The sequence below is a fragment of the Diadema antillarum genome, unplaced genomic scaffold (assembly GCF_040938485.1).
Source record: "Diadema antillarum isolate AM-2024a unplaced genomic scaffold, OU_Dant_1.0 seq00000850_RagTag, whole genome shotgun sequence".
NCBI classification, from domain to species: domain Eukaryota; kingdom Metazoa; phylum Echinodermata; class Echinoidea; order Diadematoida; family Diadematidae; genus Diadema; species Diadema antillarum.
In genome coordinates this window covers 717,998-790,086 of record NW_027271723.1, presented here as the reverse complement: position 1 = coordinate 790,086, position 72,089 = coordinate 717,998, and the positions used below count along the sequence as shown (strand labels likewise).

The 72,089-nt window shown below is 39.7% G+C and overlaps 2 protein-coding genes across 2 annotated transcripts; one reads left to right on the top strand and one right to left on the bottom strand.

Moving 5' to 3' along the window:
- Positions 1-19,011: 19,011 nt before the first annotated feature.
- On the bottom strand, positions 19,012-31,992 carry LOC139740376 (iron-sulfur cluster transfer protein NUBPL-like). The gene is made up of 10 exons (XM_071650969.1): positions 31,867-31,992; positions 27,435-27,609; positions 25,797-25,831; positions 25,010-25,103; positions 24,219-24,258; positions 23,493-23,583; positions 23,052-23,145; positions 21,055-21,140; positions 20,445-20,565; positions 19,012-19,160 (listed from the first exon to the last, which is right to left on the bottom strand). The coding sequence occupies exons 1-10, from the start codon at positions 31,990-31,992 to the stop codon at positions 19,012-19,014; spliced, it is 1,011 nt and encodes a 336-aa protein (XP_071507070.1).
- Positions 31,993-32,324: 332 nt separating this feature from the next.
- LOC139740370 (uncharacterized) lies at positions 32,325-71,609 on the top strand. The gene is made up of 28 exons (XM_071650963.1): positions 32,325-32,359; positions 38,313-38,408; positions 39,191-41,961; positions 42,720-43,107; positions 43,517-43,608; positions 43,960-44,072; positions 44,668-44,885; positions 45,245-45,396; positions 46,342-46,403; positions 46,969-47,107; positions 48,013-48,246; positions 49,015-49,112; positions 49,963-50,044; positions 50,493-50,610; positions 51,189-51,300; positions 52,134-52,293; positions 53,020-53,106; positions 53,932-54,036; positions 54,260-54,491; positions 55,076-55,292; positions 55,745-55,889; positions 56,495-56,725; positions 57,413-57,496; positions 57,761-57,995; positions 58,467-58,607; positions 60,930-61,039; positions 64,035-64,097; positions 71,254-71,609. The coding sequence occupies exons 2-28, from the start codon at positions 38,351-38,353 to the stop codon at positions 71,509-71,511; spliced, it is 6,705 nt and encodes a 2,234-aa protein (XP_071507064.1). The 5' UTR covers positions 32,325-32,359; positions 38,313-38,350; the 3' UTR covers positions 71,512-71,609.
- The last annotated feature ends 480 nt before the right edge of the window (positions 71,610-72,089 follow it).

The following is a 72,089-nucleotide window of genomic DNA, read 5'->3' as shown; positions in this document are numbered from 1 at the left end:
AAGTGTGGCTGCCATTGCTGTAACAGTTGCCAAGTTATGCATCATAAGAGAGTCTTGCAGGTAAACTTTAACATTTGTGACGGACGACGGACAGACGACGGACGGACGCCATTTGGATCCCTTAGTCTCGCCTTCACCTCCGGTGGGCGAGACAAAAATGGCTTATTGTACTTGAAGAAATGGAGATTGCGGCCATTTTCACATTGGTTGTTTTGTAAACTGAAGTTTTATTGTAGATAAAACAACTAGGTACTTCTGAATGGGTTGCTTCAGTGTATGGAGTACACTTGTATGTTTTAAGAATGGATAAGAACTTTTTGAGCTGTTTACATATTTTAGGTAAGGTTTTCAATAAAATAACAGAAAACCAGAAGAAAACAGAATACTGTACACACGACGGACGACGCACGACGCACGACGGACGATGGACGACGGACGACGGACGAAGAGCGATCGCAATAGCTCACTTGAGCCTTCGGCTCAGGTGAGCTAAAAACCAGAGGAAAACAGAATACGGTATACTAGACACCTCTCTTATCAAGTATATAACTAATAAATTACTCGAAAATTTTTTTTCCACGTTCCAAACTATAGAGAATGGCTTCCGTAAAATATGTAGTTGTGGAATTTGAAAAGGAAGCGGGCAGTGGAAAAACAAGCGTAGAAGTGGTTCCAGAAAACTGGCGGGATAAAGCGGGCAACAACTGCTTTTTGTATCCGGCTCATTACACGGACAGCGAATTCTCAAGTCGGCGAAGAAGGGGGAGACCCCAACAACCCAGTGGAGGTCATATCCTCTTCGAAAAGAATGGGTCACTACAGGTGAGTGTACTGAGTGTATAGCAAGAAAATTTTGTGGCAGGAGCATCCAACTAAACCTAGAGTTAGCTCATTGATAGCTAACTACAAAGGTGTTCAATCAAGCACTGTCATAAAGTGTCATTCCTGTGAGACTCCTTTATCAACGAGGGTAACTGGAACAAAACCTTGTGATGAGCGTACTCTGTGTGAACCCCACTACATAGATTTCACTCAGTTTGTTTGAATCCTAAATATTCTGTGCTAATTTGGGGAAAATATATTGTCAGTAATAAGATGAAAGATACTTTGAAAACTTAGAAAACTTAAGAATAGCTGTAATGAACAGAGTGAGTGGCAGTGAGTGTATTTCCACAGCAGTGCGATTGTTAAACAAGTTAACCTACGTTAAACTCTGAATTGCCTTCTTCTTGCAGTGGTGGATCCAGAGGGGGCGCAACCGGCGCACACCCCCTTTATTTTTTGTTTAAAACAAAAGAAATAAAAGTAGAAAAATGATATGAAACACAGAAGTGGCACCAGAAATATTACTTGCATGCGCCCCCTTTACAGAATTCCTGGATCCGCTCCTGTCTTGTGTTCTACTTCTTGAGCTGGCAGAGTTGCCATTATGAAAAGCTATATATGCCATCACCCTTGTCCGATGCAATCAATCTATGAAATGATTTGAATTACTCTTCCAGATAACAATAAATTCTTAAACTTTGTATGCACTGAAGCTTGTTTATATTAGGTAACATTTGAAATCATCAAAAGCTTGCCTTAACACACCCACACACACACACATAGGATATCCTATCAAACTCATTGGCCTCTTAACTTTCAGATTCCTGGGGAAAGGCTAACCGTCATTGCAATCGTCTTATTGACACTTCCAATCCCAGTGCCAGCGAGGATGAAGATTACGTCCCACTTCCCAAAAAGAGGCATAGGAGGTAAGTGCACAATGAACTAAAGTTTTCTACAACCTGAAACACTTGCTTTTGATCTGGATATTTTCCTGCCCTGACAGTGTTGCCTGGGAAAGGAATGAATTTTTTTAAAAATTGTGTGTTTAGTTTAGATGTATTATTGTTGACGTCAAACATGGAAGTTGCAGAATGTATTTGATATCTACACAAATAAGGAATTCTAAAAAGACATGAAGCAACTCCCTTGTCAGCAACAGTTCTGAAAAAAAAAATATCTTAGAATCAAAGAAATGTCATTTTTTTCCTTCTAGAAAAGTTAGGTATCATGTTTTCTTCACATTTAACAAAAGAAACTATTTTGAGTGTTTAAATATATTGTTCGAGCAAATTTCTAAAGGTAGTTTGTCGGTGTTGCCCTGATTCATTAATGAAATTATCTCATAATGCTCAAAGAATGTGTGTTCTTTTATTAGCTGCGCAGTCATTCAATTCCACATCAGAAATCAACAAAAATGTTAACAGTAAATTTCATTTGATAATTAGGGATTAAACACACTTAAATTCAAAATACATGTATGTTTGTCCAATCCTTACTAGATATGTTTTCTCAAAATAATTCATAATTCCCTATTCATAAGATGTTGTTGATGGGGAAACTGAAAAAGTGACACATTACAGGGTGGTCCACATCTTGAAATTTTAGCATGTTGCAAGCTCAGAATCTGAGAATATTGCAGAAATTGTATGTGCACGGAGCGCACATCATGAGCATGTAGTACGCAATATTTCGCTTACATTCAATGTTCTCTTTCATGTTTTGCATACAAATGTCCAAGTACCAGTTTCATGTTTCTTATGTTATTCACATGTTTGAATACATTTTATTTTGAGCTTGTTGCAAATTTTTGAGGATGTTGCATAGCATGTTACTGGCTTTTGAGGATGTTGCGCAAGAATTTTAGCATGTTGCAGCGACATGCTAAAACCCCTTGTGGACCACCCTGCATTAACTCTCAGACCTCCAGCTAGGTATGACGATTCAGAGCCAATGTCAGATCTAGACACAGATGAGGCTTCAAATCCACAAAGTCCAGACTTGCCAGTGCCACCAGAGAGGAGCATTTTTTCAAGGTGAGTTGAAATATTATAGTAATTTATGTAGGTTATTGGAAGAAACTGTAAAGCGGGTTAAATCATCCGAGTTGATAGCAATCCAATTTATGGGTTCTGTAGGTTTGACAGGCTAATGCTTGATAACCAAATGTGGATACTAATTAGATTATTTTCATTAACGTAAAAAAACCATGGGAAAAAATTGAGGTCATTTACTAAATTTACATGGTTTTAGAAAGGGTCACACAAAATTGCTGCGTTTGGTAAATCTGCTTCTGTTTATATTTAAAGGCCGATTGCGTGGTCCCTGCTCAAAATTTTAAAAAAAGAAGAAAAACGTTTCCGACTGCAGTTGATGTGAATAGTAAAACAGTCACTTTTGCCACAGGTTTTCCCTCTACCCTCACAATCTGTCAATACCTAAATCTAATTTTATTCCCTCCTTTGCCGATTATCATAAAGCACATTCTTAACCGCACCGGACCTAACACTCGATTAATTTCTCTCTGTTCAGGAAAGACATTCAGAGCTACACTATATTCGCAAGACGCATCAAGACCATCTTCATCAAAGAAAACTCCCTCAAGTAAGTACAGAAAACAGGAATTAAAGCCAGATGTCAACATAGGACTGTTTAAAAGAGTATATTGGAAGACAGTGGAAGGGCAAAATTAGATAAGCCAATCAAGAATGATGGTCTTTTTATGTTTGACATGATAATTACACTATGTACCACCATTGCCACACTAAAATCAAACAAAATGGCGACAGGCATGGAGAACTCCCCTATCGATTTGTACACAGAAATTGGAAAAGTTTAAGTTTAAGTGAAAGGGGAAAGAAGGGAGTTTGATGGTGGATAGTGGATACCTATAACTGCAGGACTGTTGCTGATGTCAGTGAGGGCTCTTTCCAACAAAATGAGCAAACTCATTCATGACTCATGTGCAGGGTGTCAGAATGGCTACAACAGTCAGATGGACCATGGAGACTGCAGGTGGCTATCATGGAAGGAGACAGTAGACAAGCACTTAATTTCAGCATTGGGTCATCTTGGTGTACTCCTTCCATTTCATTGATTCTGTATACAACATGGCCCAGATGTTCGAAGAAGAGAGAGAGGCTTGAGTGGTGGAATCAACAAAGTTTTACCACCTGGCACCTTGAAAGAACTCTGTTAAAGACTGTTTAAGACTCTGTTCAAAGCAAAGCTCAAGAACTGACGAAGTTTGAGGAGCGGAAACCCAAAGCAAAATGAAAGCTGCGTAGTAAAACAATGCAACTACACCATGGACAATATGGAATCAACATTTGAATATCTGGACAAGAGATGAAAGCAGACACTATCTGTGAGAATGAAATTGAAAAACCAAAAGCTCTATTGGCTAATATCTGCCTCACCCACATTCAAAACTGGTAACCAAGGTCCACAGACTCACTGGACGGAATTACGGAAGCTCACAAGGTGGTTGTAAACTTTTATCCCACTATTCTCTCAATGATGCAGAAGAGAAAGTTCTCAACTGTGGTTTGTCCTTCTGCCCCACCACGAAACTCGACAAACTCCAACTTTGTCATCATGTTCGGAAGTTCAAATGTCAGGTGAGACTCTGTTAGTACTTTGATGAGGAAAATTCACAGGATACACAAGTGGAGAAGGCAGTGCCTGCTCAAGTTAAATCCAAACGCAGTGACGACAAAGAATGGACACCACCCGGCAAATTGAAACCAGTACATTGACACCTTCATAAACAGGGTCAATCAGAACCTTGACACTTTCCTCTGCTCCCCAGAAGGAAAATTTGTAGCTGACAACTTTAAGCACAAGTGAACAACAAGCCATCAGACCCCTCCAAAACAATGATGACATAAATATCAAACCAGCAGATAAAGGAGGAGCAGCTACTGTTCAAAATAAAGACAACTACATTGCGGAAGCACAACAGCAACTCTCTGATGGCAGATTCTACACACCCCTGCCGTCGGATCCCACTAAGAAATTCCCCAATGAGGCAGAAGAAGTCCTGTCATCGCTATCAGCCATCTCAAAGACTGAAAGCAGGAACTTCTCACCGCCGATCGAAGAACCTGTCTTCTTTACCGAACAAACCTTGTCTGCTAGTCTCCTGAATATGAAGCTAGAAGGAACCGTGGCATGGAGCTCAAAGCTCCTAGCCCAACCAGACGCCGTGCAAAGCACGTTGTGGACAGTAGCAGGGCCAGAGCTGTGTATAGTAACCATGTTCCATACGGGCATGGACAAACTTTGCATTTCATGCAAAAATACTTTTGCTCCTAAAACTGGAGGGTACTATAGGCATTGAGTGACAGCAGTTGCATCCAGCGACATTCCCTGTTGTCTTTCGAAACCCTCAACTCTATCAATGCAGCGATCTCTTGTGTGCTTGCGGTGCTTGGGTGTAGCAGCAAAAAAAAAAAAAAAAAAAAAAAAAATGTGGCCTGGACTTAACTCTGAAAGATCTCCCAACAATAGCTTGTAGTGATGTTTTTGTGTACCTTCTCTTGGAATGCAAACGGTCCTCTCAGAGACTGAAGCAACACCGGAGAGATGACGGATACATGTTTCAAGAACATGTGGAAAATGTGGGCATTAGTAGAACTGTTAGACACTCACACCATACCTATGTGAGAGCAAAAGTAAAGTCAGAGCATCAGTTTTGATACACAACCTGGATTTTTGTGTAGCAATGATGGCAAAATAAAGTCGCCAGGATATGGTTGTGTGGCAGCATAAATTGAATTAATCTAAACTCGACACAACTTCTAAGTTGTAGAGATACATATAAATCAGTAATGACATCATAATGTGTAGACTACAGAAATTAATTCTACATTTTATTTCTTGATTAGATAAGATAATACTTTGAGAAAAAAAAATTACATTGAATGAGATGGATGATACAGCTTGATCTCAATCTCCCAATATAGCAGTAAGCCTATATAACTTTAATACCATACAACTTTCTTGATGACTTAATGTAGATTTTATGCATGCTCTTTTTTCTTTGTTACTCTATAATAAGCACAGAGGAACGCATTATTATCCGAGACTACTACGTCTAGTATGTCATGATCCTAATTCATAATGATTAGTTATAAATTTTGAAAACATTTTTACTCCTCATGTGAACTAGTACAAATTGTATGACTCAACCTACTTAAACCACTATATCAATATTGAAAAAGGTCATTTTGATGTTTTATTCCAGTCTACATCAGCTCCATCAAAAGAAATGAGAGGAGTCATCATCGGCCTAGACGATGAGAATGGGTAAGCAGAAATGTCTACAGCCTTAGAGCAAACCAGCATACCACCAGCACCAGATGCCCCCTCTATAACAGTAATTCGTTGAATGCTGCTGATGTGGATGAAGACCAAGTAGAAACTTGTAGAAAATTTACATGGTTTTAGAAAGGGTCACACAAATTGTTGGGTTTGGTAAATCTGCTTCTGTTTATATTTAAAGGCCGATTGCGCGGTCCCTGCTCAAAATTTTAAAAAAAGAAGAAGAAAAACGTTTCTGACTGCAGTTGATGTGAATAGTAGAACAGTCACTTTTGCCACAGGTTTTCCCTCTACCCTCACAATCTGTCAATACCTAAATCTAATTTTATTCCCTCCTTTGGCGATTATCATAAAGCACCTTCTTAACCGCACCGGAGCTAACACTCGATTAATTTCTCTCTGTTCAGGAAAGACATTCAGAGCTACACTATATTCGCAAGACGCATCAAGACCATCTTCATCAAAGAAAACTCCCTCAAGTAAGTACAGAAGATAGGAATTAAAGCCAGATATCAACATAGGACTGTTTAAAAGAGTATATTGGAAGACAGTGGAAGGGCAAAATTAGATAAGCCAATCAAGAATGATGGTCTTTTTATGTTTGACATGATAATTACACTATGTACCACCATTGCCACACTAAAATCAAACAAAATGGCGACAGGCATGGAGAACTCCCCTATTGATTTGTACACAGAAATTGGAAAAGTTTAAGTTTAAGTTTAAGTGAAAGGGGAAAGAAGGGAGTTTGATGGAGGATAGTGGATACCTATAACTGCAGGACTGTTGCGGATGTCAGTGAGGGCTCTTTCCAGCAAAATGAGCAAACTCATTCATGACTCATGTGCAGGGTGCCGGTATGGCTACAACAGTCAGATGGACCATGGAGACTGCAGGTGGCTATCATGGAAGGAGACAGTAGACAAGCACTTAATTTCAGCATTGGGTCATCTTGGTGTACTCCTTCAATTTCATTGATTCTGTATACAACATGGCCCAGATGTTCGAAGAAGAGAGAGAGGCTTGAGTGGTGGAATCAACAAAGTTTTACCACCTGGCACCTTGAAAGAACTCTGTTAAAGACTGTTTAAGACTCTGTTCAAAGCAAAGCTCAAGAACTGACGAAGTTTGAGGAGCGGAAACCCAAAGCAAAATGAAAGCTGCGTAGTAAAACAATGCAACTACACCATGGACAATATGGAATCAACATTTGAATATCTGGACAAGAGATGAAAGCAGACACTATCTGTGAGAATGAAATTGAAAAACCAAAAGCTCTATTGGCTAATATCTGCCTCACCCACATTCAAAACTGGTAACCAAGGTCCACAGACTCACTGGACGGAATTACGGAAGCTCACAAGGTGGTTGTAAACTTTTATCCCACTATTCTCTCAATGATGCAGAAGAGAAAGTTCTCAACTGTGGTTTGTCCTTCTGCCCCACCACGAAACTCGACAAACTCCAACTTTGTCATCATGTTCGGAAGTTCAAATGTCAGGTGAGACTCTGTTAGTACTTTGATGAGGAAAATTCACAGGATACACAAGTGGAGAAGGCAGTGCCTGCTCAAGTTAAATCCAAACGCAGTGACGACAAAGAATGGACACCACCCGGCAAATTGAAACCAGTACATTGACACCTTCATAAACAGGGACAATCAGAACCTTGACACTTTCCTCTGCTCCCCAGAAGGAAAATTTGTAGCTGACAACTTTAAGCACAAGTGAACAACAAGCCATCAGACCCCTCCAAAACAATGATGACATAAATATCAAACCAGCAGATAAAGGAGGAGCAGCTACTGTTCAAAATAAAGACAACTACATTGCGGAAGCACAACAGCAACTCTCTGATGGCAGATTCTACACACCCCTGCCGTCGGATCCCACTAAGAAATTCCCCAATGAGGCAGAAGAAGTCCTGTCATCGCTATCAGCCATCTCAAAGACTGAAAGCAGGAACTTCTCACCGCCGATCCAAGAACCTGTCTTCTTTACCGAACAAACCTTGTCTGCTAGTCTCCTGAATATGAAGCTAGAAGGAACCGTGGCATGGAGCTCAAAGCTCCTAGCCCAACCAGACGCCGTGCAAAGCACGTTGTGGACAGTAGCAGGGCCAGAGCTGTGTATAGTAACCATGTTCCATACGGGCATGGACAAACTTTGCATTTCATGCAGAAATACTTTTGCTCCTAAAACTGGAGGGTACTATAGGCATTGAGTGACAGCAGTTGCATCCAGCGACATTCCCTGTTGTCTTTCGAAAGCCTCAACTCTATCAATGCAGCGATCTCTTGTGTGCTTGCGTTGCTTGGGTGTAGCAGCAAAAAAAAAAAAAAAAAAAAAAAATGTGGCCTGGACTTAAATCTGAAAGATCTCCCAACAATAGCTTGTAGTGATGTTTTTGTGTACCTTCTCTTGGAATGCAAACGGTCCTCTCAGAGACTGAAGCAACACCGGAGAGATGACGGATACATGTTTGTTTTTGTTTTTGTTTGTTTTGTTTTATTTTATTTAAACACGGGTAAAAAATACTTGCACTCAGCCGTTAGGCTGTTTTTCAGCAAGTCCGTATGATATACACTGTACAAAAAACATAATGTGGTACAATCAACGTATAGAATAATACATAGACAATAATCGGTATAACGAAACAAAAAGATGGAAAAAAAACATATATACACAACACTCTTTACAAAACAGTCAGACAGTAGAATGCAGTAAGAAGAAGAAAAAAAAATCTCGGAAAGAACATGTGGAAAATGTGGACATTAGTAGAACTGTTAGACACTCACACCATACCTATGTGAGAGCAAAAGTAAAGTCAGAGCATCAGTTTTGATACACAACCTGGATTTTTGTGTAGCAATGATGGCAAAATAAAGTCGGCAGGATATGGTTGTGTGGCAGCATAAATTGAATTAATCTAAACTCGACACAACTTCTAAGTTGTAGAGATACATATAAATCAGTAATGACATCATAATGTGTAGACTACAGAAATTAATTCTACATTTTATTTCTTGATTAGATAAGATAATACTTTGAGAAAAAAAATTACATTGAATGAGATGGATGATACAGCTTGATCTCAATCTCCTAATATAGCAGTAAGCCTATATAACTTTAATACCATACAAATTTCTTGATGACTTAATGTAGATTTTATGCATGCTCTTTTTTCTTTGTTACTCTATAATAAGCACAGAGGAACGCATTATTATCCGAGACTACTACGTCTAGTATGTCATGATCCTAATTCATAATGATTAGTTATAAATTTTGAAAACATTTTTACTCCTCATGTGAACTAGTACAAATTGTATGACTCAACCTACTTAAACCACTATATCAATATTGAAAAATGTCATTTTGACGTTTTATTCCAGTCTATATCATCTCCATCAAAAGAAATGAGAGGGGTAATCATCGGCCTAGACGATGAGAATGGGTAAGCAGAAATGTCTACAGCCTTAGAGCAAACCAGCATACCACCAGCACCAGATGCCCCCTCTATAACAGTACTACGTTGAATGCGGCTGATGTGGATGAAGACCAAGCAGAAACACATGCAGGATCTGCAAATCTGCAGCTGCTCTACACAGCTACCATCACAGGTTTGAGGGTGAGAAATGGTAGACTTACCTGTTATCAGTCATGAATAGCCTTGAGAATGTGCAAAAAACAGTGATCTACAAGAAGGAGTCTATAGCCAGGGGACGATGGCAAGGAGATGCAGCAACAGTCGTGACAGCCACAGCAGGAGGTCAAGTGAAATAAGTGAAAAAGGAAGGGGAGATCATTGAGGATAGTAGAGGACATCTATTCCTACAGGACCAGTGTTAATGTCAGTGAGGGCTCTTTCCAGCGACACTGTACAATCCAGAGGGACAACCAAGACAACTCAACCCGCTGTCAAAGCGAGGCCGAGTTATCCCCGAGTCCGAGTTTAGCCTGACCCCGTTCGGGTAAGTACTGAGACTGAACCTTTTTGGTTTATATATTTTGCATTTTCATTGATACCCATCGAATATATTGTTATTACAGCGTTATTCCGCACATTTCCTAGGCATACGTTCACATTTGGGAATGAAATTTGACAACTTTTGCAGGCGTACCACAACTTTGTTTGGGCTTTAAGTTGACAATGCACAGCAAGTTCATTCAATACCCATCCCCTCTACAGCATGAACCTATGTATTTTCTGACACATCAGAAGTGTGGCATGTTTAAAGGACAAGTTCACTTTCATAAACATAAAGATTGAGATAATGTAGCAATATTAGTAGAACACATCATTGAAAGTTTGAGGAAAATCAGACAATCCGTTCAAAATTTATGAATTTTTGAAGTTTTTGTGCAGTACCCGCTGGATGAGAAGACTACTGCAGTGTATAAATAACTTAGATGTCACATGCGTACAACAATATAAGGAAAATATAAAGAGAATTTCACAAAATTCCATCTTTTGAAAAAAGTACACATTCCCCTGACTCGTTACCGACAAATGTTATGGGCAATATTATTCCCCCTGCCTTTAGAAAGAGGCAAATCAAGTGCTCTTTTATTATGCGAAAAAAAATGAAAATATGTTGAATTTTCTTTTACATTTTCTTTATACTGTTGTACGCATATGACTCACAAGCTGTAGTAGTCTCCTCATCCAGCGGTTCCAACACAAAAATGTAAAAAATTCATAACTTTTGCATCGATTATCCAATTTTCCTCAAACTTTCACTGATGTGTTCTACTAATATTGTTGCATTTTCTCAATCCGTATGTTTATGAAGGTGAACTTGTCCTTTAAAGTTAGTGGAGAAGGTGTTGGCCAACAGATGAGATGTTACACTTTGATGTTTATGTTGAATCTTAATCTTTTTAAATCTACAGGAAAGGCATAAAAATTAATATTTATGTATCTGATTTATATACTACATCTTTAACAATAACAATGTGTATATTATGCTGTGAGCTAAATATTAACAAAAACAAAACAAAACAAACACACACACACACACACACACACACACACATTTTAGTGGCTACTATTCCAGAATTGACTTTCTGAGAATTGTCCAGAACATGAATTGGGTCATACAGGACTTGCCAAAGATGTTCTGCTTGTAGATGTTATTCTGATGACAATACTACTCTTAGTCTCATATTCTATGAGAAGGTTGCAATTTACACACACACTAGCAAAAGATCATCATAGCTCAAGGTTGGATTCACAACACTACCTTTCTTTGCAGAAATTGTAATATTCAAGCTTTCTCTATACTCATTAACTTGTTTGTTTCTTTGTTCTCACTTAAATTTCCTAATTGATGAGGAGATTTGTCTTTCTAAGGGCCTCCATTTTAGTAATCTCCTAACTGCATTTCTTCCTTCAGAACTATGACCTTGGAGAAAAGTACCTGGACCTTCATTGCGACGACTGCACAGGACAAAACAAGAACAAGTTCTGACTTGCTTTGGTACTTGTGCTAGCCTTTTTACCCTTCTATATGTCTTTTTATCTGTTATATCCCATTCGAGTACACAACCAACCACACACCACTGGAGATGTAGGCTGGAAGCCAGGTGGTTCCAGTGTATAGCCTTGGAGAAAAGTACCTGGGCCTACATAGCGACAACTGCGCAGGACAAAATAAGAACAAGTTCTGACTTGCTTTGGTACTTGTGCTAGCGCACATTGAAGGGCCTTCACCACACCATCACTCTCAACTTCCTCTTGGCTGGCCTCACAAAATTCTCACCCGACTTTGGCTTTGGCCTGTTCAAGGAAAAGAACAGCAAGACAGCCATGTTAATGTTGGACAACATCATCAACTGCGTCTACCAAAGCTCCAGCCAGACAAAACACAACCAACCGCACACCACTGGAGATAAGGCTGAAAGCTAGGTGGTTCCAATCTATGAACATGGCAGTACAGACATGACATCTGCATTTAAAATCCATAAATTGCCATAAATGTTTACCCTTTTATATCTCTTTTTATCTGTTATAACCCATTCGCATACACAACCAACCGTACACCATTGGAGATATAGGCTGGAAGCCAGGTGGTGGAGAAAAGCACCTGGGCCTACATTGCGACAACTGCCCAGGACAGAATAAGAGCAAGTTCTGACTTGCTTTGGTACTTGTGCTGGTGCACACTGAAGGACCTTCACTAGACCATCACTCTCAACTTCCTCCTAGCTGGACACACAAAATTCTTACCACACCGTGGATTTGGCATCTTCAAGAAAAAGTATAGCAAGACAGGCACGTCAACGCCCCAAGAAGAAAGCGGTTGTGGACAAGATCTCATTAATGTACTGTGTAGACCTCACCCCACACAATGAGAGTGCCATATGCAATGCATATGTCAGAAAGGAGGTCTGTGACTTGCTTCCAGGCAAAATATGGTAGTTTCCACCGACATGTGGCTATTTCCATAAAATAGGAACCCATTGGCTGTGTTTGGTGTCCCTGCATTTATATCAATGTTTTATTCACTACAATGCTACTAATTTGAGTTTCCTTAGGTAGTATGTGTGCACTGTGTTTCATAATGTCCGTATACAAGTTTTGGGGCACGGAAAAAATTATAATTGGCTTGCCACGAGCAAGAAGTATGGTTGTTGCATTAGGTTTTTCCTAATGTTGGCGTGACATTTTTTACATTAAATTTTAATACATTGTTTGTGTATTTAAAAGTCCTTTTTTTTTAATTTATTTTTATTGGAAGTAATGTCTATCAACTATTGTTTAAAATGCTATGCAACTTTTCCACAAATCGGGTGCTAATTTGCTTTCCAAAATATTGGACTTTTAGCCTCACGACGTAAGCGTTGGTGTCCCCGTCCTCACGTATGATAGGTATTGCTTTGGTGAAATATTACTAAGCAAAAACATGTTTTTTGCCGGCAAATATTTCATTTTTTAGCATTAATGAACGAAAATGTAATTTTCATCACATTTTTTTTGTATAATAAGTACAATACATCGTAATTTCTTGAGTTTCTTGGATGATGCGTTCATATTGTGTCCCTTCGATATCCTAACGTCGGTCATGAGTTTATTACTCCGCCAAGCACACTCCCAATTAAATTCATGAACGAAATGTACCCTACGTCATATCTCAGGCCCGATCTACGTCATATCTCAGGCTCGATCAAAATAGATATTTTCAGCGCGCTACAAACCACGATGTGTACTCTGTGTCCCTCCCTAACGTCGGTGGCACTTTCACTGCAAATTACGCCGGAATCATCATCGAGCTCTCAAAAGTAATGTAAGCACGATTTTCTGTAGATTTTAAACATTATAATTATGAATTTTTATTGTTTCGATTATTACGAAAAGCGTAAAATATCGGGACAGTTTTGTGCTCGGTGGTGAAACCTTCACACATGCAATGTTGCTGTTAATGGGAAACCATATTCACCGTGTCCCCGCTAACGAAGTACGAGTATTGACGATGAAAACACTCCGTCTTTCATTGTAGCGGCATAATTTTGCAAGCAACACCTGTCGCAATTACTACTTGCAAATACCGTATCGTTTCATATCCAATATTATGCTTAGATTGCCGTAATACTAGTCATTTGTGGAGCACTGTACACCCAACGTTAGCATGACGATGGGGACGCCTTGAAGTGCAGTGTCCCTTATGCGTCGTGCCACGCTAGTCCCACATGTGTTAAATGGTGTATTGTGTATGTGAGTTCGTATTTTCAAGTCTTAACTTGCGATATTGGCGGTAATTTTCTGCACTTGAAAATGATAAATCTGACCATCAAAGTGTCATAGGAGATTCAGAAATAATATTTGTGTTTTTAAGTGGATTTAAAGAGGGATACTTGGTCAAAAAGTGGCAAATTTAGCAGCTGGAAACATAGCTATATGACCCATTCAGTCACAGAATCATCCCCTGAACTCTGGGGTTGGAAGATGGCAGGCGTGGTGTCCAGTTCCCTGGCTGGGGTAGTGGTTTTATGAAGAACTTTGTTACTAAATATTTCCCAAGTAGTGTACTCTATCTAATAAATTCTGATTAGGTAGGCCTAACCATTTCAAAGATTTTGAATAAGATAAGTGTAATATTCTAAGCAAGTTTGGGTGAAAGTGAAATGGAGAATAGACACTAAAACTTTAGTTTATGCTGGTCTACATTTTCCATTTTTTTTTTAGGTACCGGGTTTGGGAATCAATTATGTATTCCTAAGAGGATAATATATTTGAGACTACCATGAGGTTTTAAATGTCCAGAAATTAACTCTTGGTTGCATAGGCAGTGATCCGGTGTGGTGTTACCTTACCCACCCCCATAGGCGGCGGAAGCGGGGGGGATGGGGGGTTGCGTCCCCCCAAATTTTTTTGGGTGATAAAAATTTTTTTGGGTGATAAAAAATTTTTTTTTTGGACCCCTCCAACAGACAACAATCGGGGGCAATTTTTTTTTCCTGGATCCCCCTCTTAATTTTGGTTGATAACCTTTTTTTTTGCTTGTCAAATTTTTTTCCGCCGCATCCCCCCCTAAATTTTTTTGCTTCCGCCGCCAATGCCCACCCCCTCATGGGAGGGGGTTATCCCCCTTGATTTTTTGAGCTTAATTTTCCAGAATTTGCCAGCACTTTTGATAAATTTTACAGACACTGAAAATGTACTGAACACTTTTCTTTATAAACACTTGAACATTTTTGTCTGGAAACATATATAGCTGAAATTATGTTATGATACCAAAAGTTTAGGGTTATTTCTAGAACACTTCATTAACACTTAAACAAATTTAATATGAAATCATAACCACTACCAATCCCTTTATACTTCATTTTTATTTAACTATTCATTTACCATATTTACAGGGATGAGATTTCTCCGCGGATTTTGAGTCTGGGATTTTTTTTTTTTTTTTTGCCGCTCCCTCAGACAAGTGTTTCCTCTTTTTTGAAATTTCTGTTTCACACCTGATATTTTTTTAAATTATGCTTTAAACCATATTACGATTTATGAAGTCAATTCTTTTTCATTTAACAGGGTTCACTATTGAAGATGGCTCGCCAGTTCAAAGAGAGAGGGGTGGCCTGCAGAGGCGAAGCAAAAAGGTCACCACGCAAAGGCAAAAGGTCACCGTGCAAAAGCAAAGTGAAAGAAACTAAAAAAAAAAATCAAACTGCCCTTTGCTCTCCGCATTCGATGCCAAAATCGAGAGGATAGTGGTCAATCAAGTGGGGCCAGTCAGACAAAGAGAAAAAGTAGAAGTGCCAGTACAAGTTGGAGACATAAACTGAAGCAAAATGACCCCCAAAAATACCAAAAAGTGCAACAAAGTGGAAAGTTGTACAGCCAGATGTACTGCCTAAACATGGCATTGGCCGAAAAGACTTTAAGAAAAAGAAACCTCAAATCAGAGGAAAGAGAAGAAGCTGAAGAGTGGCTAGAGAAAAAGAAGAAGTACAATGAGAAAAGTAGAATCCGCCAGCGAAGATTTGCTGAGAAAAAGAAAAAAGAAAGGGAAGAGAACAAGAACAAGCCACACATTCCTGTGACGAGGAAACAAGCTGATAAAAAAAAAGAGTATGAAAGAAACAAAAAACGGAAGCAGCGTGAAGCATACTCAGTCGAAAGACATGAAGCAGTTAAAGCGAGGAGAAGAGAATTATACGCACAGAAGCGGCAATGTGAAAAAGATGTCATCTTACAGGAAAGAGAAAAGAAATTAAAAGCTGACGAGGAGCACCTCAGGGCAATGGAAGCGGAGATAAGAGAGAGAGAAAGGCAACTCCAACTGCATGAAAGAGATGGAGACATAGAGGCAAGAAAACGCCAAATGAAAGAATTTAAAGATGCTGAAGGGAACGATGTACGATCAAACCCAGCTAGACGACAGAGCTTGAAAAGGGCATTACATGCTTTACCCAGCAAGACATCACACTTTGTTGGTACTGTTGTTGACATTCTTAACAAAGCTTCTCCTACAAAACAAGCAGCCTTTACAGGAGCAGGTGTAAAACTTACCAAAACAGCGAGGAGACAGCCTAATCTTGAAGAGGTAGTCACTAAAGGACTGTCATCAAGGCTCAAAGAAGAAAAGAAAAGTCGGAAAATTCTAGCATCGACGCTTCACCTCATGAAAAAATACCGTCTGCCAAGACAGGCCTGTAAGCGGTTTGGTGTAAACAAGAAATTGATAAACAAGAAATTGTCAAAGCAAGGAAGGCCAAAGGTCAACTTGGAAACCGTAAAGCAGGTTCATGAGTTTTATGAAGTTAACTCGTCAGAAATGCCAGACAAGCGACTTGTAAGCAAAAAAAACAGAAAGCCTAGACGCATTATTGATACCTCCATTGCCATTTTACATGAACAATACAACAAGACCTATCCAGATCAACAAGTCTGCTCTTCCAGTTTCTATGCACTCAGACCTAAACATGTAAGCACCAAGAGACAGGCAAAATATCATGGCTGTCTTTGCGAATACTGCAAAAATCTGCAACTAAAATTGGAGGTACTAGCCAACGTGAAATTGAGAACAGTGTATGACGTTGCTAATGCAACTCTCTGTCCAAAGCCAAGTGCATCAGCATTTCATAGGCCAACCTGTTTGGAAAGAAAGTGTGGCAACTGTGGTATCCACAAACTGGACGATATATTTCATGACAAAGAGCCACATGAGGAAGTTGAATGGAAAGTTTGGAAAATGGTCAACCATACCTGTCACACCAAATCAAACAAGACAAAAGAAGTGAAGAAGCGTTCGCTTGTCACCGAGAAGGGCACTGTAGCCGATCTCATAAAGCAGCTTAAGGATGAAGCCAATGACATTGCTGTACATCTGTTCAATAAAGACTGGCAGGATGTATGTTGTGTGGAAAACTCTTATCAATTCCAAGAGTGGCTCTGGCAAAGATATAGTGGAAAATACTCCTTGAAGGCTCTAACACTTAAGAGCCAGTTGATTTCAAGGCTTTTCTTCAGAATGATGGGAACAAGAAGAAACTTTGTAAACTCCTGCTTGACCTTTGGACAGGTCCTGAGGCAGTTCTGAGATTGGTTGGGAAGAAGGTCATACTCATAGTTGAAAGTGTAGCACTCAAACTCACTTCACTCGATGAGCAATCTGTGAAAACACAGAAGGTCCATTAATTGAGATCAAACCAGGAGTGAACAACCTGATAACAGTACCGTACTTACAGGGTAAGGGAAACTGAAGCTTTTACAAATTATGTTTACGAACCAACAGGAAATGAAATTGCTTCAATAAAACGACATCGATATATGTATACATGTTACCATATTAATATTATCATGTGTATCTGGTGAATTCCACGCCTGTCTGCTATTCTCATTCCAATCGCTACTTGTTGATTCTTGTGACAGAAAGTGTGTGATCATTTTGCAGCGACTCGGCTGCGGCCGGCGCATGTGCGCCTTGGACACTTCTGATGAAATTTGGACAAAATTGCCGAGCTACAAACATGCTTTTTCTGAACGAGCAACGCATTTGCCGAACGGAATTGCGTGGGCAGATGTGGATGAAATTGCGTCCGAAAAGCGTCAGAATCGTTGGCAAAAGTTTATGGACGAAATTGGTCCAAATTTGGTCCAGATTTCGTTGCTACTGATTTGATAACGAACTTTCATTGCAAAACGAAATTGATGGAGGCGTTTCTCACTGCGCGTACTGTAACACTGACACAAGCACTACTTTATTAGTCCATGACTATGGCTAGAAGAGTTTGGTCGAGAGTCTGTGTGCAGTTTGCTTTTCTTTATGGGCAAGACGACTCTGGTGGTAACTGGAACCCGCTCGATATGGACTACATCTATTCTAGCGAGCACAGGTACCATGAAAGTCATCATTGTCCTACATCGATATACATTGTAAGTCTTGATTTTGATTTTTCTACCTCCTTATAGCCATTTCGCAGTTTTGTTGGACCTGACTTACTGATATTCAGTAATCATCACTCTGAAAAGTGGTGTTGACAAGTCGAAGTAATATTGCACCACAAGCTTAACAGTACAGCAGAATAAATTTGAATCATTTCTATAGCATTCAGTAGCACAGTTAGCACCAAAAACAATGATTTCTAAAGAAGCATGGATGACATCAAAGAAATATTCTCTGTTACTGCTCTTCTTCGCCATTCTATAGTTCTCATGATCGGGTATATGTCATATTTAGTATACAATGTAATTGGAGTGAAAACAAATAGCTCGCTTGTTCAGTACATGTGCGGAGCTGAAATGAGAATCGGTGTGAATGCTGAGAATGCACATGTATACAGTATACAAATATATGTGGCAGTACAGACAACAAGGTGTCAGTGTTTTAAAATCTTTGATCTACCATTCTTTTACCTAATTTATCAATGACATTTCCTGTGGCTATCAGAAATGTTACGGTGGACCGCATCTGACAGTTTCACAGAATTTCAAAAGCCAATCATGGAAGAAAAGTATATAATTTCATCTATAAAAATGTGCTGATCATGCACTGTTCGGGTTTGTTATCACTCCAGCCACCACTAAATACCCGGACATTTGACCATGAGAATTGGGGAGAGGTTCATCACTATCAATGTGACACTCACTGTATCAGCAGCATCATGACAGTGTAACCATGTCATACAAACAAACAAATGAAAGGGGTAGCATGTTTTCAAGATCATCGCTCACGCTTGCACGTTCCTGCCATTAAGTCTGTGTGATGACCGTCGTCCGTTGCACGGGCGTCGGAACGGAACTTTCAGCTTCCAGGCAGTTTGCAGCTCCAGATGAGGTTTCCAAAGCACCTTATAAGCTATGTCCTCTACCACGAGTGACCCTCAGAATATTTACCGATCTCCTCGAACTTCACCCTTGTCACCTGTCTGATTTGCCTTCAACTCTCTGGAGCACTTCTGTGGCAATGGCTTTGTAGGCCAGAGATTGAGGACTGTCTGGTGCTGAGACTACTATGGGCTTCCCACTGTCCGACGTTTCACGGATGTCTATGTGAAGAGGAACATCTCCTGAAGGAAAAAAAAAAATTAAACAAAGTGTGTGAACTTGCTAGACCCTTTGCATGCTTTTAGTGCCAATTGGCACAGAAAACCCCATAGCACTGTCCACACTGTCAAAAGTTCCTGGCACAGAGAGGGTTAAATCATTCCCTCTTCCAGAGAGTGTGCAGTCCCTGTCGAGTCACTTGAAAATTATTCTCATAAATAATAGACTTATCATACTGAGCTAGAGTTACTCTCACTTTTGTCTGACACCATGCATTTTTCCAACCAGCATTTATTACAAAAGACAATTGTCAACACAGAAGTAGCCAGTATTTCTAGCTAATGTTTCTTGAGTCAAGGGTAAAAGGGGCAGATGACAGGAATGGGCAAAAATACAGGACTGTGTATTTGTGACTTTTATTTTATTTTTTCAATTCAATTCAATTTCAGTTTTATTAAAAAATACCAAATAAAAGTCCAAAGACTAACCATATTTGGTTTACATCAAACTTTACAGCTTTACAACTTTTCAGGGAGACATAAAGAAAAGAAATAAAACAAACTGACACTTTACACAACAACTGATTCATATTGACAACCCCCTCCCCCCATGAAAAAAATTTGATCTGTTATTTACCAAACTTTCACTCTTATCTTTGAACTCATCTACGTTCGTAATCATTCAGGCATTTCTACGGCACTATGTGTTAAATCAATACCATTTGGTGAAAACTACAAGTCACCTGGCGCAAACCACAAAGAACACACATCCTTTATCTACAATGCATTTTATGTGTGCAAGGGAAAAAGCAGCCTTTAAATCTTAACAGTGCCTTATAAAATATGTCACTCATTTTTGGGGGCAGTTAACCACAATAAACACACTTTTATTTCTTAAACTGCCCTGTGAAAGACACATTCTGACAATGACATGCAGTCTGTTGGGTGACCCGTTTCATAATGGGCCTTTGCTTGAGGGGAAATACACTACAGTGCACTCCCGTTATATAACGAACATGTTTATAACAAAATTCCAGTTACAACAAATTCACAATTCTAAGTTGCAACATTATCCTTTCTATCTATTCTTACTGCTTATTTGTTCGGTTATAACAAAATTAGATATAACGAAAAAAAAAAAACCTGTCGATCCCGAGGACTTTGTTATAACGGGAGTCCACTGTAACTGCTGGAATCCTAGCTTTGATATTTCCAGCAAATACTGTTATCTTTAGAGCTTGACAGAACAGATGATAGCACTCATTTCGAACATGAGAGTTTTCCGACAGAGGGGTCAAACATTCTTACCCAAGACGTCCAGTCCCATCTCCCTGGCAACGCCTTTGACCCCATCCTGCCCAAAGATGTGCGTCTCATGACCACACTTGGGGCACTGGAACACACTCATGTTCTGCACAATACCCAGCACCTGCCAATGCGAGTGAAAAGAGACCATTACAGGACCACTTGCAATTAATTAGAAATATTCCCTACTTCCTTTTGCTTCAAACAATGACAACCTCTGCGACTGCTTCAAAACACTTGAAGAAGCAGCCATTGGCTTATTTTATATTACCCGAAAACTTTGTCACCATACAAAAATTGTTGACTCAGTTTGCAATGAAAAAAAGAAAGCTCGAAGCAACTAAATGCACTAAAATGTGATTTGTTGGTGTAGATAAATAAACCATTCATTTACTGTAAAACATGATATATTCGCGGCATGAAATTTTCGCAAATTGGAGCTGACAGCCTTTTTCGTGGCATGAAATTTTGGCGAAAAGCCACTGGCGTTCAATGCATATGGTGTAAACAAGAACTTTCGCGTGCATTTTAATTTCACGAATCTTGGCACTCGCGAAATTTGCGAGATATAATGAGATATAATCTTGCATTGTTTTCAGACACAAAATCTTACCGGAACATCCACTTTCTTGAACATCTCGGCTCCTTTTCTCGCATCTAGTAACGCAATGTCTTGAGGAGTGGACACTATCACTGCACCTGATAGTAGTAGGTTTCAGAAAAAGGTATGTCTGGGTCAGTCAAGGGTGAGATAGAGAGAGCGAAAAAACCAGCACTCGCAAACCATGCTTTTTTAAGCTGCGTTCACATAGAAGTATACGGTATTCGCTATTCGCTATTCGCTATTCGCTATTCGGGCACCCAGTACACCATCACCCACACCGTCAACTCACCATCCCGTGCAGTGAGGATTTCTTCCTCCTACATCCCAGCAAATCTTACTAACAATTTCTAAACTGCATCACAATGTCAGTCTACAGGCTTATTTTTGCTAAAGGGCAAATTCAGACCAAAATTGTCATTATTTCATAAACGAGAGACGGTATACGCTGCAAGAAAATCGAACAAGCTCGTTTCCCACTATGCTATACTATTCTATGCTATTCGGTACTTTCGAATAGTGCCCTCTTATGTGAACCGGTGTTAGGAAATCCTATCGTTCGATTCAAGCTATTCGCATGCCCTCGAAAACGAGCCCCGAATACCCGAATAGTATACTTCTATGTGAACGCAGCCTTAAGGGAGTATGATATCTAATATGACATAACTGAGTCAGTACAGTTTGTCACTATTATATAACCATCCATCAGTGCATGGAATTTGCCAGAATGAAGACTTGATATTCTACAGGATACCTAGACATGCACTTGTTATTCGAAAGGAATGCAGAATGTACCCGAATAATATGCTAATGAATGAAGCACTATCACTATCACTGCACCCGACAGTAGAAGCAGGGAGGTGCTAGAGAAGGAGAGAACTACTGCTCTCCTTTGAAGTCACGCGCGGCACCGCCAAGAAGTTAAGCCTTCAACTACAGGTGCTACCCATGTGCTTTGACAAAAGAGAGCATCAATAATCGGGACTAGCGCTCTCGCATCTAGAAATACTTGCCCCTATTGCAATTCGCTCTCTCTTTCAATGTGATGGCAACAATGAATTTGCATACCTGGAATTGGAGCAGCGAATCAAAATGCAGTGTAAAACTGACAATTTTAACAGCAAATAGTTCAAAAGCACACTGGAAAATGCTTTACCGGAGTACTTTATTTGAAAGATCAAAATATACCAGATTGAAATCTAGAAAACTAACATGCGGAAATGTGCGCATTATAGAAAAATAATTTTCATTTCATTTCCATTTGCGTATTACGAAGAAACTTGAAATACATGTTTATAATATTGAATTCTTTCCTAAACTATTCTAAATCAATTCGAGTATTTCATTTAAATCTTACGGTAAAATAAAGCTTGTAATTCAACGAAAGGTGAAATGCGCTCTTCTTCTCCGAACTTCGTCTCGCAACTTGAGCTGTGCCGAGCATGACTTCAAAGCGTAGTGGAATGCTAGACATCCCTTTGTAACACCTTGAACCCAAACATGTGTTTGCATGAATTACGAAGAGTTGCCACTCCATCTCTGGAACACCTCCCTGGTAGAAGGTTTCAGGAAAAGGTATGTCTGGGTCAGTCAAGGGTGAGATAGAGAGACAAACACACACAAACACACACACACACACACACACACACACACACACACACACACACACATACTCACAAACCATGCTCTTTTAAGGAAGTATGATATCTAAAAATATGACATAACTGAGTCAGTACAGTTTGTCACTATTATATAACCATCCATCAGTGCATGGAATTTGCCAGAATGAAGACTTGATATTCTACAGGATACCTAGACATGCACTTGTTATTCGAAAGGAATGCAGAATGTACCTGAAAACCATGCTACTGTATGAAGCACTGTTAATAATCAAATGAAAAGTAAATTCACCAACGAAATGAATGAAGCACTGTGATAACTGAAGAGAAGTCATGCATTGGCATCACTAAAGCAAAGAACTGTCACCAGTGGGGAAAATATGTACATACCTGCGATGGTGATGAGTTGAGATATCGACAGCTGAGTATCTCCGGTCCCTGGAGGCATATCAATAACCAGGTAGTCTAGTGGAGCCCATGCCACCTACAAGAAAAAAAAAATGGCTGCTGTAGAGGAGAATGTGTTCTTGCTCAAAGCAAAGACAAAATGCTCTTTTGTGAGGGACTCCTGGTAAAACCTTGTGAGTGAACTTCATTCTTCAATACACAGGAAATAGTCCATCAACACTCCAACGATCAACGTCCTTTGGGATGAACAAAAGGCTAGCTCTGGACATTTTGACAGAGCAAACAATCTATCACTAAAAACATAAGAGTGGGATATTATAGCTATATGTGCCTGCTCTAAATTAGAACCACCAGATTATTAAAAAAAATGAAAAAAGGATAGCAGATACTAAGTTCTTGCTACTATATTCTTGTAGTACTCACCTGTTTGACCAGTCTCTGTATAGCTGACATCACCATAAGGCCTCTCCACACAACAGGTGACTTTTCATCCACAAGGAAGCCCATTGACATACTATGAGAAAAAAATACAAAACTTCCGGTTAGTGATTTACTGATTACATACATTTGCATTTTATAATTATGTGATATTCTTCGTACATGTTACTACTTGGTTGATGTATCTATTTCTTACATTTTTTAAGGCAATTTTATACAGTATAAATGACATTATACACAATAAGAACTTAGAATATGATTTAAGCATCACATTACATATATTTCATTTAACAACAAGGAAAGAGTTCCTTATGTCCCCCCCCCCCCCCCCACTAAATCACACTTTTTTTTTTACTAATAATAAACTAAATTAAAGGTTATGCCATTTGTGGGAAGACTTCCTTTTGAGACATAACCCTAGCATAACCTTTATTTAGTTTATTATTATTTTTAAAAAATTGTAATTTGTTTATTTTGTGCAAATTAGTGGGGGGGGGGGGACATAAGGAACTCTTTCCAACAAGAAATTACCTGGTTTCATGCAAGGCCAATATGTAACATTGCAAACATCCATCATATTTTATAAGTTGTCACAATAAAGGAGAAAACAATTCAGAGATGGGACTGAGAAATGTCAAGTATGACTCATTTGCAGTTTTCTTGGGTTAGCAGCAGAATGAGAAATTTCAATGAAAAACAGAGTCTTCTTACCATGATATACCAAAGTTCTTCAGTGGGATGAGCAGATTTTCTACAGACAACAAAAGAGCAATGAAAGATTATCCTATCAGTATCAGAATAAATAGGAACTATTATTCAGTAATTACACACTCCTCATTCAAATCGTCCTCCAACCTTTCTCCCGGAACTACAAAGAATTACCCACACTATCCTAGTCTGTGATTTGACCTTATAGCATTATATATTTTTCTGTTGTTGTTGTTTTTTAAACTGGTAACAGTTACTGCCTCATTTATTTTCAGACATTTATTATTCTGCTGTTCTGGTATCATTTGTGCATGGCTACAATGTGCTTGCTTGAGTGGACACTGGAGTGCATTGTGACATCAAATGCTGCGCTTCCGTCCTAGATTTGAAGTTCACAAAGACAGAGAATTCAAAAATGTTGGAAATGAACAGCTTATCAGCACACAAAGGGGATCCACCTATTTCATTGTTTCACATGATATGAAATACAGGCTACAGATCAGTAAATGGTATGAGAACATGACAAATTCGTATCAGATATATCATAATTAATGTTTGTGATATCAATTCTACTGTTTTACAAGTATTTCTTCAAATGCAATTTGTATGATTGTAAATGGTATATGTGTTGACAACAAAAATCATCAAGTACCAGTAAATGTCATCAACATAAAAATCATCAGGTATATCGTATATCATACATGTATCTAAAACTTGCATACACGGCATCAAATCCACATCCCAAGCCACATGGTGTGAAGGCACTTTCATCTGCAGTGTTTTGAAATACTAACTGTCATCAACATCTGGCTCTTTTCCCTGGAGGTTCATCATCCTTGGAATAGAAGGTCCAAAGACATCAGCATCAAGGAGGCCGACACTGGCATCCTGCAAAGAAGTCGTGAAGAAAGTGAACATTTGGGGATTACAAAAATGAAGACACTCAAGACCATGTTTTCTGAAAATTACTCCATATGAATACATCCATGATGATTAGGTAATGGCACTATGGATACCAAGTATTGGTCATTATTCAGAATACTGCAGCATTACAACTGAAAATTATGATGCCTCGCCTTTCAAATATGTACAGAAACATACAAGGAAAGAGTATAGATTAAAGTGCATACAGAAAATAAATGTTGACCTATGACCTCTATGGACAGAGGTCATTTTATAAAGGTCTGTACACAAAACATAAGCTAATTCATTATGTCTCAACAAAGTACCATCTTGTTGGGGAAAAAAAAAAAAAGAAAATGTGCAAAGATTGAATGCTGTGAGCCACAGCATTGAGATACTTATCCTTGGAAAAAGAAATCACATACAATTGTACAATGTAGAAGAGATTTCATGTCAAGTGTGGTGCGCTCTTTGTGATATATATGCAGTTTACTTAGCACCTTCAACAGAGAATCAAATACTAACATTGGATTCAAGTTAGAATCTGGAGACTTTAAATTGTTTTATTACTTTCAGGATTATCAAAAACGATCCAAAGACAGAATACAGTGTATCACAAAACTGTGTGGGTTTTCACTGATTCCGAGATGTTACTGCCATCAATAACCATTTCTCTACCTTTTCCACATCAGCAATGCCAAGAGCAAGATTCACTGTAGCAAATGAAACAAAACAAATACAATGTAAATTGTAGCATGTCGAAATAGCGTGAAGGCCACCAGTTGTAGTGTTCAAAATATATGTGAAATTATGACCAAATGCTCTTGATCTTGTAACAATAGGTACAATTACACTCAGCATCATTCACTCACCGAAGGAGCAGCAGAAGAGAGGCTGGAATAGCATAAATGTGGCCAACATAGCAAACTTGGAGCTCAGTGATAAAAATCATATCCCAAAGTAGAAAATATTGAGAACAAAAACTGAAGACGGATGAAATAACCAGGCATGGAAAGTACGACTACCACTGCCACCAGTTGTAGCGTGTCGAAATAGCGTTAAGGCCACCAGTTGTAGTGTTCAAAATATATGTGAAATTATGAACAAATGCTCTCGATCTTGTAACAAAAAATGTACTTGTAAAAATTAGGGACTGAGATAAATTAATGTTGAGAACTGAGACGACGCAAATAAGGTGAACCAAACGTAATGAAGTCTGGTAATGCTCTGACTTATTCTGAGGACAACTCGCCCTCAGCAAACTTTGATGAACATATGATTTACATAAACAATATTTACATAATTATCTTATAGCAACCAATAGAAATAAATGGAACAGAGGACTTCAATAAATGGAGGAGTCTAATTCAATAACTCAACCAATAAGTAACGAGAAGCATGAGATGATGGAAGCAGGAGGGGGTGATTACGTAAGAATGGGAGCTGTCTGGGCTCAACTAAAGAATCCGGTGTGGGATGGAATGAATGAACACACCTGAATAGAGAAAGAATGAAGGTGGCAAAACTGAAGAAGAGGAAGGTATCTGAAGTGACGATCATGGAGGTGACAACTGAATATCATGAATTAATGTCAGACTGCAAGGTAATGCTGAAAAGCAAACTAATGCAAATTAATACAAGGTCTAGACAGAGAGCAATGGGAGAGTAGACAAAACAGAAATACAGCAAAGTAAGCAACAACAAAATAATGGTCCTACACAATCATCTCCATGCACCCACAGATAAAAAAACTCCAATTTTACGCTAACAATTTTTCTTTTCTATTCCCACAACAGAAAGATGCACTAATATAAAACTTTATTCCATTCATCACTAACATGGAACATAAAGAAGCAAATGGATTCAGATTTTTGTTCTGGGTCAGAATACAAAACATATTGTAAAGTTACATCTTAGTAGCAGATGCAACAACAGATAAGTATGAGGATAATATGATACTAATCACAATATTGATAACATATTTTGTCCAAATAAACAAACAAACAGAAATGAACTAACGGTGCTAACATTGAAGATATAGAAATTATTATAATTATCATTTTTCTATGATACATGACACTGTATTTCAACAATCCTGCATTGGTTAATATCTCCGAGACCCCATTTCAGTGACTAATTCTTTTAAATGTCATTTGTTCACTGATCACTTGATTTGATTTCAGACATTCAAATCAGATTCATATTTTCCCAAAAAAATAGATAATCTACAGGGTATATGGTCAAAGAATCTGACATCAGTAAACTTTGTTTAGTATTGATAATTTTTTCTTTTTCTGCAAATCTCAACATTGATACCTGCTGTCGTTGATTTCCCGACTCCACCTTTGCCCGAAGCAACCAGTATCACATGTTTGACACCAGGTATCGGCTGTCGTTGAGGGAGATTCCTTGCCATCAAACGCCGCCTGCGCTCATCCTCGCTTGTTGCATGTGACCTCTGACCTGTTGAGTTGCTCTGGAAGAATATATCCTTTAGAATTTATGGATCAAGTATTCAGAAATTATTCTGTTCAATACAAATAGGAGTAAATTTATGTCGAGTAGGCCCAAGTATTTTTCTTCACATTTCAGAACATGGCAAAGCAAGTCTCATGTCTGACAGAATATTGGAGTCTTAACATGTTATAAGTCACTGAATCAACATCTATTTCAAATGAGAGACTGAGAAAAAAATACATTTAGTCTTAATTCTCTAATGTGATCGCTCGAGTATTTGTAGCCCGACCAGACGCAGTGCGACACTTGTTAAGTTGTATACAGCAACGGGCTGTGTATAGTTAGAATATATTTGAGGTTCCCATAGTGCACACTCACACACATTTATCTCTTTTATAGTTTATTCTAAGACATGATTTTTCTGTTTTTGTTTTATTTTGGCTTTTTTTAATGGAGGTCATGAAAAAAATGTTCACTATAGTTGCACTATTCAGCATGCCCATGGACTTTTATGATTGACTAGACTCTACTTCCATTTAATTGAGGGTATCGCCAATACGTAGGTGCAGTGCGCAGAGCAGCGTTTTAGATGCATTATGGGATAGCTCATGGGACAAACTTGCCCCGGTTTTGGCTGCACATGCAGTTACAACTTGTACAACACGCTCTGTCTTTATAAAGAGGTATTTTTTTGTTGAAGATTTCTTCGCTTTCCATCATGCGACTAGCACATTGAAGCCTTGCAATAGTGAACCATGACTCTAGTGACCGAAAATCAGTAAAGCTTAGACACTTTCGACTCTTTTAAGCTGAATTATAGCCAAGAAAACAAGGAAAAGTAGAAATTACGCGGTGCGTAAAATATGTCCCCGCCGGAAGTAGCATTTAGTATCAAAATGTACTATATAGGTCAAAAGATCAAGGTCAAAGGTCAAAGAAGTCAAAGGTCAACATTCTGTGTAGAAGTTTTGAAGCCCTCACCTAGTGCCATCACATAAAGCAAACGGAATCGAAATCCGGTTAGAAATGGCGAAGGAGTAGCATTTTGTAGCCAATGTACAATATAGGTCAAAAATCAAGGTCAAAGGTCAAAGAAGTCAAAGGTCAAAATTCTGTGTAGAAGTTTTGAAGCCCTCACCTAGTGCCATCACATAAAGCAAACGGAATCAAAATCCGGTTAGAAATGGCGAAGGAGTAGCATTTTGTAGCAAAATGTACAATACAGGTCAAAAAATCAAGGTCAAAGGTCAAAGAAGTCAAAGGTCAAAATTCTGTGTAGAAGTGTTGAAGCCCTCACCTAGTGCCATCACATAAAGCAAACGGAATCAAAATCCGGTTAGAAATGGCGAAGGAGTAGCATTTTGTAGCAAAATGTACTATATAGGTCAAAAAATCAAGGTCAAAGGTCAAAGAAGTCAAAGGTCAAAATTCTGTGTAGAAGTTTTGAAGCCCTCACCTAGTGCCATCACATAAAGCAAACGGAATCGAAATCGGGTTAGAAATGGCGAAGGAGTAGCATTTTGTAGCAAAATGTACAATACAGGTCAAAAATCAAGGTCAAAGGTCAAAGAAGTCAAAGGTCAAAATTCTGTGTAGAAGTTTTGAAGCCCTCACCTAGTGCCATCACATAAAGCAAACGGAATCGAAATCGGGTTAGAAATGGCGAAGGAGTAGCATTTTGTAGCAAAATGTACAATACAGGTCAAAAATCAAGGTCAAAGGTCAAAGAAGTCAAAGGTCAAAATTCTGTGTAGAAGTTTTGAAGCCCTCACCTAGTGCCATCACATAAAGCAAACGGAATCGAAATCGGGTTAGAAATGGCGAAGGAGTAGCATTTTGTAGCAAAATGTACAATATAGGTCAAAAAATCAAGGTCAAAGGTCAAAGAAGTCAAAGGTCAAAATTCTGTGTAGAAGTTTTGAAGCCCTCACCTAGTGCCATCACATAAAGCAAACGGAATCGAAATCGGGTTGGAAATGGCGAAGGAGTAGCATTTTGTAGCAAAATGTACAATATAGGTCAAAGGTCAAGGTCAAAGGTCACGACTGAAATTCTGTGTAGAAGTTTCAAAGCTCCCATGTAGTGCTATCATATAAAGCAAACAGAATCAAAATTGGCTCATAAATGACAGAGAAGTAGCAAATTGAAGATTTTGATCACACACGGACGCACACACGGACACACGGACGGACACACGGACGGACACACGGACGGACGCACGGACGGACACACACACGTACGGAGCCCGTTTCATAGTCCCCTGCTCGAACTCGTTCGGCAGGGACAAAAAAGGGCCAACATTATCATTAGTAACAACGGAAAAGCAAACAAAGAACTCCATTGAATCGTATGGGAACTGCGACTCGCGTGAGACAACCGGACGCGAACAAGGGACCGTGGAATCCCACAGTGCACCTGTGACAGAGCTCTTTAGCGTGCACAGGAGTTTTTTACGTCATCGGTGATAGCGAGAATTAGTCTAGCTCAGCTCTGTGGATTAATTAAACCTAAAAATACATCACATGCAGGAGTTCAGTCAGCTAGTCAGTCAGCACAGGATCTATAACAAGTATAAATTAACAGTATGAATTACCTCATTCTTTGGCTGCTCGAACAAGATTTACTGTTTAACAGAGAATGGGTACAGTTTGGACCAAAAACACTGCTAAAATTTAAAAAGTGCTTCAAGGCAAAAACTGCAGGTCAGTTCGGGAAACCCACTCACAAGGGGGGACCCTCCTTATAAGTAACCCGTCCCCCTTATAAGTAACCCCGTCCCCCTTATAAGTAACCCCCGGGGCACCCCTTATAAGGAGTCTCCACGCTTTTTTGCAATGCAACGCGAAAATGAAAGGACTGCGGCAATTCGCTTGATTATGTCCATAAAGCTTCACAAGTTTCCTAGTTACTCACGAAATTTGAGCAAAATCGGTTTGAGGCATCATATCTAAAATCATGGATTTAAATGCGATGTCAAACGACCCATGCGAATGCTGAAATGCGAGCGATTACTGGCGTGAGTGTCGCCAGGCGCGGCGGCGCGGCAATGCTTGAGTGCAGACGTGGCGACTGAGTAGTGTCGCCAGGCGCGGCGGCGCGGCAATGCTTGAGTGCAGACGTGGTGACTGAGTACGTACTCAGTCGCCACGTCTGCACTCAAGCATTGCCGCGCCGCCGCGCCTGGCGACACTCACGCCAGTAATCGCTCGCATTTCAGCATTCGCAGGGGTCGTTTGACATCGCATTTAAATCCATGATTTTAGATATGATGCCTCAAACCGATTTTGCTCAAATTTCGTGAGTAGCTAGGAAACTTGTGAAGCTTTATGGACATAATCAAGCGAATTGCCGCAGTCCTTTCATTTTCGCGTTGCATTGCAAAAAAGCGTGGAGACTCCTTATAAGGGGTGCCCCGGGGGTTACTTATAAGGGGGACGGGGTTACTTATAAGGGGGACGGGTTACTTATAAGGAGGGGCCCCCCTTGTGAGTGGGTTTCCCGAACTGAGGTGAAACTGAAAATATACGCTACCGAGTGATTTGAGTAATTTTCCCACTCAGCAGTGCTACCTAGTACTAAAATTACTAACAATAGAGTCCAGAGCTAGCTGAGAAGATGAGTGTTGTAAATACGATGAATGAAAAAAGAAGAATGAAGTAGACTAGACCCTAGTATAAAGTCAAAGAAAGTTGCAAGAACTGTAACTGCGACCAGCCCCAACACGCCCACAGTGTGTAACTGTGTACACGGAGCTCATGCGTCCCGGGGTTACAAGAACTGTAACGTTAGCACAACCAGACGCCGTGCAGCGACATGGACAGGACTGTGTATGGAGCTAGTTACAAGAACCCATCTCAATGATCTGCAACTTACACGCCATCGTGATTGGAAAGCTAAACTTTGTCTACGTACGTACCAGAGAGTTAGATCTATGGCCGTTCACAGCTTTTGCTAACACTGCCGACCTTCCATGACTAGTCGTCATCAGGCTGGTTCTTGTCCATAGCTGGAAAATGTTTCTCAGTTGGTCCATAATGATGCAAGGTTAGCCGCACATTTACCCCTGTTGAAGAATTCGAACGTCAAGACACGCTTTAGGTAAATGGACAGGTTGCCGCTCTCATTCCACGCATCGCAAACGACACAAACCTGAGATACGGTACTAGTGTGCTACAGCACCGGGGAAAGTCCGGCAGGACGCCTGCTCACCGTACCGTCACCAGCGAGGCGCAGGCACGCTGATAGTGCTCAGCAAGATCCTATTTTGATCCTGTCACATGTATTGTAGTACCAACCGGCCGTACTTGGGCATGCGAATGGCATTGCAGCGCAGTGAGATCCAATCACCGGTGATATGATCATGAGGGTGCGATCTCCGCGCCCGCTCGCCGCCCGCACATCCCAAGACGTACATCATTATTAGAACCTGTTTGCTTCAGTGCTCTATGCGCTGCACGCACAGAAGCAGAAAAACAAAAGAAATAAAAGCTTAGGAAGTTATGGAACGCAATAGTAAGTAATAATTCAACAAAGTTTTATCACATTTATTATACATAATGGACAATTTTTTGACAAGTCATTATATTGAAAAAATAAATTGTTTGCATTTTTTTTGAATTTTTTAACCAATTACTTAATTTTTTCTGTTTTAACAAAAAATACAACATCGAAATTATTTGAACAAGTGAGATCCATAGTACTCTCGTCCGTAACACCCTTTTTACGCACGCAAAGCCGTCGTCAGTGAAAGACACGTAGCTTATAAGTCTACGGATAAACGTTTGGTAAGTAAATTTCTACCTCAATATACAGATTTTCTTTTTAATCTTATTTCGGCAAATCAGAATGTATGCATTACTTGATAATCTGTTACCATGATGTTATGATTAGGAAGTAGTAATTTTGGGATGATTACGATAAACAGGGAGCTTTACGATCCATCTGTAACATCATTCCGGATATCGGATCGGAGTCAAGTCGTGGTAGACTCTAAATGGTGCTTGGGTACTGCATGGATGGTGTATTAAGGTGAACGTATAAATGTAGCGGAGGCAGGACGGACGTCGGACATGAAAAGACTCCAGTCTATTTTATGGTCTAGAAACGTTAGCTTGCCTTCTTGTGTAAGTGTAACTGTTAGTAGGCCTAACAGTTAGTAGTTATATAAATCGATGGCTCCAAACGGTGATAAATGGGTTAATCAATGCCAATGCAATGTTGGTCGTGTACTCTCCTTGCAATTTAATAATACATGCAAGTTTTGATACGTTTCCTTGCTTCTCGAGGCCTTGAGGCACGAGCCAATGGCATTGCATCGGATTACATTATTACATGATTATGTACCTTCCGTGAGACATGGAGAGCGAGATATGGTTCCTACAGAGGACAGCTTCCAATTCTATTTCTGTGGGAGATGTCTCCACATTTGTTTTTACCATGCCATGCATGGCATATGCTTGACCGAAAGATCGGTCTGTATCTGTCCGTCAAGAATGTTCCGCGGAGACTTCGTCTGGCTTCACGGATCCCCTCCATATACAGATACAATGATTGCAGCTCCTGTGTGGAGCAGTCGCGCACAGATCAAACGTTACGATAAACCAAATTTCAGACAGCTTTTTTACATTCAAACAAGTTTAACATGACATGACACATTATGCAGCAATATTTGGGATAAATTTCTCATGTCGTGCAATCGAAATACTCACATAAATTCAGTCATAACGCAGAAATTTTATCGATATTGCAACATCGCCGTTCGCGAGCAGTAAGTCGCCATTTTGAATCTGTAAGCCAATCACATGCGAGGTACATGTTTTAGTAAAACAGACACGTAGAAACTACCTCGCATGTGATTGGCTAAGAAATTCATAGTGTATGTTTCTGCAGTTTGAATGTGACGACGCGACAGGCTGTGTTTGTACGTTGAAAATTCTACTAAAATGTTGGATTATTCATTAATCTTGTGAGTGTAATGTATTCTTAAAACGTAATTTCACCATACAAGCTTAAATTTGCCGACCTAGGGCCGTGAATTAGACGCAATCGAGAAGGGTGAGGTACCTCACCAATTTTCCATAGAGACAGTGGTTAAGAACATCCACACAGCAATGGGTACTGATACCTTCCATCTGTCTATGGAGGACAGTGTTAATGGCAAAAATATAAAAGAGTCCTCCGGACAGACGGATCTTTCTGTCTAGGCATATGCATGACGTAAAATTAAATTGTAATGAAATGCATGATATGCAGAGACAGCTGACTTTACATTAGTGACACTACAGTTGTGTACAACCAGATAACCAAGTGTACTATAAATACTGTACCCTGGTAAATTTACTGCATCTGGAGAAGTAATCTTACTCTTCTCTAGACCATCTACTACAAATAACTTGTTACTAGATAGTAGAGTCTAGACATGATGTCTACTACAAGTAGGTCTAGTACTAGTGAAAAACCTGGTGCTTGTGTACTTTCACACCTCCTCATCAAAATGATTTAGAAACATTCCCAAACTCACCCTAGTTTAGTAGACACACCTAAAATGATTGCATCCGAGTCTCCAAAGTCGACTAGAAGTTCAGTTTTAACTATGGTACAAGTGTTGGAATATCTTGAACGCTTGAAATGCTGCTCTTTAGATACACAAGCAATCGGTACATTATGACTACATTCAGCGCATGCAGTGTGAGTCGATCCTTTGATCTCAATGTACAGCAATCACAGCAGCTTTTTCTATGTTGTCTGTGAAAAGCTAAAATTTGTTTTTCCCTTTTCCTCAGACAAGTCTTGCGGTAGCGGTTGTAGCTTCTATGCAAAGCGGTTGAGCGCGTGTGTGAAGCTCCTTATATCTTTCTCTTTCTTTTCTGTCTTTTCTTCTTTCATCTTCAGATATTCCTAACTTTCCCTTTCCGTCTAATTAATCATTTTTTGCGAGTTTCCTCGTATCTAATTTTTGCAATTTCCTATTTGATCTTACTTTCTGCATAGACTTAATATTGTTCTTTGTTTCCTTCATGGGTTATTTCCTTCCATCGACCTTTGTTTTCTTTTCAATATCTTTTTTTTAATGTTTTGTTCCAATGTATCCTTTTCTTTATTTCCTTTTCAACCAGTGTAATTCTTTCTTTCCTTCCTATTTACCTTTGCTTTCATCCAATTTTGATTCATCTCTCATTCTCCATTCTATTATACTACTTAGTGCTTTTTTGTTTTCAATCTTTAATGCTTCTTTGCTTTCCACTTTTCTTTTCAAACATATCCATCTCTCCCTTGCTTTCCTTTATAATCCAAGTTTCTCTTCTTTCTGTCTTTCATTTCTGTTTTATTTTAAGTTTACTCTATATTTTGTAAATCTTTTATTTCATTTTTTTCCCACTTTACATTTTTTTTAGTATCATTTCAATCATGTCCTCCTCCCTTTTCCTGTCTTTTCCCGATATGTACATGTAATCTTTCACCATTGCCTTGCATGCAATTTATAGAGCTTGTGGAAGATGAAGGATGGTAATTGTGTCTACCACATTCCAAGCTTAGGTGTCGTGTCCACGATCGTGGCACTCATACAGTCACAGTATTGAACAGAGAAATGTACATACATTGTACACGTACAATGCCTATACGTGTATGTGTGCATTTTGCGTGTCGGGATCAGAGTTGATATTTTTGCATGTTGTTAAATTTGCAAAATTCAAACCCTGCAAATTGTGTGTCATACATGGTGTCCCATCCTGGTCTGGGAAGAATTTGTCTCAAAGATGGTATCTGGCACCGACTGTACAATAGTCATGGGGCTTTTATTGAGCAACAGTTTTCTGAGTATATTTAAAGTTTTGTCTTTGTTCTACCGCCCAAGGACAGCCATTTTCAAAGTTGTTGTGGAGGCATTTTTGTAATACTTTTTGTCCATTTTGGGCATGAACATCATTTTCCCCGGGATTCTGCTCAAAAAGCATACGTTCTAGTCTGTCCAAGACATTTGAGAAAATCATGAGCTGATATTAGTGTTTTGGTGAACAATACAATGCGCAATCATAGAACTCTTCATTTTGGGCTTTCATTTGATGTTTAAAAAGTACAATTTGTACTCTGATGATATAACTGAAAGAAGGCATGTGTAATGTACAATGTAGATTGGTCATGGCATCCACAGTTCAGTAGCTTGATCAGCAGTATCCGATCTGTGGCAATACTTCCCCCACTCCACACCTGCCCAAGAAATTGAAAACTTGTTTTCATCCCACATGAACCTGTTCCTTTAAGAGTACTTGACTCTGAGTCGTTTAGATAGAGAAAGTAACTTTACTAGTCCAGCAATGGAAAGATTGGGGCTACTGTACAGCATAGGCAAATTAAATGCATGACTTTGGTGGATGTATTTGTATGGCTGTACATGCAATTTAAATAGATGACTCAATGTTGTGATGGTACATTGTATGTGAAGGCTAGGTTTCTGGTAATCTAAGAATTGAAACACTTTCACTTTGTATACAAATCAAACATTATCTGAATAATATCAAGATCATTAGTGCAAATAAATGTCAGAACTCTACAATGCTTTTCACTCAGAAGAGCGAATATCAAATATCCTCCAAAAGTTAATATACCTTTGCAATGTAAATGTCCAGTCAGAGGAATCTATAGATTTAATTAATGTAAGATTTTTTTAATCACAAATGTTATGATGAGATCTGTCATATAGCATGCTGTGTGTCTTAAATCATTCACATATGAACTCCTTTTAATCCAATTTCAATTTCAGTTATTGTATCCGTATTTGTTTCGTAATATCAATTTGTATTTTAACTTGCTCTAAAACTAAATTTGCTAGTGAATGCTGAGTGATGGAGATTGATAACATCTACAAAATTTTGTAGATTATATGATAAACTGTTTGCTATTGCCAGTCAAGTTAAAGGGAAAGAATGATGTTACATCATGTTTGTAACTAAATACAGTGTGTATGTACAACATGTATCCTTTTTGTCTGTGTGACAAAGTATGCTGTGTCCTCGTTGATGTCCTCACAAAATCCTGTGATATAAGCTGGGCTGTAACCAAACCTGCAACACCTGGTGTGAAACTCACACATGATATTCCAGCTGCTACCAATGAATAAATAGTAAATGCACAGAAATCAAACAGGAAGCACATTTTGGATGGTGCACTATAAAGGCATGTCAGCCTTTTTAATTGTAAAGGGAAATGTGAAGGCCAGTGTGAGGTTTGGCTTAAAAAAGAAAGAAAGAAAAGAAAAGTATAATACAAGTGTACAATGTGTATGTGATACAACTAATGCATGTAATTCTACGTTGTATGCTGTTCACTTTGATTTAGTAGAGCACAGTGCAGAGTTTTACATTACCACACATCTCTGCATCTCTCCCTGTGTTCAATTCAATGGCTTTTATAAGAGTCACACGTACAGTTGTATACATGATACTGGTGCACAGTCACATCGTCATGTAGACTTTAAATCATAAGAACATATCAAGCTACTACTAGTACTAATGATTGCATCTCTTGAAATATTAGTTCTAATTGTAATCAGAGCTAACAAGTCTCCCTGAAATGAATTACCCAAAGAGGCCATATCTCTTCATGAATATGAATATGAAATCTGTCGTAATTGGGTACTACTATGACTAAATGCCTTTCCAGATATAAATAGCACCCAAATATCTCTATGATTGCTTCATGGACGACCTTGATTTGATGTTTGCCAACCCTGTAAGCAAGTGTGTTTTTTTTCATCAAAGCATTCTGGGAAATCATTCCTCAATCAAGCACAGATTTCATTAATGTCTGTAATGAAGCAAAAGCATGAAATTATGATCATAATAAAATAATATCACACATAACACTTCTACTGTACCTGGTATCAGATAAGGGTAGTTTTGATGATATTCGATTAAATGTGTTGTAAATTGGTGATTTAGAATGTTTTCCAAATTTTGTCTGATATCATGTGAATATTGCAAAGTGAAAAGCATGCATGACTGATTTACAATATACATGTACAGAGACACGTATGTTTATTTTTTACACCCATAGCCACAGTCCATGCATGGTTGACTCTTAACTCTTATTTGCTCTTCTGTTTGATTGATCATACTGCACTTGCACAAATTTTTGACGGCCACTCCACTGGCATTTTCTGAAATGATAGATACTACATAATTATTACTTGCCACTGTTGCAGTTTCTTGGCTCAACATTACCATGTTTAACTTGCACATGTTTACTTGTAATTTGTGTGCAGTGTTCATGGTCATGATGTGTAATTAAAAATCTTGAGGGGGGGGGGGGGGGGGAGAAGATGGACAGATGATTTGATATTGTCCTACATGTACTTCTAGCATGTGAAAGTTGGTCATATTGTCTTTTTACCATTTATCTCAGCGTACGTATCAGGATTGTGCCTTGCGAGAAACTTTGGCCTTCAGCCTTCTTGTTAATTGTGTTCCCTGAGAAACTGGATTGGATTTTCAGCATTGTTACATAATATGTAATCTAGGGGGACATGAGTGATTGAATTAATATTACCACTCAGGAATAACACAAAAGAGAGCTTGTCATAATGTCGAATGCATATATGCAGACTTCCCAATGCCTTTAAAAAAGTGGATTGAAATGTGACCAATCAGCTATTTTGAATTGTGACACACATGTATGACTTTCTGAATTCATACAGTGCATGCCATTATGTTCTTTTTATTTTTGTCTTTTGCTGCTTAGTATTTAGAGATTCCTGAAACAAGACTGTAAAGCAGACCATGTCAGGAAATGAAGGAACTGGAAACACAAGTGGAACCTCTGCATACTTCAGCAATGGTATGTACTGAAAGCATATTTCTTCAGCTCAAGTTTTAATAAACTATGGATATCTGCTAGTTGTATATGCTTGTACAGTTGAAATGATGACTCAAGAGTTTGGTAACATACTCTGCTTTGGTGATACTGAAGAGAAAGCTATGTCAATTTTAAGTTTAAGAGTTATTTGTATTCAAGACTAGTTGTTGAAGCATTGTTTTGGTTATGTTGTAGTGAGCTTGAAGGTGGGAAAGATGTAAATGTTCAGATAGAATATCAGTGGAAATCTGTGTGAAGGTTTTAAATGATTGAAAATAGAAGTAACACTTGCATCATGTATGTATGAGAAATATGTGCAGATGTATCGTGAAAAACTCAAATTATATAAGCTCTACCAGTGTTGGTATTCCCAATGTGTGTTGATATTTTGATCAAGAGCTTATTGATGGAGCATTTTTATTGATGTGGCTTCTAAGTCACAAATTTCTTGTAATAGCTTGATATGGAAGTCATTGAGTACTTTGTGTGTTTTATGGGCAGGAGTGATGCTATTGATCGCTTGTGTACTAGTTATTCTGAATAGAATAAAAAAGGTTTCTAACTCTTTCAAAGTGCTGAAATGTCCAATTTGTCTTACTATTTATATATCCCTGACATACTAACACTACAAATACAAAACTTCTGCAACTACAACAATGGAGTGTTTTCTTGCTTGTATCACATACATGGAGTGTGTGATTGACAGTTTAAGGGAATCAACCGTGTACCAAGCATCTCTCTTTATCTCTTTCTCTTTGTGGTAGGATCAGCAGAAGGAGATGGAGCAAATTTCTTTGACCATAACCCAGCCCCCACAAACCAGTGGGGTTTCTACCCTGGAGAGCAACAATCCTCTCAAGGGGGATTCCCACAACATCAGCAACAACCACAGCAGGTTCCCCAGTTCTACAATCCTCTAGACTTCCAAAAGTCAGCGCAGAGCCAGCAACCTGAAATTTTCAACCCTTACCCCAATCTTCAGCAACAGGACAGTTTTCAGCAGCAACAACAGCAGCAGCAACAGCCACAGCAACAGTATGGCTACAATCAGCAGTACAACCAGAATCATGACATGGAACATCAACAAGCACAGCAACACCCTCAACAGAATATGGAAGTCAACACGCCCTACCAACAAACATGGCCTGGATATGGTGCACCTTTTGATGGTGGCTATGGTTACCCAGCTGAACCAGGGAATAACGAGCAAGGTACAGCCTGGCAGAACCAGCACAATGTAGATGGTCATCCTAATTGGGAGGGGCAAGCCGCCCAACAAGTAATGCAGCCTGAGTTTGATAATGGTGTAGCGACAAGTGGTGATTTTGCAGGTGTCAACCAGCAGGATATCCAAAGTGGTCCTCCACCACAATCCTCAAGGATTGTGGATCAGGATCAGGAGGATGCCTCCAGTTGCTCAGGCTTTGGTGCGTTCTACCATGATGATGAATCCGATATTGTGGAGTCCAGTGGCAAGGAGAGTGTTTCACAGAGTGAAAATGCTAGCGAAAGAACTAGTCCTGATACCAATATTCCTAATCCTGCTTTCCAGGGATATGATCAGAGACCTATGGACAATAGTGTGAGTCCTGGAACACACTCTGCTACCATCAGCTCTCCTCCCATTTCTTCCAGTGAGTTTGTGCAGCCAGGAGGTGGTGGAAGCACCAACCATGGACTTGTCCAGGATGTCAATCTTAATGGCAGAACAGATGATCCCTTTACTTTTCATCAAGGCAATCAGAATGTCCCCTCATTTCCTGGAGATGTGATTAACCCCTCCCAATTTCAGGGTGTAGATTCAGGTGCAGCAGCTGCAGAAATCAGTAAGGATCTAGGTCCAGACCCTGAGTATAGGAACACTCCTGACAATGTTAAAGGAATCCAGGACCTGGCACCACCTGCAGATTCATTGAATGGGTCCAGTGTGGAGGGCAATGTGGAGGTGAAAAGTGCAATTGAGACCAGTAAAACTGATCGTGAAAATTCAGATTCTGCTTCATCTGAGCAATTGGTTCATCAGCTGCTTTCAGTGCCATTTTCGGGACCACAGCCAGTGTCCAGTCATCTGGGCTCACAGGTGAGCCCTAGTCAACCGAACCTAGTCCTGTCCCCCCAGTCTCAGACTCCTGTGTCCGATTTAAATAATGAGCTTCCACAAAGAACTGATGAGCAGCTGTCTGCCACAAGTATACCAACTCCTGTCTCTGAAACTCATGACCAGGAGTTCAGTGGACAGAAAACTGAAACAGCTTTAGGAGCTCCACCATTGAGTTCACCACCACATCCAGCACACGATAATGTCCAAACTCCCCATCATCCTGAAGAATCCTCAGGGACTACACCATCAACTCGTTCTGATGAGCAGCAATTGCATATGCCTCAAAATCAAGCAGAAGCAATGTCCTCCGGTCCATCATCAGTGATCCCTCAAGGCCAGTCAATAGTGACAGCACCACCACCAGTACAGCTGCCTGACATCTCTGGAGAAAAAGCACAAGCCGAAGAGTCCAAGTCTCGCTCAGACTCTGTCTCATCAGGTTCACATGTCAGTGCTTTCAGGCAGGTAAGAGGTCACCATAGCCACCGGGATATGTCCGTCAACCCTTCCCCACCCCTCTGGAAGGCCGAAGTCCCACCCCTTCCAGGGAACATTCTTCTTGCCCCGGCTGCCTTGAACATATCATCAAACTTTACGCCAATGGTCCCCTCAGCTTCTCTGTCCACTCCGTCAATATCAAGTTCTACCCCAGGACAGTTAGCAGCCAGTGTTGCATCAGTCAGCGTTCCACCCCTTCCAGCAGTTGTTGCGCCATTGCTTACAGGAGGCAGTGACCCTACCTCCAAAGCTTCTCCAACTACCAGCAGTCATCTCACAAACCCTGTGACGCCAGCAAACCCAGCTGTTAGCCAGTTGTCTCAGAATGTTTCTCAGCTGAACATTAGCCAGACAGTGCCTCACACCACTGCACCCAATCATCCCCCTGAAGGCACCTTGCAGGGGGCAGCACAGCAGCCCTCACAAGCAGCAGTCCCTAATCTTGCGGGCAACCCCCATCCGGTCATAGCTCCCCAATCTCAGCAAGTGACTAGTCAGGTTGCCACACAACCTGGCCAACCTCAGCCATACCAGGCTCCTGTCACCTCTGGTGCTCATTACCATAATCAAAATGTAGCAATTCCCTCCACCTCTCAAGGCTCACTACAAGCTAGTACAGGTGTACAGCCACAACAACAAGTTGCAGGTGCTACATCTGTCCAGCAGCAACCCCCTGTACAACCCACGAGCAACCAGGCAACCACGGCACAAAACACGGCCGTGGTATCGACTTCTGGTGCTGTACCCTCACAGCAATCTCAGCAACAGCCCCAGCAACATCAACAACCACATCAACAACCACAACAGTCACAACAACCACCTCAGCAACAACTTCAGCAACAACCTCATCAGCCATATCAGCAGCAGCAGGGTGTTGGACCAGGGCAGGGTGGACCAGAGGGACCTCACCAAGGTTACGGCTCCTACCCTTCTGAGGTACAGGATGGTTCTAACTTACAGTCACATGAATTGTAGATAAGAAAACTTTTGCCAGACCAATTTTTTGCATGGGTCAATTACAGTAAACTTTGCTTGTCCGTAATTGCACAGATGAGAGCATTTTCTCTCATATGTTGATATCTCAACAAATGTTAATGAGTACTCATTTCCATTTTAGTCCGTTGAAGCAAAACAAGACCCCCCAAAAAAGTTGAAAATGTTCATAGTGTGTCACATTTAGAATTCACTTCCAGTAGTTACATAAATGCAGTGAAAGGTAATAGAAATACAGGGTGCCCAATGCTCTTTATTTTGTAAATGTAATGGAGGAGACAATTGATATTTTCTTGATGAGGTTTGACTTGGTGTAATTGTGTCAGAATATTCATTATATAATCCTGTAAAAATGGGATGTAATGGATCAACAAAAGAATGAAGGATGCAGAAGCATTGCTAGTGGGAGAAGATATGAAAGCAGTACAGTCGTATGGTGTGTGCTCAACATTTGCCAGGTAATTGTTATCTGTATTCAATGCAAAGAGCTTATCAGTTTGTTAAACCACTTAATGTTCCCTGTTTTGATGAAGTCTGTCCAGGCAGTGACTGAAACATAATGTGAGAATTACTGGTAAAATGGATTTTCAGATTAACGAGTACTTGTGACATGCCCTGTCACATTGATGTGAAATACTCGGAAAGTTGGAGATATGTGCAAGTAATGACGATGTATAAAATCATGCTCCATGTTCCTGCAGGGAGGTCACTGGTACCCTCATGAGCGTTCCCAGTACCCTCCAGGCTACTACCAAGGCAGTCCCTATGGCCATGGGTACCGAGGATATGGCTACGGGTACCCGGCCAGCCCCTACGGCCGACAGCACCCTTACTCCAGGCAGGACCCCTACTACCAGGGCCCATCGCACGGGCAGCAGCAGGGCTACGGCAGGCCACCTCAGCAGCAGAGGACCCCCCACAGGGCGGGCACCCAGCAGTGGGACCAAACCCAGTCTCAGTCCAGGCCGCAGTCCAGACCTCAGTCCAGGCAGGGTATGGAGAGACCCAGCTCCAGGCAAGGGTGGGGCTATGATTACGACTCTGACTCCAGGTATCCCCGCAGCAGGCGCGATCCAAGACATTACGGGGGTAGGTACCCATGGTTTACTGAGGATGGAGCTGTCATCATTTACATGTTTACATGCGTCTTCTAGGATTCTTACATCAAAGTTCACCTTAAAGGGATGGTATAGTGTAAGTTGAGATGAGAATTTAGCTTTTAATATATTGTGAGATACTTAGAAACCCCTGTATGTATGAAAGGTTTAAGAGCATACAATTCTATGAGGAATTCAAATTTTACTTCATGAAATTTGGTTTTGGAATGACTGAAATATCCAAATACAAAGTAAAACAGAGTAATCCTAATCAAAGGTGGATCCCACCTTTAATTAGGATCACTTCCTTTCGGATATCCATCTGCATTCTCTCAGTATGTTATAGATTCATCCCGAGAAAGCTTCTGTGATATATTTATTGTGTGGCCTTTTTTCTACAGGTGTGGATGAGTATGGTCGCCCCTATGACAGACGTTACTATGACTACTACTACGGCAAGAAGTATGCTGGCTATTACTGGGACAATCGGGAGGTGAGTATTCATGGCTATGTAAATAGTTGGTATTTCAAAAGGTTACATTTTTATCTCTGACTATGATAATTTCTGGCTGCACTTTTAGCATCATGTAAGGCATTGCTAAAATAACTCCTCGCTATCATTATACGTAGTTGTATATGAAATATATGATATGAAAGATCTGATAAACTGAATAGACCAAATGATTCGAAAATGCTTCCATTATCTTTGTACTATTGTTCAAACATGCTGAGCTTTGCCTAACATATTTATGATTTGGGAGTAATAACCTGTCATGTGTAGCTTCGCAGATGCACTTCAATGTAGAATTCACACCCATCATTACATGTGACTTTTCATTCTCAGAAGTATTACGAGTACGCAAAAAGCAGGGGCGTGTCACAGCAGTATTCCCAGGACCAGTCCACCGCGGCAGAGACATCCAGGCAGGACGAGAAGGATGGTGGCCAGTCACAGAGGTAGGCAGTGAAGCTAGTCTCTCCTCATGACTCAAGAGAAAAAATATTTCAAACAGGTTTTAGAATGTCTCCTCAGATCTAAGCAAAAAGAGTACTTCAGGGGGCTTATAGAAGTAGTTTTTGAGAACTGTATGAGGACTGTTTGAGGAATGTTCGCGTGCGTTTTAAATTTCGCAAATTTCACAAGAGCCAAGATTCGCGAAATTAAAATACACATGAATATCCTTGTCTACATTATACGCATTGAATGTTAGAGGCAACTCACGAAAATTTCATGTCACAAAAAAAGGCCGTCGGCTCCAATTCGTGAAAATTTCATGCCACGAAAATATTGTGTTTTACAGTAATCTCTTACCAAGAATTGAAGTCTACGTTTCATGAATGTTATCAGTCAGCTTTTGATTTACACCAGAAAATACCTGTTATTGCGTATGCTGTTTTTCAAGTTATGCGTATACAAGGAATATTCATAGATATATTTCTTTCAAAGCATATGCAGTGCAAGAATGTTTATTGCTTTGTTCTTATTATTTCCTTCCCTTTCCCTTCTCAAAATAATCACATGGCAACCTTTCAATCTTTCTACCCCAAGCAGCGATTTCGCATCAGAATTCCATCACCAGGGCGGGGACACGCCAGAGCGCTACGGAGCCAACCAAAGTGGCATCTACTCCGGCTACGACTACTATGACCAGCAGGGGAGGCGGGGCTACGGCTACGACCACAGCGGCAACTCATCGGGGATGGCAGCATACGAGGGCAGCTACTACGACCAGGACTACAGCTGGCAGCAACAAGAGGAACCCGTGTCAGGTGGGTGTAAAACGCTTCAAGTTCCAAATACCATATTTCTGTGATTTGGTGCTCTGTCATTTCACAATAAATTTTCTCTACTGTATTCAGCGATGATAAGGCCATAGTGCGTAAGCTGCATCATGATTTTTGTTACTTAAAGAACAAAAAAAAATGTACTAGAATTTTGTTCTCATCAAAACTTTATTTCATGCACACAGTTTAAGTTACTATACAATAGTTGATGTCTTGCATTAAATAACGCATCGTGAGGTGCATCTTGGGAAAGTTATGAACAAATCACAATTGCCCCTGTGGCTATATAAACTCATTTTTTTCCTGATATTAAATAACCAAAATGCTGCCCTCATCCCCTGTAGTTGAGCCTACCCCACCTGCGCGGTTGACCCCAGTGAAGCACAGCCTGCCCCACGTCATCGCCCGCTTCAGTCCAGGAGGACAGCTCATCAAGGTTCTGCCAAATGTCCCAGCCGATGGAATGCCAGCCATCGTGGAGGTCCACAGTGTAGAGGTCAGTCTGTGCATGGAAGTGTTAGCTCTTTTTTTTTTTTGGGGGGGGGGGTATTTTGCTTTGAAAAAAAGATCACTAGTATCCGTCTTGATCCTCTCTTCGAGGTTAAGTACACTTTATTTGCAATTTACACGTCTTTACTATGAAATCAGCATTACTGTATAAGCCATGTATTTAGCAAGTCTGATTTTTTGCAAATCTGGATTTCCTAACAATTTCACAGGTGGTTAAATTGGCAATTGTGGAGTGTAGTACTGAACGGAGAAGTGTGGTATGTGTGCATGTCACATTCATGTCAGGATCAGAATTAATATTTTCACACATTTTTAAATTCGCAAAAAGCACGCGACTCGTTAAATTTCGCGAAAATGATAATCACGCGAAATATTCGGCATATACAGTATTTGGGTGATAAGTAGTTTCAGGAAAAAAAAAAGTTTACCTATAAGAGTACCAGGGATGCCAAGTTCAAAAACTTTTTATGAGTGAGATTTTCATGACTCGGCATCTCGGCGCGCAAATGTGTGCGCGAGCGTGGGTGTGGAATGGGGTTTTTCCCCCCTCCCAGGGTAGGGAGCTGTTTCAATTTTTAGCTTTTAATGGTGCAATCAGGTGCATACTTAACAGTTACAAGTAAGCGTCTATTTTTGCTTATTTTGACAGACAAAAGGGAAATCCTTTGAGCTATGCTCATTATTATAGGCCCAAGTTGCAGACTTCGCCCGATGCGTGAGAAAAATGGGTGTCATGCGTGAGATCGTGAGACGGCCCCTAAATGCTTGAGTCTCACGCAGAATGCGTGAGACTTGGTAGTTCTGGAGTACGCATGATGTGCACATAATGGTTTACTGCAGTAAAGGATCTGTCTACCATGAACATTGTAGTCGACATCTTTCATTTGTTGCAGTTCGTAGACTCATTTATTTTTTCACTTTTGCCTTGCAGACCATGATTCAAGAATGTGTCGAGATCCAGGACTACAAGAAATATCCAGGTCCTTTGATAAAGTAAGTCATTTAGTATCATGTATTATTTTTATGATCAAGTTGATTTACACAATTTCAAACTTACTTATGAATATGTTTTCAATGAAACATCCAGATCTTTTTTGCCCCCTCCGTAGCAGGTTACAGACTATACCATTAATTAAAGAGGATGGCTAGTAACTGATTAGTGGGAATCATTGGGAATGCTGGGGGATGATTGTTCCAATCCTTGTGGGATTCATTTGAGAGTACATTACTATTGTTGTGTGAAAATTATTTGCTTCAGAATGGTCTCATATTCAAGTAATGTGCCGTTCAATGTTAATGATCGCCCCGTCACTGTACAGGCATGCTAACCTTGAAGCATTAAACTGCACATTACTTGAATATGAGACCATTCTGAAGCAAATAATTTTCACACAGCAATAGATATATAATGTACTCTTAATTGAATCCCGCAAGGATTGGAACAATCATTCCCCGGTATTCCCACTGATTCCCACTGATCAGTTACCAGCCATCCCCTTTAATTGTTCCTTGTGATGTGTCTGTCTTGATAGTGTTCTTCTCTATGTTACCATTCCAGGGGTGAAACTCACAAGAATGATGTCTTGCATTTCGCTGCTGCCCAAGCCACAGAGTGCAGAAAGAGTACGACAATGACAGACAGGGAGTCAGCCGCCCTCCTCTGGGACTTGCTCGTCCTCTTGTGTAGACAGAATGGGGTGAGGAAGAACCTTAGTGCATTCTTGCAATAGGGACTTTTAGATTTCACACCCAGGATGTGAAATGCGACATGATGACATCATTTCATGATATAGCACATGCTCCAGATTTTCTGGCACGTCCAGCGCTAAAATCAAGAACGTGTCTTCGAAGGATTTCACCTCCTCCCAGATTGAAGACGGGCAGCGTGGGCAGCATGTATTTAGCATGAAGATTATGACGTCACCACATCTGTCAAGTTGTACTCACTGTCAGCTGAAATCTAAAATTGTTTTACTCTGGCGTCGACGGGAGTTGCGGGGAATGGTTGGCTCGCACTTTTGGGCGGCCTGACCGCTGTCGTGTCCACACAATCTAAAAGTTCCTAATATATCCTGACTGATACCAAAGTTCTGTCAAAGCTGTTATCAAGAATGGTCATCAAGATAAGATTGTATGTGAAACAAATGTAAAGTACAGTCAAACCTGCCTTAATTAGCGGCCACAGATTCATATAGCGCTGCAGCCGAGTTAATATTTCAGTTTCTTTTTCTGCACGGCAAATGATTAAAATGATAGCCACTTTTGCATTCTTCCACCATCTAGGCATAGTCATGTGCTCATAAAAATCTTGCTTGTCTTCCCTATGCACGCTTGTGTGCAAAAATGCGATCACTTACTGCACGTCATTTTGAATACATATACTTATAAACAAATATGTACATGTATGTGATACCGACAAAATGTGGGAGAACCTGTCCATAATGGTCTGCTGTCTATAGTGGCCGCTCATTGCATCTCCCTTGGGTAGCCGCTATAGACAGGTTTGACTGCATATAATGCAAAGTTTGCTGACAGTATAGTTACTATGAATGCATCAATTACATGATGTCTTCGCTATCTCTCTTCTTCTCCCATGTGGCAGACTGTGGTGGAAACAGACATCTCAGACCTACTCCTCACAGACCACCCGATGACGACGAGGGTTGCCGTTGAGACGGACGTATCCCAGGGAGAGGAAGTAGAGGCGGAGACAACGGATGATGTCACGGACCAGAGCTCCCTGCTATTGTCACACTTGTCCAAACCTAAAGAAGGACCAGACCCAAGCAAGCAGACCCATCGGTTCCGGGAACTATTACTGTTTGGAAGGAAGAAGGTCAGTTGGGAAAATTTGAGTTTATTTGGACCTTGTCTATCTGGACCCAAGTCTGTGATATTTGTCCCTAACTGTGATCTCTGTTTATGTAGTGACCTTGTTGTGAGCCCACTGTGTTGCATGGGCATTTGTACAAAGTATGAACTATGATTATACAGATTTCAAACATAGGGTTTTATTTAGATTGTAGAATCTCAGATTTTATTATTGGCTTATATCTGAATTATTGTAGATGTCGTTTCATGTACTAAGTGTTATAGGAGTGTTAACATGAATCTCTTATTTTCAGCTTTCATATTGTGTGAAACGTGGATGGATCAAGTTAAGTTAAAGTAGCCAAAGTATGGGGAAAACAATGCCATGGGAAGCGGCCCAACTTGGATATGCTCAGAAATCCAATTAATGAATTGTGCACAGTTTCAAACACAGCTGAAGAATCTTGACTGGAATTGAATGTTACCAATGAGTGTACGCTTCAGTGCACATATTCGCTGATGAACATTCTATTCTAGCAGTCCTGTGCAAGTCATGATTTTGCAAAATACTCCGGTAGGCAGCAAATAAAGATCAATTCAATTGGGCCAACATTTTCTTCCCACACTACTGGGTCTCTGAATCCTCATTCCTAGTGGGTTTTGTGTGTACCAAGTTGTAATACTTTATTTTCCTGAGGCAAAATGAAAGTGGTTATGTTCATCCATGAATTCCCATGCAGACCTCCCATCCATGGCTTTGCGTTGTTTTTGTTATTGTTTTATGTACCACCAGGAAGCCCTAGAGTGGGCGATGAAGGGAGGACTGTGGGGCCATGCCCTTCTTCTGGCCAGTAAGATGGACAACAGGACACATGCCAGTGTCATGACAAGGTATGCTGTCCTAGGGGATACGCTCCATTATCTTAACTCCTTATATCTCAGAGGTTGAACAATCCCGTGTATTAGATATGTGGCATGCCTGCTTTTCATATGCAGTAGTCTAACCTATGGCAATTATATCATTGAAATTAAAGATAACTTTCTGAGTGTTGAGTGAAAGAGAAGATACCTTGGTTTGATGGATTGTAAGAAACAGTTTCATCCATGCTCAAAACAACTCTCATCAGCATGCTTTGAAAGATACTGTAAAACATAATATATTCAGGGCATGAAATTTTTGTGAATTGGAGCCGACAGCTTTTTTTTATGGCATGAAATTTTTCGCGAATTGCCACTGGTGTTCAATGCATATAGTCTAGACGAGAACTTTCGCGAGCATTTTAATTTCGTGAATCTTGGTGCTTGCGAAATTCACAAAATTAAAACACACGCGAACATTCCTCGTTTTACAGTAGTCATTATTCCAAATAGATTTTGTTGAGCTTATTTAAATCAAACCATGGACATTTACTCACATTTAATAATTTGCAAGATTATCTTCTCAATGAGCACCTGCGAAGCATATCGGCTTTACCCCAAATTATTGCACAAAACACCCTTTTTTTATCAAACACAATATTTTGACATTGTGTGTTTATTTATTATTTCTCCATCTTTACAATACAGACACTTTATTCTTGTGTTAATAATCTTATCTACCGAAAACAGTTTGTATTGATTAGGGAGTGCTTTGCAGAAACATTAGCCTGAAACTTTCTCATCGTGGAATGACTGTCATTACTAACCTGCTATGTTTGATGAGATGTTTAATGACATGCTCCTTTGACTTGTCTCAAAACAGGTTTGCCAACAGCCTGCCTATGAATGACCCCCTGCAGACCCTGTACCAACTCATGTCGGACAGACAACCGGCAGCTGTCACGGTGAGTTGACTAAACTGCCAGTCCACTGAAGGGGAGCAGTCTGAAATATTCATACAAAATCTTGAATGCGTGCTTATTTGGCACCTTAAGGGGTTCAAGTCAGTATCATGTAGCACCACCAACTCTAAACATATCACAAACTTTCCACATTTGTACATTTTGTGAACTAAGAGTGGTGGAGTTTCTGTCAAAACACATGACATTTTTTTTCATGTTTTGTATCATTTCATGAAACTAGTGATACAGATACAGGATACTTGTAATGTGTGATAAGTCAAACATGTGATCTGTGTTATATATATCTTACAAAAACAGGCCCTTCAAGAATGTAATTTTCTTAGCAAAGCAAAAACATCTACAATACTTCACCACCAAATTAAACCAGATGATTAAGAATACAGGGGGAAACAAATCTGTGACTTTTGTCCATTGTCATTATCCTGGACAGAGTTGCAGTGATGAGAAGTGGGGTGACTGGCGCCCTCACTTGGCCATGGTGATGTCCAACCTGACGAGCAGTGCAGACGTAGGATACAAGAGTGTGTTGACACTAGGAGACTCATTGGGTGAGTTACTAGACAGAATTACACACTCCAACAATTACTTGTATGTGTCCAGAAGAACTGAATTGGATTGAATATGATTTCTTTCATTGGCCACTAAGTCAGTTAGCAAGCAGGGGATCAATTGCTGTAAGTCCCTTCCAAAAGACTAGACCATGAGGATAAAGTGTCTTGCCCAGGGGCACAGCCACCACTACCAGGAGAGAATTTAATGCCCATAGTAAATCTGCGTCATCGATTACCAATTGTACTTTCGTGGTAGAATTGGATGGAGTTGTGAATAGGATGCCCAACCATTTTCTTTACTGTAGGCTGCAATGTAGATGTAATGTTGTAATGTAATGTTGTGAAAAATGCTTTGTAGTAGTATTAACTTAAGTGTAAGATGAATGTCTGTCATATTGTCAAGGTAATTATATTGTTGCCATCTTGTAATCAATTTCACATTTACTAAGCCATAATGTTCAGTCAAAATATACCCTTGATTCGCATTTGAGAGCAATATTCAAACCATTGTACATTCTTCCAACAAATTCACACCTTTTGTATTGTCCTGGCATTTTTCATATGATTTGATGTAGCGTCGAGAGGCTTGCTGCATGCATCACAGTTCTGCTATCTCATGGCTCAGATTGGCTTTGGCATCTACAGCAAGAAGACTACCAAGATTGTCCTTCTCGGCTCCAGTCACAAGTGAGGCAAACAGCTTTGTTCTGTTGTATTTTGATTCTGACAGTCTTGCCTGACAATGGCATGTCAGTCTAGAAATGTAAATCCTAGAAACTATTTCATGAAGTGTCTACCTGCCACTATCATGTTCACATCTTACATTTTGCTCTTGTACAATGTGGGCATATCATGTGATCCTGTCAGTGATCATGTGATCAAAAGAGTATATCAGGTGCTGCTGTTTCTCTTTTTCTTGTCCCTAAAAGGCAACTTGATATTCTGTCTCAATGTGCTAGAAATGCTCCATCTTTTCTTCTAAAATTTAGTAGAGCAAGATTTACTCTTATTTGGCATGATGTGTTATTTCATTTCACTGTTTGCCACCCTTTTAAGTAGCTGGTGCCCATTGATCATAAAGCTTGGATCTAAAGAGGGAATGAAACCTCTCACTGTTGATACCAAACTAAATTTGGTAAATTTTAGTTAGGCCAAAAATCTACCAAGATCCAATGTCAGTTAGTTTGGTGATGTTTCAGTGTTTGTAGTAAACTCAACTATATTAGACTGGGTTGTTATTTAAACAGACTACTTACCAGTTAAACTGAGCTGTTTGGACAAGAAAAATTACCTTGTAACAAGTTTTTGTTGTATCAGTGTTCTTTATTACTCATCGGCATTCTATTTAAGAAGCTGATAATGATCTCACAGTATATTGTGTAATAATGTAATTTCTGTGTGCATACGTGATTGCTGTGTCGCCGCTGCATGAGATGAGACAAACATGAATCTGCGTTATGTAACAGATGCCTAAATGTCTATGTTTAAATTCATTTTCATTTCCTTGCCATTGTCTTCAGCTTACCCTTCAGCAAGTTTGCGACCAACCCCGCCATTCAACTGACGGAGATCTACGAGTACGCCCAGATGCTGGCAAACAAGCATTTCCTCATCCCGAACTTCCAGCCGTACAAGTTCATCTACGCCTGCCGCCTGGCAGACCTGGGCTTCACGTCACAGGTGAGGTCAAAGTTCATCCTGGGTCAGAGTTCATCTGACCCGGAGTACTCACTTAGCAATTGCATGTGATGTTTCAACAATTTCAGCTTATTGTTGGTTCATCATCATTTTGTCTTTCATGAGACAGCGTTCGCTATTATTCACTGACTTTTGTCCAAGATGGTGGGGGATGTGTCATGGTAGACTGTAAATATTTGATTTGTATTGCGTCTATAGTGCGGAGTGAATCTAACTGGTGAAAAATGTTTGGTTGCTCCAACGTCCAGCTTTTCTGTAGGTGATCTGAATGAAATTGAATCAAGTAGAGCTTTCTCAGGTATAACTATTCTATGATGACACCTACCCTCCCAAAACGAAAACAAAACAAGAAAATCTTGAAAATAACAGAGTGAGTTTCTTAACCAATATGGCAGAAATGAAAGGTTGCTCAGTAACCTTTACACCTTGTTGGAATGACTTTTGGAACTTTTTCTCGTTGATTTCTTGATGTGACAATTTCATATTACCGATGTTACTTTGAAAGACGTAAGAAAGAAAAATGAAAGTAGATATGTCCCTTTCAAACAGAAATATTGGAATACGATCTATAGTGAGACTTTGTCCATCTATTTGTGCGTGTGTGTGTTTATGTGTGTGCCTGTGCTTATAATTGTCAGAATTGTCCTAGAGTACCTCATATTACTCTGTTATATTGCATTGCTCTCATGTCCCATTTTCTCATCACAGGCTCTGAGATATTGTGAGACTATCGCGAACACGATCCAGTGCTCAGCCAACTACTACAACGCCACTCTGGTCAGTCAGCTGTGTGAGGTGAGCGAACAACGATTCCCGCTTTCTTACTTTCTTTGATGTGTTTGTATGTTATGTTCACACTTTTAGCAGAAATCATATGCTCTGCTATGTTTTTATGTCCCCGCCACGAAGTGTCGCTGGAGGCGTTATGTTTTGGGTTGTCTGTCCGACCGTAATCAAGTTTTGTGGACAGCGTAACTAAAAAACTGTTTGAGGTATCCTAATGATACTTGGCATATATATGTATGAGTGGGTGAAGTTGTGCCTATCAACGTTTGAGTGCACATGCTAGGGTTATGACAAGCCTGTCATTTTAATAGTTTGCCAATTATGTGAAACTATCATCACACGTTGCCAAGACATAGTACTATTAGGAGAACCATGCATAATGGCGGGGGCATACCAATCGCCATAGCGACATTTCTAGTTTTTTAATGTTTATGTAATATGCTCAGACTTACATAAGTAATTGTGTATATTGAAATGTTGATTTGATGTTGCCACTTTGAGCAGAAATCATACTCTGACTCTGAAGTCATATGCTCTAGTATGTTTGTGTGATATGTTTACACTTTTAACACGAAACATATACTCTGACAGGCATACAAGAAGGGCAGTCAGCCTTCCTTCTTAGTACATTTCTTTTCCATCTCCCCTCCTCTTCATAACGAGCCAAGAAGGGCCACCGTCTTTTACACATGGATAGATGGATATGATATACTTAGTATGTACACAGTTCAGTGCTACACTCATAGATGATAGCATTTGTCCTGCCATTGCATTTATACTGCTCTTTACGAGGACTCCACTAACACCATCCTCCATGTATCTCTTCCTTTGCAGCTTTCACACAGGTTAAAACATCACGATCCAGAGTACCACGACCTGAGGGAAATAACAGAGCCTCATTGGATCAAACCTCTGGAGAACATCTTGGTGCAGATCAATGTGAGTAAAGCCCTTAGCACAAAGTTTGTGAATCTTGAAGAAGGCATTCTTTTCTTATTCATGATGACCATGTGCACCATCTTCATTGGATAGAAACTTACAGAAATGTTACTATTATTACTTTAAACTTAAATTTTCTTTTGATATTGTATAAAGTACATTATACAGATATTATAGAGATACATTATTGTTGATTGGCTCTACCTTTTTTGTCCCTTCAAAGGAGGGGCAACTCAAGCCACCGTCCTCATCGGGCACCCCCATGCCGTGGGTGGAATCGTCCTCCAACCTGAGCACCATGGGTGGGGAGAGCACGGATGGCACGGTCCAAGCGATGTCTGAAGGGGTGATGAGCTTCCCCTACGATGGGCAGGGTGCATTCCAGCAGGACCAGTCTCAGCAGGATCAGGGCGGGGCAGCCAAGGGCTATGAGCAGTATTATGACCAGCAACAAGGTAGGTCTCCATGATAGAAAATGACAAGGTGATGATGAGGATGGTGTCGGTGTCCATGACAATGATGATGATGATGGTGACGAAGAAGGCAGAGATAGAGGAGAGGATGAAGAAGAAAAAAGAATGGTGATGAAGATTGGGATGACGGTGATGGTGATGGTGATGGTGATGGTGATGGTGATGATGATGGTGATGGTGATGGTGATGGTGATGATGAAGAAGATGATGATGATGATGATGGTGATGATGATGATGATGATGATGGTAATGATGATGGTGATGGTGATGATGATGATGGTGATGATATGCTAATGATGATGATGATAATGATGGTAGTGTTGTTACCTGTGTAATAGCTGTTTATTTTGAGATCTTGATGCTTTCTTGTATATAGTACAGTGTGTTAGAATTATGTGCTTTGAATTGTTGCAGTCATCTGGAGCAATAATTTAATGTAATGTGTATAATTTGAATCCTTCCAGTTAGCTAGCACTGGAATTTAGAAGTCTGTTGATTACTCCCAAAGTTTTATGTGACGATGCCACATTATTTGCATCTTTGTGTTGGTCTCCTCTCATGTCCAGTTCAAAACCAGTACCAAGACCCGGGCCAACAGGATCCCAGCCAACAGCAGCAAGTGCCCTTCTACGACATTGGCCAGCAACAGCTGCAACAAGATGCACAACAACACCAGCAGCCACCCCTACAAGCAGATGGCACCCACAACTCACAGGGGCAACAGCACCAGTACCCCACCAGCCAGTATGGGGCATACCAGCCATACAACCCCACATCAATGAGGTTAGGAAATTGTCCTTTACTGTGATAGTAGAACTTTCAAGTACCAGATGAATTTTTCTGTGTTGGTGTTTAACATTGAAATGTTATGATGTACCAACGTCACAGTAAATGCTTCCCTGTTTTTCTTTTACTTGTGAGTCTTAAAAAAGTGGAGGCATTAATGTTATTAGAAGTTTTGAATGTTATTTTTGCAAATGCTGTTACATAGGAGCTGTATTGATGATAAGTCAAGTTTTTGTGACTGAGCAACAGAACACGGTCAAGAATGTGTAAGATGCATTGATTCTGATTTCAGTTGGAAAGTTCCATGTTGCAAATGCTCCTTCAAACCATTTGGTGTACTGGCTTATTCTCAGGCTTCTAACCATTTTATAATTCAAAACTTGTGATAGTTATCAAGAGCAACTCTGTTTCATTGCACCTCTGTGTTCTGCTTGATTTTCTATCTGTAGCCAAAACTTTGCTGCCAACCAGGATCTGGGAGCCTCCGTTGGGAGCAACTTCAGCGAGTACAGCACCACCACAAACACGGAGACTGACACGGACACCACAGAGTTTGAACAGAGCGGAGCGTCGCAGTTTGACTTCCACAGAGTGGTAAGCAGCCACAGAGCAAGACACTGTTCAGTTTTTTTCAACAGGCAGTGTGTCCTATTTGCCATCATTGAATTTCAGCAACTGAACCGTCTGTTTCAAGATTTTCATCATTCTTCCGTTAATGATTACTGTACTTAATATACTTATTTTGTCAAACTCGGTGATCAAAATATTGTGTGTTGGTATGATAACAATAGCCATGGTTTAATTTCATTAATGATAATAATTGATATGATTTATAACATGCCAAACTCGCTCTGTGGAGTGCTGTAGGCACAAATGCAATAAGAGAAGAGGAGGTTATAAGAAGTAAAGAAAGTAGGAAAAAAACAAGGACATGAATAATAAAAACAGCAAAAATTTAGACAGAAGTAAGAGAAGAGTGGACGAGCAAACACCAGGCACGCACTACCCAAATAGGTTAATGTGCAAAATGTGATTATGACAATATTAATATTAAAAAGTTTAACGTTTCTGGGCTCACCATGCACACTCACATGCATACACAAGATATGAGAAGAATGTATTCATGACAATCAACTTTGATGGTAAGAAAATACCACAGGCAGTCTTTCATACTCCCTTGCATGTGTTTTTACTCTCAGTCCCACATGCAGGGGCGTGGTCGGACCAACACCATGGACTCCATGGGGGGCCCTCCGTCTCCCCAGAAAACCCTGACTCCGCCCGACTCACCGGACGCGATGACCCGGAGCCGGGCCAGGACCATGTCCGGAGGGTCCACAGCATCCACTCAGAGTACCACGCACCTCCGGCAGCCGAAGCAACCTGAGCCGAAGGAAACCAAATCAGCAGCATCAACAGCAAAGCCAAAGGTGTGATGTGTAAATGTGTTTCTTAGAAATAGAAAGTGAAAATCCATGCTGTGATCAAATGAATGTTGCTAAATGGGTTAAAATCAAGCAAATCAAACATGGATAGTTTCATTGAAATGCAACTTCTTCTTCATACGAGAAAGTCGTAGAAAAATGGTTTCTGTGAATCCAGTTACTGCAGTCACAACTGCTCTGTGATCATAATAGGTGATCATGTATGTATTTGTACCAAGGAAAGAGTTGAATTGTTAGTTTGCTTGCTTGTTTGTTTGATGGTTTGTTGTTTTAGTTTTGGTTTGAGACAATAGGCAACAAATAAAGAAAATTCAGTTGTAAGAAAATGTATCATTGTTGTGCCATACTAGCAAGCTGTTTTAGTATTATCAGACTTTATGCTTTGAAGTGGTTGTTCTGTTGTTCTTACTGATAGCAAAGCAATGTCCTTGCCTTGTTAGACAGAAGTACATGTAAAGTGATACCACCCGTTTGCGTTTTACACAAAACATATCAATTATCTCAGCAGATCCCCTATAAGTTTCATGAGACTAAAACTTTGGAAATATTGACCCCTTTATGTGCTCTATCTGTATATGTGGTGGTATGGGAATTGTATAGTGTCTGTTTGATTCTTGTGGATGGTTCTTTGAGCAGTCCAGGCTAATTTCTGTTCACTTGTTGCTTCGACAGTCAACAAGTGGTGGCTGGTTTAGATGGTTCAACAAGAAGATTGGCGGTTCCAACATCCACTTACCGGATGACACCAAGAAAACAGTGAGTTGCAGCCACAAATTCTTGATTGCTTGTGAAAAAAAAAAACAACAACATTTTTTTTTCTTAACTGTACAGTTCAACAAATCAAGGTAGAAAGTAGATGGAAATATTTTACTTAATTTTAACACTAAATCATTGTGGTCAGGTAATATTATATATTATCAAGCAAAGCAAACAAATAAGAAACCTGTAGTCTTGTTTAAAGGCAGTCATTGTTTGTTTTTTATGTGTTTTTATTGTGTTTGCTCGTTTCTGCCACCGTAGATTGAGTGGGATCCAGTGAAGAAGAAGTGGGTAGACACCAATGCCACAGAGGAAGAGGACAGTGGGCCTCCCCCACCCCCTCCTTCCGACAAAGAGATCGAAGGCTCCGCCCCTCCTGGGCCCCCCTCATCAGCAGGGGGTGCACCTCCTCCGGGTGGGTTCACTAGCTCCGGTGTCCCACAGCCAGCAGCAGGTGCCCCACCCACAGGACCCAACAAATTCTCAAGGAAATTTGGTATGATTTTTAATGTAACGCAGTGCTGTGAAAAGATGTGTGGTGACGTTTGTATGATGAAATTTTTCATATGCGATTGAATTGTTGGTTAGAATAGATGAATTATGCTGTAAGTGGCTGCTGAAGTGACTATTTTACCGTAACTTTTCAAGCTACTTTGTGGTGTTTCCCTTGATTCATATGCACTATGATTTCATTTTTTGTGTGTGTGTGTTCATTCTTCAGGCTCATAATTTGCAGGGACTGATGGTATGTTTTTCTATTGACATTTGAATGCAGATTGTGTGCAGTAAATATGATAATACAATGTAGTAATATTGGGGTATCTTTTTGTTTTTGTATGATGAAATAACATCACCTGTCAACAAAGTTTTGATGGAGTGGTGGTTCTGCACGAAAACCATTTTGAAAGTTGTTATAACCTGACTGTCAGCTGATGAATCTCCATCACAAATCTTCTCTGTTTTGTAGGACCTGGAAATTATGTGGACGTGCTAAACAAGGGCAAAGGTCAGTCGTCGCTGTCCAAGGCAGGCGGAGCCAGCAGTCTCTTCCAGACGTTCCCGAATCCAGCCAGTAGCGCCCCCGTCAACTTCTTCATCCCAGATACATGTGAGAATCCTGCATTTCCTGGTCTTATTTGTTTGTTTGTGTGTGTGTGTGTGTGTGTTTGTTTGGGTTTTTATGCCTCCGCAACGAAGTGGCCGGAGGCATTATGTTTTCGGGTCGTCCGTCCGACCGTCCGTCCGTCCGTACGTCCGTACGTCCGTCCGTCCCGTTTTGTTTTTGTCGATATCTCAAGAACCATGTGGTGGTTTTACATCAAACTTGGTATGAGGGTATATCCTTAGGGGATAATACTTTGTGTGGATTTTAGGGTCACAGGGTCAAAGGTCAAAGGTCACAGGTTATTTTGTGAAAAAAAAAATTGAAATTTCATGTTTTTCTCCATATCTTACAAATGGTTCAAGGTATCTTCATGGAACTTAGTATATATGCTTGTACCGATGGGCAGTGATTATCTAGGGAAGTTGGGGGTCATGGGTCAAAGGTCAGGGGGTCAAAGGTCAAGGTCAGCTCCTCAAAATATCACCACTTTCCTTAAAATGCAATATGCCTGAAGGTTTTTTTTTTTTTTTTTTTTAACTTGATGTATGGCATGTATTACCCAATATATATTTTGGGGGAAGTTTCTTGCCAAAAGGTCAAAGGTCAAAAGGTAAAAGGTCAAGTGGAAGTGCTAAATTGCACTTTTTCCTCCATATCTTGAAAGTAACTCAAGGTATCATCATGAAAACTTACATATTTATGCATGTTCAACCTAACAGTGATTCTCTTTGGAACTGTGAGGTCAAAGGTCAAAGGCCAGGTTTAGATAATGCTATTTTCCCATTTGATACTGAAATTATACTTTTTCTCAATACCTTCAAAATTACTCAATGCATAGACTTATAAAAGGGTCAAAAGTCAAGTAAAAATCATCAGTTCCCCAAATACCTGCACTCTGACATTTTAATCATTCATCCAATTGAACCTACTTCTAGGAAAGTGAACATTCAGCACATTTGTGTCAAACCTGTCATTTTAATATTTTGCCAATTGTGTGAAACTGTCATCACACATTGTCAAGACATTGTACTATAGACCTATTAGGAGAACCATGCATTATGGCGGAGGCATATCAGTAGCCGTAGCGATATATCTAGTTTGAGAAATTTTTTGTAAAGGGTTAAAACCTTTATCCCATTTCAGTCCAAAGTGTATCACTGTGGATGCCCAGTGATATTTCTCTAGCTGCCAGGGTATTTTGTCACACTTTGTTCGTATTTACATAAGGTAGAAAAGTAATGAATGTTGCATTTTTGTATTAGTGCTTTAAACAATGAATTCTTTTTATGCCTCCACCAACGAAGTGGCCGGAGGCATTATGTTTTCGGGTCGTCCGTCCGTCAGTACGTACGTCCGTCCATCCGTACGTCCGTCTGTACGTCCGTCCCGTTTTGTTTTTGTCGATGCCTCAAGAACCGTGTGGTGGTTTTACATCAAACTTGGTATGAGGGTATATCCTGGGGGGATATACTTTGTTTGGATTTTAGGGTCATGGGGTCAAAGGTCACAGGTTATTTTGTGAAAAAAAAAACTTTTGGTACAGTATTTTACATACTATGAGATACGAACATTTAACTTGGTGTGAGGGTAGAGTATGACAAGACAAACATTCAGTGGTATTTTGGGGCAAAGGTCACAAAGGTCCTTATGATATAACAAAAATAAAATATTTTTATAATATTACAGATTTTAGACCCATAAACTTCAGTTTAAAGCCACTAATCAACATTGTGTTTGATCGATTTAAAATATTCTAAAACTGAGCTGCCTGACCAGTCTAATTATGTTCAGATGGATGACAAAACTTTTTCTCCATACCTTGAAAATTACTCAATGCATAAACGTATGAATGGGTCAAAGTCAAATTAAAGTCCTCAAATTCCAATTACATGCTCTCCTATTCATCCAATTAAACCTAGGTCAAGGAAGGTGAACATTCAACACATTTGTGACAAGCTTGTCATTTTAATATTTTGCCAATTTTGTGAAAATGTAATCACCCATTGTCCACATGTACTATCTAGACCTATTAGGAGAATCATGCATTATGGCGGAGGCATACCAGTCGCCATAGCGACATTTCTAGTTTAATGAATGATCTGGTACAGTGTGATGTACAAGTATCAGATATCTCTCTTAAAGCAGTTTGTATGGAAGACAAAAAATCAACAACAAACAAATAACAACTGGCAAACATATTTGTCCACTTAAACAAATGTATTGCAAATGTTTTTTAGGTAAAGGCAAAATATTTTGTAAATAATAGGGCTAGTTATTGTAGACTTGACTTGAGAAGAGTAATGCCTGATAACTTTATTTATGCAGCAATGGGAGACAGCAATCAATCAGTCAACCAGGACGACCAGGCTCCTCAAGTTGGCAACCCAGGGTCACGACCCCACAGCCCAAGCAACCAACAGCAGGGAGCGGAAAATGTGAGTCGCCTCCCTTTGTTATCCCTTTGAAAGTATAGAAAACTGCATCATACAGGGTGGAGGGTTGTATGCATATCTTTTCAAGTGTTTCACATCAGCATGGTTCCAGATACCATCGCCAAATTCGATTGCCAACGACAGCAACAAATTAGCCCACGGTGCCATGGCCATACAGATGTTGTGCATGTTGACCATACAGATTTTGTGCTTTTGAACATTTCTCATGCACCTGGTGTGAAGGATTTATCAACCTTTAGCTGTCATCTGTCCTTTTGAAAACCAAAACGAAATGTTGTGTGACTGCAGACCCCTTCCACCAAAATTGTCTTTGTCCCATTTCTTAGATTTAATATCTCGGTATTTGAACCCATTTGAAGATTTCTGGACCTCTGTTGCTTTGTTTGTTTTTCTTGAGAGTCAAGTGAAGTGATATTATATTTGCAGACCTCTAAACCATTCTGAATTTGGAGGAAGGAATCTGATTTCGACCATTTCCGGCTGGTGTTTCAAAAGGAGTTTCAAATTTTTCTTGATAATTTTACTACACACTTCTATAGGAACTGCATTTTCTTTCCTACTTTTGAGCCTAATCATCCATATTTTCCAGTCAGAGAGGTTGGTAGGTGTGCATTATTAGAGTTCTTTAAATCTTGTCATATACATACATGTACTTGATGTTGTAATCTATCTTATGATGTGAGATTCAAATGGCACTATCTCAAGATAGTCTATGGAATTAGTGCCCTTCTACCATTCATACTCATCTGATGATATAAGGGGAGTCCATAATGCATACTACTAGCATCCAATCAGACTTGTGTGACTCATGCCCGTGCGTTTAATCACACTGGCATTAAATTTTTGCCCGGAGACGATGTCATCATGTCATTGAGTGACACAGATATCGGAATCTTGTCCCTGAAGTTAGCGTTCTGTAATTCCTTCTTCCTGTTCTTGTCATGACAGACATGACTCAATAGTGTTCATTGTTTGGGGCAAGAAATCCCATCTTAAAGAGAGTGAATCTAGCACTGTGGAATTGAAAATATTGATATGACATCACTACAGTAATGATTGATACAAATATTTGGAATTTGATTGGCATGTTAAAAAAGAGTACAAGGGTTGCTACTATAAATAGTTACGTGTTGATTATTTTTGTATCATACTGGCTTTGTTCAGATGAGACTGTGGTCAGTTGTTTGTGTTATATTCATTTTTTTGTTGTCATTTTTTTTCTGTTCAGTGTCCCCTTTGTTGCAAATATCCTAATCCCTTTGGTCGTCATTGGCTGTGATTGGCTATCGTTATCGTAATCACGGCTGATTGGAATGAAATCCCAAAATATGTGCATGCCACATGCATGTGTGAGTGGCTGAGCAGTGTGTGCACTCAGTTAGTCCCTCGGAGCCTTGTTTTCGAAAACTTGTGCATCAGTTAGGTTGTACTTCTGAAAAGGAAAATCAAACAGTGAAATGGATGTTGAAATGTAATGTTTCAATCAAGCACAAGTTCATGATTTTAGAGTATGTTTATTCGAGTATGTTTATTTTGATGGCCATTTGACAGTCATATGTCGGCGTGTTTATGGAGAGGGATCATTCAGAGGGTTTACAGGCTGGCTGAAGAAAATGCTGTTGTGTTTCTCTTTTTTTTATTGTTTGTATGTGTGTCTGTGTGTTATTTGTACACATTAATATTGAATTCTGGACTTTTGAATTTCAACACACTTTTCTGTAGATGTAAAATAATGTCAAAGCACTTTGTCAATGTCTTTATGTACAGCTGTAAACTTTATAGAACAATTCAAACAGTGTGTGCCCTAAATGTAATATTTTGAAAACTCTATAACCGTACAACACAAATTAAACAATAAGTGTCCTACATTTAATTCATATGAAAATCTTGTCTTGATATTCAAGTTATTCGTTGATGTTTGTCAAATCTCTGCACACTTTGTCTGTGCTGTTATTAATCAGATTAAACTGAAGGTATTATAAATCATATACTGGCACCAATATCCTCACGATGCTCTAGGTTTGTTTAAGATTTTTTGCTCATTATCTTTTAATTTGCTTTGATCGATGGCTTTGTAGGTTGAGGTGTGCTAGAAATTCTGAAGTATTGCTACAGTAGGCAGAGTAGCAGTATCATGAGTCTCCGATTTAAAAAGCAGTATGATAATACTTAGAGTAGTTGACTTGTCAGACCTGTCAATCAAAGTGAAAAACATGTATTATGCACTAGGTAGTAGAATACAACTCTCTGATGGTCAACGGAAGGCATATTTGAGTTACAAGTACGTCAAAATGACTCGGGCACTTGTGTGTGATTTGTGTGATGTGTGAATCTTTCTGTCATTAAAACTACAAGGGGTTTGTGGCTCTGTAATCATTTCATGTAGTGCTGAACTTTGGATGGTCTGGCTGGAGGTGCCAGGACAGTTTTTACGCTTTTTTTAGATGCCTCTTAGGTTTGAAATCATCCGACAGCCAGCTTATGGCTTGTTCCCACTGTGGTGCGATTTGCTATGTATGCCGCAATTGGGCCATTGGTAGCTGATCGTCTGAGTTTTGTCTATTTGTATCATAATTTGCATCACGATTGACATTGTTGCGTAATCATGGTGAGCATATCAGATTTTGAGGTCAGTCGTTGCTGTCACGTTGATTGTAGAAAAGTTTTGGATCGTTCAAAAACTGTCTACACACGTGTATGATCAATGCAATAGCCACAACTGACCTCAAGATCTGATTTTATCTGATAATAATATCATCACGATTGCTCCACAATTCAGACCATGATTTCAATTGTGGCGCAAATTGTGATACAAGCAAACAAAACTCACACGATCAGCTCCTAATGGCCCAATCGTGGCATGCGTAGCAGATTACATGACAGTGGGAATGAGCTATTAGGTAGAGCTTATGTTTGATGGTCATCCCCAAGAGATAAACCCCGCCCATCACGGCTGCTTTTCCTCCCTTCTGTACAGCTCTCTCGCTCAAGCTCGATGAGTGATCTCTCGTGTGAGGTCAGCCAGCACATGGCACACCAGGTACACCCTCGCTCATTTGATCTCACCCCTGGGGGAGCATCGGGACCCCCTTGTGGGCATTCCTCTCCCCCCTGCGCCATGCCATGCCATGCTATACCATGCTAAAGCCTGCCTCACTCACCCCCTTTTCCCCCCAGTGCTTGTCCCGCAAATCTCACTCATTCTTCACTTGTCCATTCACTGACCACTCATTTTCACTCAATGTGGTGTATAAGCAGTGCTCTGTTACATGTACCTCATTAGGCCATTTTTTTTTTTCCTTGTGCAATGATTGTATACACCATTATGCATTGTTTAAAAAAAAAAGAAATGTGATTATTATCAGTATATTTTATAATTTGTTATAATTCCTACTCAGCGTGCCAGCAAATTTGCTTTGATTGAGATATCAGCTTTTACCCACAGCATCAGTTAAACACACAGCCAATGATGCATTTCTTTTTTTGTGTGTCAAGGCTCGAGCACTTAAAAAAACAATAACAAAAATGCTGAACAGTTTATTTTCCAAATTAATGATTTGAAATAAACATACAATATTTACACTTACAGTGTTTAGTTTACTTGCAGGAAATTGATTCACGAAGATCTCCTGGTACTAATGGTGTAAAGCCCTTCCTCTGTCTACTAGTGTCAAGATACACTTCTACACTTACTAGTGTCAAGATACACTTTAACCCGCTGGTGTTTGGTACTCTGCATTCCTGTGTTAACTGCTTTGTTACCTCTAAAACTATTCATGGTCTGTTGTGTAACAGCTTCATGAAGAAGTTTGGTGTTGACACTTTGTCATTGATTTTCTTACTTTGGTGTGGCAAAAGCTGGCATTAGCCAGGTGGCAACCTTCCCCTCAGCTCTATGGTATTGTGCTGCTCTCTCTCTGCAAGATGACTTTGCAAGCATCTTCCCACCGGAAATTAGAGGAACAAATAGTCTGGCAAACAATCTAAATGTTTACCCAGCCACTCATTTGATTTCTGCTTTAATATCTCTCCTTATTTATTATGTGTGAGCTATATTCATTGGCAAACATGTACATTAACAATCCACGTCAAATATCACATGTGACTAACAATTGCACTGTCCTACCAAGGCCTCGTTATTTAACTCATCAGATATTTATAAATACAATTCATTTTATTTCGGTGTTTGTAAATATATGTGTACTTGGTTGATATGTTGTATCATGTGGAAGATGTGCCTAACAGTTGTCTGTATTTCATGGTAGCAGATTTTCTTTTGTTTTTTATCATTCTTTTTGTGGTTGTTCTTTTTCCCACAGGGCACAATTTCCTTCAACAAATTATTTGGTAGCATGCTGTACCAGCTGTAGACTTTTCTCTTTCCATTCATGGGACTGTCAATACATAAAACAAAGGTTGAGGTTGTCGTGATCGCATGGAGTGTTGATATGATAACCAGTTCCATCAGCTGGACTGAGAGAGTATTCCTTTTTTTCACTGAGAGAGTAATCATCGTGGGCGAAGCATGATGGGTGGTCCAAAATTGAAATGAGTTCATTTGTTTGTTTGGTTTATTTCTGCCTTTTTTTTCAAATCACACATAACAAGAGCATACATACATTTTGAAAATAGCATTACATGACACATAGGCTTAGCATACTGTCTTACAAATTAATTCAAAATACATACATACATTATGAACATGACAGTATTCGATGTATGAGACATGTAGCATGATATCACAAAAAATTTCAGAAGGAAATCATGGAAATCACAATTGTAAATTAATGAAGTGATGATTGATTATTCATTCAGAATGTTATGTCATTACCATAAAAGAAATTAAAAAAGGGGGGGTTTAAGTGAATTGATTTCAGAATTGTGCATTTCTAGACATTGTAATAACAGAAAAGCCAGAAACAGCGATCATAGGCAGCTGCTTAACATGGATCGAGGCCTCGGGGTAAAATTCGAACTTAAATTCGACTTACATAAGTGTATAAGGGACTTGTCAACAAAATAGAATCAATTATCAGCTCCAAAATACAGTAATAATTTATGAGGTAAAACAGAATAGAGGGAAAACTCAAAATATTTTTGTTTTAAGTAAGAATGAAGACAAGTCAGTTTGCAATTGCAAGCCCTAAATGGCCAAATGCACATATGTGACTCTGCACCTCAAAACAAACAAAAAGTCGCCAGACATGAATTTTAAGTTAAGACCATATTCTAAAAGAGCAGACTTTAAGCTTTAAAATGATGTATAACTCAAATCAAATGGACTCTCCTAACCTATCTAAATATTGGAAAGAAAGCACAAAGTCAGGAAAAGTGTGAACTGAGAAAAGAGGCTCTGAAGTACAGTGTCTATTCAAGCGCTTAATCTTTACCAAACCGTGCTGGCTCTGCGATGAATGGGACAAAAAACAGGAAGTAAACCACCAGAGTAACAACAATGAAGGGATTATCAGATTAAACTGAAATTAAGCATGCCTCATTAACACATTCTGTCCATACTTAATGCCAACTTTCAAAGCAGTAGCATTATCCCTTCAAAAGTTATTAGAGTTGAAAATGAAGAGTGTGGACAAGGTTTTTCAGAAAGGAAAAAGGGATTCTAAAGACACACCTGATTACAGTATTCTACCAAAAATGTTCGAGATAAACTGCTAAAAAAACACACTTTCCTGCCCGTTTTATGATACCAAATTTTAGCATAATGTAAAAGAAGACCCGCTCTTTCAGAAAATATGAAAAAGTCAAGATCGGCTAGGTTGACCCATTTCACTTATTTTCAGTCCTCACGCAAAATCAGTGTGTGCGACTTTATGTTCGTTTTGAGGTGCACTGTCACATATGATGTTTTATTGTCACATGGAACCAAGCCTGTTACCCCAGTGGGACTGTAACGTGTCTCAAAACATTCACAGAGAGAGAGAGAGAGAGAGAGAGAGAGCAAAATGAAAGGATATTGTCATTTCCTGATATCCTATTAGATCATCGGAAGTTATACAGTAGTTTGATCTGAAATGCACATTATGCTTTCATGCCTATGTGTCATCTAAATCTGGTTGAAGAGTGAGTTTGTGATGTAGAAGTCTACAAGTGCTACAAACCCACGTGCCTAATTGGCTGTGATAGCTAATTTTTACTTTAGGCCAAGTAATATATAAATCAACATATAACTGAATAAATTGTGTATAATTTATACAGTCAACCTCGCCTAAGTTGGCCCTGTGCAAGTTAAGAATAAAAAGCAAAAAAAAAAAAAAAAAATGTTGGTTAATTCAAAGAAAACTTCTACCGTGGATGATTATTATCATGTCTTACTTCTGTTGTATAAGTCAGAATTCAAAGTTAAAGGATTTTTTTTCAAGTCCCTTTGGATTTTTTTTTTTTTTTTTTTTTGACTGTCAGCAAGGTTGACTGTATATTGAAAATAGGACACTTCCTCAAGTGTTCATTTGGGCAAGTGGGAAAAAAGCCATTTGTAAAGCTGTGTAAGTGAAGCCCTTTAACTGTGTTATTCATCCCGTCAGCCTACCGTGTTAAATGTGACTTGCGAAAGATGAGATCTCTTGGGTCAAATGGTGATGGATGGAATCAGTGTTTTGAAGAATCAAAGGTCAAAGAAATGCACTGCGATTGGCTGGAAATTCTGAGATTAAAAGACTGTATTTGCACATTCCAAATAGCGCCAAGCAATTTTATGACTGTGCTAAGAGATTGTTTGCACTGCCATTGATCATGCTTTTGTGTGTGACATCTGCACCGCTTCTTTGTATCAATAATATGTGGAAGTTGTCAGTTTAACGTAGTAGTGAGCAAAACAACAACAAAAGCAGCCCATAAATTACGTGGCTTCGTGCTTTAATTCCTGTTTGTTGTCCCCGCCGAACGAGTTCGAGCAGGGGACTATGAAACGGGCTCCGTACGTGTGTGTGTCCGTGTGTCCGTCCGTGTGTCCGTCCGTCCGTCCGTCCGTCCGTCCGTGTGTCCGTGTGTGCGTCCGTGTGTGATCAAAATCTTCAATTTGCTACTTCTCTGTCATTTATGAGCCAATTTTGATTCTGTTTGCTTTATATGATAGCACTACATGGGAGCTTTGAAACTTCTACACAGAATTTCAGTCGTGACCTTTGACCTTGACCTTTGACCTATATTGTACATTTTGCTACAAAATGCTACTCCTTCGCCATTTCTAACCCGATTTCGATTCCGTTTGCTTTATGTGATGGCACTAGGTGAGGGCTTCAAAACTTCTACACAGAATTTTGACCTTTGACTTCTTTGACCTTTGACCTTGATTTTTGACCTGTATTGTACATTTTGCTACAAAATGCTACTCCTTCGCCATTTCTAACCCGATTTCGATTCCGTTTGCTTTATGTGATGGCACTAGTTGAGGGCTTCAAAACTTCTACACAGAATTTTGACCTTTGACTTCTTTGACCTTTGACCTTGATTTTTTGACCTATATTGTACATTTTGCTACAAAATGCTACTCCTTCGCCATTTCTAATCCGATTTCGATTCCGTTTGCTTTATGTGATGGCACTAGGTGAGGGCTTCAAAACTTCTACACAGAATTTTGACCTTTGACTTCTTTGACCTTTGACCTTGATTTTTGACCTATATTGTACATTTTGCTACGAAATGCTACTCCTTCGCCATTTTTAACCCGATTTCGATTCCGTTTGCTTTATATGATGGCACTAGTTGAGGGCTTCAAAACTTCTACACAGAATTTTGACCTTTGACTTCTTTGACCTTTGACCTTGACTTTTGACCTATATTGTGCATTTTGCTACAGAATGCTACTCCTTCGCCATTTCTAACCTGATTTCGATTCCGTTTGCTTTATGTGATAGCACTAGGTGAGGGCTTCCAAACTTCAACACAGAATTTTGACCTTTGTCTTCTTTGACCTTTGACCTTGATTTTTGACCTATATTGTACATTGGCTACAAAATGCTACTCCTTCGCCATTTCTAACCCAATTTCGATTCCATTTGCTTTATGTGATGGCACTAGGTGAGGGCTTCAAAACTTCTACACAGAATTTTGACCTTTGACTTCTTTGACCTTTGACCTTGATTTTTTACCTATATTGCACATTTTGTTACAAAATGCTACTTCCGGCGGGGACATATGTTACGCACCGCGTAATTTCTACTTTTCCTTGTTATGTTTCAAACTGCTTCTGTGTACATGAGCTAGAAAGCAAAGAATGCTTGATGTGATATGGTGGTCTACTTGTATGCAAAAGCCAATACAAAGCACCCAACATAAAGCTGCACAAAGCAAAGCTTTCTGCTGGTGCACAAGCAACCGCTGTGCCCTTACTCTATTGCAGAGTTGATTTATGTGCATTTCCTCCTAGCAGCTTTCAATGTTGGTTGAACAAGCAAACAAGCAAAGAACAAGACAGAATTCTCTGGAGTAGGACATAACATGTATTTGCTCCCCTGTATGAAGCAAAGCATAACTAAGTCTAAAATAAGGAATTTTATTTGGATTTAGAAGATCTAGAAGTAATGTTTCTGTTTGTATGATTAGCCTTCATGCCATGTGTGGTGTGCTCTGTTCCACACATTTGATGATAGGAGGAAGGGGAGGGATTACACCTCAATGTTCTTTTATAGTATCATGTATTTCAGTCATATGTATACAGTTTGTTTCTTGTTCACCATAATATCAGTTTGTTGCAATGCAGACAAAATGAAGTCAACCAAAGAGCATTCTTTCATTCTGCTACGGTATACCGCTCACAAGAACACAGATCAAACACTGCTGTTCGCCAATTTACCATTGAAAACTTCAAGTCTCTTTAATCCACAGTCAACTGTTTTGATTGTGTGATTTTGTTTTGTTTTGTTTTGTTTTGTTTTTTGGTTTGTTTGTTTGTTTTTGTTTTGTTTTGTTTTGTTTTGTTGGGTTTTTTTGTTTGTTCTTTTTGTGCCTGCCAAGCAGCACTTTTCTCTTATGAAGACTTGTATGAGTAAATTTCATCCTCCTCCACTTGATTAAGTGATAGATAATACTGTGTGAGATATTAAGTTCCGCCAGGCCCATGTTTCATATATAGTTTCATTTGATTTTAGATCCACTTCTATTCCTCCAACTAACTGTGGTGTGGAACAAATCTAAATTAGATTGCAGCTCCTTATGGGACAGGGTCCAGAATTACTCATGTATTCATCTTTGTCTGATAGGGTGATGCCATATTGAGGGTCAGATGTTAAATTTGTTCAATTTGTCTAGCTAGATTTACAAATCAACAGAAATAAGGTATTCTTTTACAGGATGACTCATATACAAGATTATTGTGCTGTATGAAAAAAAAATTGTTTTGCTTTGTTTTGTCTTTTTTTTGTTTTTGTTTGGGGGGATAGGGAGGGGTTAATTATATTTTTTTCTTGAGCAAGAATATATGCCCTGCACAAAATGTCTTATAAGATTATATATCTTTAGCAGTTGAAGAAATTGCCAGTGTTATATTACCAAATCTGTTTCATCATATCATGCCAGAAATTAATAACTCTTGTGTTTTTTCACGCAATAAATATCATTTTAATATCACTAATGACAGGCAGCTGCTTCATATTATTCTGAACTAATGTCTTTGAAAAAAAAAAAAAATTATTTGAGCATGCTGTACATGGATACATAACTAATCAAAGCTAACATTTACACAACGTGTAATTTACAATCACCTACTAATATTTGTTAAGTTATCTTCAAGATGTATTTGGTACATTAGATCTTTTGTTGTCAAACTTGATCTAGATTTTAGCAAATATTATGTAGCCTTTTTTTATGTTAATATGTCTCTTTCTCCTATTCTGTCTTTACTTCTGTTGATATCAATGTAGATAATCTTGTTGCTAATGTGTTGGACGTACGTATAATGCATGCTGGGTGATTTAGCAATGTCGTTACACATGCGTCTTTTCTGTCCGTACTTTAATGGTATCATGACATGCCATATTAAAGGAATGGTATAGTTTTGGTTGAGGTGGGGCTTCAGGTTTCAAAATTTTTTATAAGTGGTTTCTAATTATCTCGCAACAACTTAATATCCCAGTTCCCCATCTCAATCAAAGCTTTACCATCCCTGCAAACAAAATTATATGTGATATGTCTCTTGATGGTCTCACTGAGTCTGCAACAAATTTTTCCCTGTAACCCAACAGGCTTCATCCCAGCCTCCCTCAGCCTGGGAACAGCAGGACGCCAGCTTGGGACAGAACCAGCCGCCCCAGCAGCCGCCACCAGCCCAGCAGCAGCAGCAGCCACAGCCACCACCACCAGCAGCAGCCCAGCCCGCTGGGGTCCCGATGATGTACAACCCCCAGCAGTTCGCCCAGCCGGCAGGGTACGGCCAGGGGGGTGGGTCCGGCCCCGCCCGGAGGAGCTACGGGGCGCCGCGTCAGTACCCCAACCAGAGGTGATGCACTCCCGATGGGACGGGGGAGGAGGCTGAACAGTGGTGACGGTCCGGTGGTAAATTTGGGGGTGTTGGGTTCGATGAGGTGCTGGAGGACACAAAGATGGATCGGATGTCAGAAACGCAGCACCATAATGATGATTCTGCTGATAACAAGTGCTAATTATCAGTAATTGATTCGCATGGAATGAAGTCATGGATGTTAGCCATCATAGGTGTCATAATCTAATGCCCTACTCACCAATGAGCCAAGGTGGTGATAATTTGTGGTTAGAAAGACAATGATATGAATTTGATATTATCGAGAGTGCACTGACACTCCCAACTATATTTGTATCACACCTTTTGTCCCAGTGTGAATAAGAATTTCACATAGTGTGCAAAGACATTTTTGACCTTCTTTGCATGAAATCTACTCCTTTGAAGAAATTAGGTTTCAGTTCTATCTAATAGCAAGGAGCCAGGTCCTTTTTGTGACTGACATCATTATAGCAGTATTCCTGTGAAATAGATGAACTTGCAGCAATTGCCAAACAACTATAATCGTGACTTGTCTGTACAGAGAGTTTTTCAAGAAAGGGA

Bases quoted from the DNA above. Each gene is read 5' to 3' on its own strand.
- LOC139740376 (XM_071650969.1), bottom strand. From the start codon at position 31,992: ATGATGTACGTCTTGGGATGTGCGGGCGGCGAGCGGGCGCGGAGATCG. The intron at 27,610-31,866 runs GTACTACAATAC...TAAATTCTAAAG, and splicing joins TGCCCAAGTACGGCCGGTTG to GATATATTCTTCCAGAGCAA. The intron at 19,161-20,444 runs GTAAGAATGTTT...TTTTTCCTTCAG, and splicing joins GATGGGACTGGACGTCTTGG to GAGATGTTCCTCTTCACATA.
- LOC139740370 (XM_071650963.1), top strand. From the start codon at position 38,351: ATGTCAGGAAATGAAGGAACTGGAAACACAAGTGGAACCTCTGCATAC. The intron at 54,492-55,075 runs GTAGGTCTCCAT...TCTCATGTCCAG, and splicing joins GTATTATGACCAGCAACAAG to TTCAAAACCAGTACCAAGAC. The intron at 57,497-57,760 runs GTGAGTTGCAGC...CTGCCACCGTAG, and splicing joins CGGATGACACCAAGAAAACA to ATTGAGTGGGATCCAGTGAA.